At 30.2% G+C, this 60526-nt stretch overlaps 2 protein-coding genes across 7 annotated transcripts; one reads left to right on the top strand and one right to left on the bottom strand.

The window, feature by feature from the left end:
- Positions 1–8122: 8122 nt before the first annotated feature.
- LOC108915697 (GPI ethanolamine phosphate transferase 1) lies at positions 8123–30765 on the bottom strand. 6 transcript variants are annotated; one of them, XM_018721830.1, is made up of 9 exons: positions 30629–30765; positions 23430–23650; positions 17568–17718; positions 14873–15073; positions 13381–13519; positions 12540–12839; positions 10381–10531; positions 9017–9180; positions 8123–8562 (listed from the first exon to the last, which is right to left on the bottom strand). In XM_018721830.1, the coding sequence occupies exons 3-9, from the start codon at positions 17678–17680 to the stop codon at positions 8260–8262; spliced, it is 1371 nt and encodes a 456-aa protein (XP_018577346.1). In that variant the 5' UTR covers positions 17681–17718; positions 23430–23650; positions 30629–30765; the 3' UTR covers positions 8123–8259. The 6 variants fall into 6 exon arrangements, with proteins under 6 accessions (XP_018577346.1, XP_018577338.1, XP_018577355.1 ...); XM_018721822.1 differs by lacking the exon at positions 23430–23650; XM_018721839.1 differs by lacking the exons at positions 17568–17718; positions 23430–23650 and having other exon boundaries at positions 8124–8562.
- A 20704-nt stretch (positions 30766–51469) lies between these two features.
- Positions 51470–52843, top strand: LOC108915569 (defensin, isoforms B and C). Its single transcript, XM_018721639.1, has 2 exons — positions 51470–51717; positions 52625–52843. Exons 1-2 carry the CDS (start codon positions 51618–51620, stop codon positions 52774–52776), a joined length of 252 nt encoding a protein of 83 aa, XP_018577155.1. The 5' UTR covers positions 51470–51617; the 3' UTR covers positions 52777–52843.
- Positions 52844–60526: the final 7683 nt, after the last annotated feature.

Raw genomic sequence — 60526 nt, 5'->3', positions numbered from 1 at the left:
AATTGTGACGGGGCATTTAAAATAGTATTGACATCTGGACCAAAACCACATGATCTTCGAGCGTAGGCAACGAACATTGCACGACTGGCACTAAACATTAGGAGAGAGATTGAATGGGTTACAACTTACAATGGTAATTAAATAAAATTATTCTTGAAATTGATTAACGTGAACTGTTCACTTTTAACTCTATACATATAATTTTATACCTTTTTTTTTGGAATAGAAAAGAATTTTATGAAAGTAAAGAAAAATAATGAGTTTTAAAAATAGCTATTTAAGCTGCTCCCTTCGTTTAAATGTTCGTTGTTTTATTTTTTTTTTATAAAATTAATAAAAAAGCAAGGAGTAATAAATTATGTACTCAGGTCAGCATCACAGCTTTATTAGTAGTTTTGTCCAACAAAGCGGCTCTTAACATGTGTTATTTTAAGAGCATGTGTCATAGGAAAAGTTAAATAACAAACAATACTTTCTTTGACTAAAAAAATATAAACAATAATATAATTCAGTATATACATGCATATGTATAAAAACGTTTAAAATCAATATTAATAAACATAAAGTAATGAGTATTAAACAGTGCACAACACTGACTCAATTTATGTTTGATTTAATCTTCATACTGATTTACTTATTTATATATTTAAAATACATATCCAATAAGCGATGCCCAATAACAGGATATGTTAAGTCTATAAATAAAATATTAAAAATTAACTATGATAAAATAAAGGAAAAAAATAAAAATAGTACAAACTTACAAATAAAACAAATATAAAGAACAAAATAAAAAGGCAACAAACTATAAAAGACTACATAAGTAAAGCATTTTTTTATATTATTAGCCAAACAACAAAAAAGATCGACATTATTTTCTATCTGACTGTACTTGATTTGATAATTTGATACAATGGTGATACTAGGATGTTACTACGTTCTGTGGGTAGACAAAAACATTATTACTTCTAGCTGACAGTCGTGGTACTTTGATATTAATATTACTTAAAACGCCTGGACAGGCCAAAATGTTAGGTAGAACTTTATACAAAAACATTACTTGAAAAACAGATCTTCTTTTAGCAAGGACATGAATATTGAAACGCTGAAGTAATAAATCATGCGGAAAATCCTCAGGGGAACATGTACCATCCAATAAGTACACAGCTGATTTCATAAACCTGCGCTGTATGTAGTCTTTCCTTATTATGAACCCCATATTCTTGAAAGCAGAAGATGCAATTATGTCTATATGTTTTGTAAAAGATAAGTCAAATGTAACTCCAGAGTCTTTTATGTAATCGGGTCTATGCAATATTATATTATCTAAGTTATAATCAAATACTACAGAATTTTTTATATGTGAATGTAATGATATTACACTTGGAGGCATTTAGCGTTAAATTATTATTTAGACACCACAGACTAATGCCACTAAGCGCATACTGTAACACATAACAGTCGGGAATGGTGTTTATTTCGCAACATAGCTTAAGGTCATCTGCATACATTAAATGGTATGATCTTGTCATTGCAAATGTTTACTGTAGAATACTCCGATCTCCTCAGCCTTTACTATCTGCTGATCCTCATCATCCTGCTCTAAATGTAAGCGTTAATATATACAGCAAACATTCCAATATTTTTCCAGTGCAAAACAATCATTCATTCAACTTTAAACACACAGATTTTCTTGGTTTATATAATGAACTTAGCATTACTGATTGGTCTTTTTCTACTGACTTGTCGGTAAATGATATAATTCAACAGTTTTATAACAAAATAAATTATGCCCTCCATGAATATGTTCCCTTAAAAAGACCTACGAGTAAAATTTATCCGCCCTGGTTTAATAGTCAATTGTTAACTCTCTTGAAGAATAAAAACCATGCTTGGAGTTCATATAAAGAATCTAAACAACTTAATGGTTATATTAACTTTAAAAATATTCGTTCCCAGGTAAAATCTGCCATCAAGATTGCTTATACAAATTATATACTAGAGTCCGAAAATACAATTATGAGCGATTCTAAAAAAATCTGGAACTTTGTAAACTCAAAAAAGGGTTCTACTGGTATATCGTCCTCAATGTTATATAATGGGTCTAATTGCGATAATCCCCAAGACATAGTCAACGCCTTTGCTAGTTACTTTTCTAACTCCTTTATTGATTCCACCAATTTTGATTTAAATTCACAATTCTGTGTTGACGATAATGACATCCCACATATTCCTGAAATTACTGAAGATAAAATTTTAAATTCTATAAAGAAACTGAAAGTAAATATGACAATGGGTCCAGACAACTTGCCGGCCTTTATTATCAAGGATTGTGCTTGCTTATTTTCCAAACCGTTATGCACGATCTTTAATCAAATCCTTAGATCTAACACCTTCCCTGATTTATGGAGACAGTCTCGTGTGTGTCCGGTTTATAAAAAGGGTAACAAGGAGGTGTTGAAAACTACAGACCTATTGCTATTTTATGCAACTTTTCTAAATTATTTGAAATTATTATTCGCGAAGACATTTCTTTTTATGCTAAAAACCTAATTATTCCTGAGCAGCATGGCATCATGCCTGGTAGATCAACAGTGTCCAATCTTGTGTGTGCTACTCAATTTATTGCCGAGACTTTGGATATGAGAGGTCAGGTGGACGTTATATATACAGATTTCACTAAAGCCTTCGACAAATTAGATCATGGTATATTGCTTCGTAAATTACACAATTTTGGTATCAATAATTCTCTTTTACTTATGTTTAAATCTTTTTTATCACATCGTGTTCAGTTTGTGCAATATCGTGGTTACAAATCAAACATATTTAGTCAAACATCAGGCGTTCCTCAAGGGTCAGTACTAGGACAACTATTTTTTATTATTTTTATCAATGATATAGCGCGAAACTTTAACGTAAATGTATGCTGACTATTTGAAAATTTATACTAATGTCAACTCTGTAATAGTACTTTTAATAGTACTAGTAACTTGTAATAGGCTTCAGCACAGCTTGAATTTGCTTACCATTTGGTGTGATAATAATCGGCTCGCCTTAAACGCTTCGAAGTGCAATGTAATGTCTTTCTCCCGTAAAACCAATTCTACTCTATTTAATTACAGCCTACGTGATCTGGATTACTGGTTAGACCTGAGCATATTAAGGACTTAGGGGTCATCTTTGACCCAAAATTAACCTTATCTGCACATATTGCTGAATCTGTCAAAGGTGCTTACAAAAATTTGGGTTTTATTCTCCGAAATGGTAAGGACTTTAAGAATATGTCTACATTACGTACCTTATATACGTGCTTTGTTAGACCCAAGTTGGAGTATGCCTCTGTGATTTGGTCTCCCTATTATAATAGTTACATAACATCATTAGAAAAAGTGCAGAGGAGGTTTCTTAAATCGGCCAGTTTTATCTTAGATGGAGTCTATCCAGCTCTGGGATATCCTCGGGAGTTGTTATTGGATAGGTTTGAAATGCATAGCTTAATTAAGAGGAGGGTTATGTACTCGATAATGTTCTTGTACAAAATTGTCAACCACGATATTGATTGCATTGAGCTTACAACACAAATAAATTACCGTGTTCCTAGAATAAATGCCAGATCAAATAGTTTGTTTAATCTTCCTTCTTCGCGCACTAACATGTTGCGGTGGTCTCCTTTACATCAAATGCTTTTTAATTATCATAATATGGAGAATAGCCTGGACATTTTCAATACTTCTTTAGCACATATTAAAAGAATTTTCTATTCTCACAATTGAGTTATCGGATTTTTAATTTCTTGTTAGTTTTTTATATTACCTACTTATGTTGTTGTTTCTGTTATTGGTAATGATTTTAGATATATTAATTCCCATGTGACTTTACCGTTTTGCTATTTTTTTATTAATTGACTGACCATTGTTTCTGATTAAGGTTTGTACTTTTTGGTAATTTTTATTTATACTTATTTCCCGTTGGGTGAATTAAATTAAATAAATAAATAAATAAATAAATAAATAAATAAATAAATAAATAAATAAATAAATAAATAAATAAATAAATAAATGGTGTACTTGTAGCAGCATGATGTCATTTGCAAAAAGAACAAAGAGTAAGGGTCCAAGTATAGATCCTTAAGGCACACCAGATATTTCATGAAACTTGTGCGATTTAAAACCACGATGTTGAACAAACTGATACCTATTTTGTAAATACGATTCAAATAGTTGCAAAAGTGATTCGGACACACCAAATTCATCTAGTTTGTACAGCAAGAGGTCGTGGTCGAGTCTGTCAAAAGCTTTAGTGAAGTCGGTATAGATAACTGTTTCTTTGGACAAGGTTAGTAACAGTAGTTCTGCTCTTAATGAAACCGTGTTGCTCCCACAACAACCTAGTCAAAGATATGTATAAATAAAATCTCAAATATTTTGGAGAAATTGCAAATAATAGAAATTGGCATGTTCATTGTTGGACAATTCATTCTTACTGCCCTTCTTGTGCACTGGACACACTCTAGATAATTTCCAACATTCAGGACAACAAGAAGTTTTTATTAATAAATTAAAGATAGTGGGGCAGCAAACGCAGACACAGTGCCTTCTAAAAAATGCCGGTATTAAATCAGGCCCCGCTGCCATATTTGGCTAAATTTGTTTTATCGCAACATAGATTTCATCTTGTGAAAAGTTTAATATTTATAGCACATTAGCGTTTGATGTAGGTGTTCGACAATGACTTCTACCCGGTTTTATATACGATTATGAGAATAAGTCAGCAAAACTATGAATTATAATCTGTGGATCATCAATAGTTTGGTCATTATACGTAAGCATGGAAGGAATGTGAGATACATTTCTCTTGACGTTGGTAAAGGACCAAAAACTTTTTGGATTAATATTGCTTTCTACATGTTGTACGAATAATTTATAGAAGATGCTTATTTCATGTTTTATTAGAGACCGTGGTATTCCTGTATTTTTTGAGTGCATTACTTTTTTGTTTAATATTTTTAATAATATTTCCATTTCCTATATTTTTTGAGTGCATTACTTTTTTGTTTAATATTTTTAATAATTTTTCCATTGAACCGCGGTGGGTAAACTTGTGAACAAATTTTTTTCTTTGGAATACAGTCCTCAAAAGTAGTATTCAAAATAACATCTTACAAAACAGGAAAATTTTCTTTTTTGAAATTAGTAATTTTGTTGCTTTAAAGGAAAACTTACTTCTTTTAATATGTATTAAAATTGCATGTGAATAAATACCACCCCGAGTGGAAATTACCATGTCGGATCAGCTTGGAAGTAGATTATTTAATTATGCAAATATTACATCAGTAGATGTCGAACGATCGAACAAGGGAAGAACCATACCCGATGATGCGATCAATAACGGATCCCATCCATATTGTGGAATCGAAGGCAACGATGCGTAAAACAATTTACTTGTTTCACAATGATACAATGACGTAAATCTTATACTCATTGTTCACTTTATTTTATGTTGATGATCCACACGCCTTTGGTGCCAATTATGACAGCTCTAATAATGAGAGCCCATAACATTTTTTTTTATTTTTTCCTATAAATAAAATAGCAAAAGTTATAATTTAATATATTAATTTACAGAGTATTGCTATAATAACATTGCTTCGCTTCAATATAAAGTAAATTAAAACTCATACATTTTTTTGTAGGACTTTGATTAATTCAATGTTTTAGATTTTCCTTTACAATCGCAATGTTTGGTTTAAAATCTGTTGACAATAGCAGATTTCCACTTTGAAAAATATCACAGTCAATGTTTGTATCTGGAAATTCCGTTATAAATTGCTCAATGCTGGATTAAAATGAATATGTTCATGATCCTTCATTTCTAGTTCCATTTCGACAATGAACATTATAATAAAGGAGTCTGTCTTGTTCTGGAGTAAAAGGCATAACACGTTCTGAAATAAGAATTTATCAACCTTAAAATTTTGTTTCTATTATAACTTAGTACCAGTACTTCGACGAAGTTACAAAAAGTCTCACATTCTCTAATTTATTTCTAACTAAAATGTTTGCCTCATTTCATGTTTTTCTTTTATCCTTTAATATTTCAACTACTCTGTCACAAGTTTGCCCCGACGCCGACGTTCCTCTTCTTATTTTTGCTCCCCATATCTATTTAACCGCTCCTGTATCTTCCATCCCCTGTAGATGAACTCACCAACTCAAATGCCTTCCTTCAAAAAATTAAAAATTTAAATTTTTCTCAAATTCACGATTAGTTGACACAAAGCTTTCATTAGCCATGGGACTATCCAAATCAGTGAAAAAGATTCTCTTCAGCCGCTTCTTATCACAACAAAGACCAATGGCTTTATTAAATTACCTACCAACAAACTAACTAAACTTTATATTAGAGATTATTAAAGAATACAAAACATTTTTTGAAAAAGCTTTCATCTAGTAATTTCAATATAAATCATTTAAATGTGAGTTTTGATGTAATTAGCCTATTTACCAATCCTCCGGTAGATACAACATTAAACACTGTTAAAAGCAAATTACAAACCGATAGGTACAAATTTAGAAAAACAAGTAAGAATTAATTGTTGAAACTATAATTCAATTTTTGATCTCTATCAATAAAATTTCGAATTGGTTATAGGATCGTCACTATCTCTAGTATTAACTTATTTATGAAATATTTTAAAACAACTATATTAATAATTTAAACAAAAAAGCCTACGATTTAATAGTAATGATACTTTTGCAATTTGACCGACGTTTCCTTAGTAACTAACTAAAAGATGTATTTTAAATAACTACTAACCACAGGAGGAGATCAGCAAATAGTTTGACTTAAAAATATATGTATTTTCTTTAAATGCATATTTGTAGATGGCGCTGCTGTGAAGAGAAATTGTTTAACACTTGGGACAAAAAATCGTTTAGAGAAATAAATTTTGTATGTTTATTTTCATATTCCCTTACTCCGTAAAATAAACCGTTCGTGAAATGTAAAATGTAAATGTGAAATGTGTTCATTGTAACGCTATACTTATAATCTTTAAATGTAAGTTTTTGATAGTTTTTTTAACATTTTATTGTTAAAGCTTCCTTTTTTTATATGTAAATTATGCAATTTTATTTAGTTTTTATGTTGGAAATTTCGTGAAAGTTTGTACCTATGTACGCTATTGCATTCTATATAACTACAAAACAATCTCTTTTATAACTACAATTGTTTTAAGTATGTTACTTCTGTCCATCTCTGAACGGTCTTGATAAGACTGTCGGCATCAGAGATGCGAATATACACTGAACAGAAAATGTACAGTCGATGGCTAAAATGCTACAGCAAGCGTTAGACCCAGACAGTCAGTTTCAAATAGCATATTATAAAGACTTGGCCGAAGACGACGATACCATTCCAATTGCCCCCGTCCTAGTTTAACGTAGAAAAAGTGTCGAGAGGTTATATGATGAACTTCTCAACTTCAGAGAAGATGGATATAAAATTATAGATAAGGAAACTTATTATATTAAATATTAAATATATTAAAGTAAAATAATATATATTTTTAAATTACTATTATACATATTTAATTCATTACACATAAGTTTATGTCATTATGTTACTTACCTGTTGTAAATATTTTGTAGAGTTTCCTTAACTTGTACCAGTGAAAACGTATTATATTATTTTTAATTAATTTTATTTTGTTTTAAGATAATGAACCATTTTTTTCAAGAAGACACTCCTAGGGAACTTCGGGAAAAAATGAGTGGAAACTGCATCCTGATATATTGATCCGATTAAGATGAGATAGATTGATTGACTTTTGTACAGAGGCTTTTTAATTTTTTTGTTAGAATCCAAGGACGAAGAAGTTACTTTTGAACAGCTTCAGACTTTATATAGTTAGCTGTTTCGTGGAAGCGGTGGAAATGTGTAGTCTAAAATAGTGGCTTTTATTGGATAGAAAATAGAGAAACATGTAGATATAATAGAATTGTAGTAACCTGTAACTTTTTAAAGTACCTTAAAACAAAAAAATATATAAAATTAAATTTGGTACCTGTATTATGTATTTTCAACTTTGATACGAAGGCAAAACAAATTAAATTTATGTATTGTGACTCAAGCCAGCTAATATTAAAATATGGTTGATTCGTTACTAAACATGCAGCACCTACTTTGTCAAGAAAATACAGTTAAGTTTTTGGTCTTGAAATGTATTTATTTTAATTTAATTTTTATAAATATATAACATTAGCTCAATTCAGTTTCTTGAAATTCGTCGTCATTTAATAACTTAAAAGACATTTTAAACTTTTTCTTCCCTAGCGAATGAAAATGGGCGTAGAGTTTTTGTATTACTGAAGGCACTCTTTTGATGTTAGCTGTATCAGCAAGGTCATCCATATACCAACCCTGTTTAAGGCCTAAGAAATGAGCATAGTGAGTGGGTTGTCCTTCTTCTTTCTTCTTTTGCATATATTGATCTAAATCTTGTCGCATTTGCGCTTTGTTAATAGCCAATCCTCCTTTCAGATATTTAAGGAAAAATCGGACCTAGAAAATATTAATTAGTAGAGTGAAAATTTAATTTTAATAATTTTTGAAAGTTACTTTATTACTGAGATTTTGCTCAACAGATTGCCACGGAAGGTCTTCATTTTTACTAAGCTTGTTTGTTAAGGGCGAAATTTATAACTTTCAGAAATAATATTTATAATAAACAAATGACCAGATTTGTTCTGGCCACTAAGCACAAAAAACCAAAGCCTTGTAGTGTAAGAAGGGGATAAGTAATATATAACTAGTCTATATATCACGGGATAAATGATTTTATTTTGTACTTCAGTTTCTATTAGCCCACAGATTCCATATTTGCATCAGACGAAAAAAGGACAAGTGCAGAAATATAATTTCGCAAAAAAAAAGACATGCCTTTCTTGATGAGAGTTTTCAATTTAACTGGTCTGCTTTTTTCATTCGAGCCCGTTGATGCTGTGTTAATATGTACCTGAATGCCAAACATCGGGAAGGGGGTCACCCGAAATGGTACACCAATGAATGCCATGGTTGGATGGTTAATATTAATAATCTGCTTGTATAAATATTTCACCCAATTATCCTCCACCTGAATACCACAATTAGGAGACAGAAACGGATAGGAATATATGTAACCTAAAACAATAAATTAATAAATATTAACCATAATTGACTTAACGTACATATCTGAATTTATGAAATAGTACATTTTATGGCAGGAACTAGGAACTTTATTTTGTTTTGGGTAAGGGGACGGAAGATGTTATCTGTCAATCGGTTATTTTTTTTGGTTTGCCTGGCAATTATTGATATGTTTAATATTCTTAACGTTTCGAAAGAAAAAAAATCTGGTTTGGAGATTAAGATCTTTGAACAGTGTTTATATTTGCTGTGTGCACTGACCCATGGCCGTCCGATGCTCAATTTGAAGTCACTGGCCTGTGACGTTCCGACTTTCAATTTTTTGCGGATGATTGTTCCTAAATTTTCAGGTAGTTTTAGGCCGCCGATTTCTTTAAAACTGTCTAGATTTTTTTGACATTCTATATCTTCTCTAGCGGACCTTTGCCGAAGTTCTTCTCACCAAAATTCTTGTAATACTTAGGCCCGTTACGTATGTGCCTCTGCCTTGTGTTTTTCTTGACATGTATCTACATAAAAGTCTTCGAGAAGTCAGTAACTTAAAAAAAAAATTTTGGTTTCTTCGATAGATTTATCATCTGGTCCACAAATATAAAAAGAAAGAACCACTTTAACGGAATGAACACATTTAGACATCAGCTTCATCAAGAAGAAACGGAGAAACCGTCACTCCTTTTATTAACGACCTCAACAGTTTAGCAGACAATAGGAGCAGTTTTTTTTTTTCAAGATGACTTACAAGAAACTCCAAGTCTCCGTGTATACAGCATTCCGTGTACAAAGAATACATTGGATTAACAGAAAATGCATTAGCAGGAGGCTAAAGAAACACAAGTGTCATTTAAAGAACAACGCAGAATAGTCGGCCTCTGTGTGGACAAATACGAGAAACGTAATGGAGGTAACTAATACTAGAATGGTGGTGAGGAGTAGAGATTTTGGACAAAACTTGAGATAAGAAATAGAAATCTAGAAACGTCGCCGTCGGGGTAATTTCAAAGGAAAAGACTGTTTCTAACTGTCTAGAATTCCACATCAAACCGCGCATTGGAACGTCATAGACCAGTGCACATAGCAAATACATAAAAATACCGACCAGAGGGCGTAATCTTTTTATGAAAAAAAAAAAATATATTAAATAGCAGAATGACATTTATTCCTCCAATTTGATTAACTCTATGTACCTATACCTACCTGTACAAAATATTATATCGTCTATATTTTCCTCAGAATTGCCTTCAAATACAACAGTATTTTCTGTAAACTTCAATATCTCTGGTTTAATTATAACTTTTTCTGAAAATTTATCTTGTACATCTGTTCCTGATTTTAAGCTGACGTAAACCTAAAATATAGTTCAATTAGAAAACAATAGTAGAGCTCTTATTGTAATATAGGGTGTAACAGCGACATCGCAGTAAAAAAAACAAATGCAACATATGTTTAATAAAAACATTCGAATGACTCTTAGATCCTTCAAGGATCGGGAATATTACTTGTTACAAGTTACTGCTCTAGTTTCGCGAGTTCAGTCTTATCATAGGTTCTTCTTTGCACAACTTTCTGTTACTCTGTTACTGTTACTGTATATTTTTATTTGAACAGTGAGGAACTCCAAGAGTGGGGACTCTTTCATTTCTCACCTACATCAGAGAGTAGTTAATTTTGGTTTTCATCCAGTACGAATACTATCCACTGTTTTAAATCGCAGTGTATTTAAAGGAGCAACGAGGAGGTTACGCTGGAAGACAAATTGTTTATTTACTAACATGGACCTAGTGCTGCCCTAGTATTGTTGGGTCCTTTTCGACAATTTCTAAAATTTCTTCCTCGATCTCCATCATTTCGCGTGGAAGAGGTCTTCCAGCGTGACTACCTCGTTGTTCCTTCAAATATCCTGTGTCATGGTGTCTTATAACTAAATTTACGAACATCCACGGAGCCGGATGATTTTGTAAAGGAAATCTTTCCGCGTAGGTACAAGCGACATACTGCGGCTGCATTTTGTTGACACTCCCTGTAAGTTAATATTATGTCCACTACTTCATTGTTTTCATAAACATGTGCCATTTTTATTGCACAAAATACCCACAATAAAAAATAATATTATGCACTACTGTACGAATTATTTAGCACTGTCAAATTGAAAAGCATACACAAAACCGTGCAACTACAAAAAAACGACATATCCAGTAACAGTAGTAAATAAACAATTTATGTTTTTACAACGGAGTGGTCGAAAATGACAATAAATCAGGTTTGTATTAGAATGTTTTTAAATTTCAATTTTGTTTAAATAATTGTTAATAATTGCTTTATTTGACCGCTTTTATATAAACGTTTTTGGTAAATTGACTTCTTTTTATGAGTTCTACCAGCTGTTAAAATAAATGACTCTACTTTGAGAACACCCTGTACCTATAGATAACTTTGTATTTTTTTATTGAATAATGAACGATATTTTGAAAGTATGGCTGCGAATAGAGTGAGACAATTTAAAACTTTTCGCTGTTAGTGAAATCGAAGAATCATTGGCTATTGCAAATACTGCTTTAACAGACGAAAATGTGCAACTTTATTTATAAATGCGTTGTAAGGAAATATATTTAGTTATGGATGAATGTGACATACCATCGAGATAACTGGTACATATTTTGGAATCAACAATGGAAAAAAAAATGAAATAAAATACAGGTACCTATTGAATATAATAATACAAAGTGAATATAGAAAACAATATTTGATTTTAATTCATATAAAACCCGTATACCTAATTTACAGGCTATTGGCACGATTTATTTCAAAAAATTTAATATTAATTTACCTATACTAGCTATTTTTTTCAGATTGGTGCTCTGAGGAACATTATTTATAACTTCTAAAAAAATTATCCCCATTTAGTTATAACCTGTATATTTTCATGTTTTATTCAATTCGCGTCTTTGTAATATAAAATTTTCAATTAGCAATGAAATAAAATTTTTATTCGTATTGATATTATCATACCGACTTGTTTGATAAACAATCATGGAAGTTACTCAAAAGAGATTTATTTAAACAATAATTCAAAATAGTATTGTGGAAAATAAGTAGTTTTTGTTCGAAGTTTTGACATTCCAATAATGTTTTTAACTGATAATATTGTGGGAAACAAATACTCTGCGAACTAAAGCCCCATCCAACATTGAGTGGCACTGACAATCGCATTTTATAACACACTCTTATGGCCATATCTCACACACATTCCAATAACGTATTAAGAGATTTCTCTATTAGTAGAAAATCAGAACAATGCTTAAATTATGAAGAAAAAATAATATAATTCAAAGTTAAATCGCAGATGTATTACTTACTTTGTCTGCTACTTCGGCAATTATTCTGGAGATATCAACACCAGAAGGTCCACCTCCTATTACAATTACCCTTTTATTCTTAAATGGGTCCGATTTTCGATAGATATGACTGTGAATAACTTTTCCTTTAAACTTATCCAAACCCTCAATGTTTGGGCTTTTTGGAATGGAATAATTTCCGACGCATACAATAACGACATCATATTCTTTAGTCTCAGTAGTATTCGTCTTCAAATCCTTAATTTTAATCGTCCATCGGTCACCGGGAAGAGGGGCTACTTCTATCACATGTTTAAAGAACTACAACCAAACTTGTAACAATTGTAATTATAATTAAGGAATCCGAAAGTTTCTCATTACATCAGATAAGCTATCAGATGTGATCTTCGCTTCTCTTTCCAAACCTAAACCGTTCCTAATTAAACCAATGAATAAGCTGATGAAGTATTAGTCCATCAAAGTTTTATTTTGGGTTTTCTGACGAATTGATGGAGGATCAGTTGTCGCCTAATATGACACAGTCAATACGATATGTATTTCCGTTATCATTCATATTCTTTTTGGGGTTGTTTTAAACCATGATTTAAAGTAAAAAAAAAGACTATTGTAAAAAAAACTTTCTGATGAATTAGAAAATTATTTAGTTTTTATAATAATAATACTTCTGTTCTTTATGTTACTACTGTCAAGTGACACGTCATGAGCGATAGTCCCAACCTCAGCAATCAACCCTGTTTCCTCTGTTTCCGATTCCCGTTCTATTAAAAACAGTAGAAATCGGCCTTAACGTCATTAATCCATCTGGGTGCAATGAGAAACTCTCGGAATCTATTGAGTCTACCTTTACATAACGAAGCAGATTGAAGGCATTTGCATAATTGTTAATGTATGTCAGAACTTCTTCTTGAAACAAGATAGACCTCTTTGATTCTTTATATGGGAAATTTTCGTACTGCATTAACTCTTTTGGTAAATTAGTCCTAAAAATACAAAGTGTCAAAAAATAGTGTAATAATCTTCGGAGGCTGATTAATAGTAAAAGAAGTTTTCATAAACATACACTTTAAAATAAAAAAAATTAAATTAAATTTCGTCATTTTATTCAAGTTGTCTGGTCTGGTCTTTTTAATTCATATTGTAACTCTATGTTTTCAATATTAAGTATTAATACATATATGCGCAGATATTTTTAATAATTGAGTGAATAATTGAGTGATACTTGAATAAAGCTACTAATTTTTCAAAAGTATTATTAGTTTAAGGAGTAGTACCCAATTATCTATTACTACGTAAATAAATAATGTGACGATAGCTATTTAGGTAAGAAGTTGTAAAATGATTCTTTGACGGATGAATCTAGATGTTTACTTGGAAGACGAGTAGGTACCTATGCCAAAACATTATGGGTAGATGTTACATATCAAGATTTTCAGTACAAGCAATACGTGCATGATTTGTTATTTCTGCAGGCATATTGTTACTGTGTAGACGCTAAAAACGTATATTTATAGTAGGTTGACCCGGCAAACGTTGTTTTGCCATATAAATTAATCCTAGGATTATTTTAGTAGTTTTTTTATAAAGAAATTTCACTTCTACCATCTATATTATATTTAGTGTTATTCAGTGTATATCGTGTATATTTTTTTTATTAATAGTAATAGTAAATGTCATTATTACGGTTGATGCACAAACAATAATAATAATGGCCGAAAACTGTAGGGAGTGAGAGAGATCTCATCCCTACTCCGTGCTGTTTACTGGGTCAGAAGTGACACCGGTCGACGCCTGGCGGGGATAAAAAAAATGATCAAGTGATAATTGATCAGTTATCGAGGGTGGTTTAAAATTATTGAATTACTAATATCGCTATTAAAAAATAAGGGTTGATGGTAGAAGGGTGAAAATTTAGGATTGTCTGTATTTTTTAAGGCCACATCATAAAAAAATAAAAAAATAAAATTTTGTCCTAAAAACAAAAAAAAAAAATTTTGGGGTGGACCACCCTTAACATTTAGGGGTATGAAAAATAGATGTTGGCCGATTCTCAGACCTGCCCGATAAGCACACAAAATTTCATCAAAATCGGTCCAGCCGTTTCGGAGGAGTACGGGAACGAACATTGTGACACGAGAATTTTATATATAAGATATAAGTAGCAAATTAGTTAAATGAGGAAGGACATTTAAAAGGGCTTTTGACAAACTATTTAAATTCTTAACAGTAATTTTTAGGAACATGCATTGAAAAGTAGATTCATTCTTTTTTTTTCTTTGTTGTTTTAACCTAATTATTACTTTATATTAATAAGAAAGTAGTTTGGTTCAACTTACCTCAACCCATAGTACATAGAAGAATGAATTGGCAGCCCATATTCATCTACTCCTACATTGTCAGAATAATTCCAAGTTCCTCCAACATTTCCAGATTTTTCATATGCAATACAGTCATGCCCGTCCTCTATGCTATGCTTTAAAGCCGCAAGACCAGCAGCACCACTACCAATAATTGCTATTTTCATCTCGCATGTATGACTATCGGCAAAGTAAATAGTATTTAGTCTGTTACATGAATAAAGATAAACTTGATTTGTTATCTACAATTTTTGTAGCTTAAGTTGATTTTAATTATTCATTTTTGCAGAGAACAATTAATTTAATCATATTTCGTAATGGATAATAGTAACAGAGACAAAAAAGATTTTCATGATTAATATTGATGTCGGTACAAATTGAAGATACGACTTTTATTTTAGAGAACGTTACCTATGTGTTAGTTTTTAACTACGCTCTTTTTAATTATTTTTTTTTTAATTAATTGATCACATTTCAGTTGTTGGATTTTTATTGCATGATTTAATTAAAATCACTGTTGCATAATATAGATAAGCCAAGGAGTATATTAACCAAATGTTAGGCAACCAACATTACTCACCATAATGCGACGATAACATCGTATTTTCATTATTAAATACCATAAATTAAGTTCATCAGCATGCAACATTTTTTAACAAAAGATTTATCTATTGACAAAAAAATCCTCCCCTGTCCCCTAAATCTTATAAAAATTGAAGAAGTTTTTTATGAATTCGTGAGAGCTACTGAAGCAAATGTCTAATCATGTTTCTTTTTGATTATCCGAATCTGTATAAATAAAGCTAAATGTACATTTTTCTACAAGACTCTAACAGCTCTCTCCAAGGTTAATACAGTAGGTATGTTAAAAGAACACTGTATTTTTAATTAGTCACATTATGCATAATTTTTTTATAAAGCATCTAAATGGAAAAGAACAAGAGAGCGTAAATAATTTTCTTTAGTAATTTATTTAAAAAATTGTATTTTAATTTGATATCTTGATGATGGTATCAAAACACGATAAGTAATTAGAGCGGAATGTGTGAAAGATGAAGAGCTTGTAAGACCACTTGGGTAAATTCAACAGAATCAAACATAATTTTGTATTCATGTGTTGTTTATGGATAATTATAATAATTAAGATATCTAAAATTTTATAAGGAAAATAATGCGCCGAAATCGACAGTGTATTTATATATTCACTGCCGATGTCGATATATATGTGAACCGATGGCATTATTATCCTATAACACTCGTGATGCCTCCAACATTTAAATCTATTACCCATTTATTGCGATAATTGTTTGACGTGAGATTTAATTACAATTGATGACATATACCTAACATTTAATCTGTATTGATTGTTACTTGTAGGTTTTATTGAAATAATTTATTTTCATGGTAATGTCTTTTAAATTACCATAGGACGTAATAAACATTTATAATACGCTAAGGTGTATTAAGCGTAGGTACGTATGTACATAATGCACATGTATAGTTGGTTGCATACTATATATCATGATAAAGTAAATATAAGCCCAACATTTTTCTATATACCAATACCTAGTTAATTTTAAATATTTTAACAATGTGATAAATATAAAATTAGGTGGACAAAGAACATTTAGTATAAGTACAAATTTTGAATATGTATAACAAATAATTTTCATATTAAAATATGAAATTAACATTCTAGACATCCTGATTTCGTTTAATGTAGTACATTACTTAAATTTTTTTAATACATTTTTTAAGAAATGGAGTTAGATATTTCTATGACAGTTCTATTTTTCATATATCCACATTTACTTCACAAAACCAAAGTCAGTGCGAAGGCGTTAGTCAGGACGATAGTTACTAGCTTTATTTAATCTGATTTAATATGTTGACAATGAAGAAAGATCCAGGACGTCGACTATTTAAATCTAATGCTTATGGGGGCAAAAGCCGAAGCTCACAAATTGAAAATAAGTTCAGAATATTTTCACTACAGATTCATTCATATAATTTTCTAATACTCAAAAATGTCTTCTAAATTCCATTAGATTTCTTCGGATCCAAATATATGGTTCTGGCAATTTTCCCTCAATATTTAGTAATAATTTTTTACATGCCCTGAATTTTTTTTTTTTTTCTTTAGACGTCCCCGAAAGCAAAACAATCATTAGTCGATAATTGCCAATCTTATTTTTTGTGTTAAGGCTAAATGTCGGGAAAAAGACATACTAAAATACAACTTTTGTTTAAAAAAAGAAATTAATGGACCATTAAAAAGACGAATAAGTAATCTGATTGTATTGTAAACCAATAACAGCAACAACTTTGCAAGTATTGAAAAAATTCTATAAAATATTTTCCAACTAAATTAATCCTTGAATGACGTAACGAACATTATCTGGTGAATTTATCAATTTTTCTTGTCGAGATATTTTAAATATGTAACAATTATCTAGTACACGGTTAAATAAATGTTTGGAATTTTTTATTCTAAGACAATAATTCAATCTATGCTTAGTGTAGACTGTAGATGATGCAATATATAGCATTGAAAATGCAGTTAGCAGCTGTGAATAGCTTATAAATATATGCGTTTCTTAGATCTAATATATTTTGTTTTTATCTATGATGTGTTTATTTGATTTCGATTTGACAGTTTTTAGTAGATACCTACAATTCTGAATTCAGTAGCTTTCCTGCACCATATTTAACTCCCAACTGCATTGTATAATGTAACTTAACTCCTATCAGACTGAGTGATCTGTGCCAGAACATGTCCATCATCATTGTAAGTAAAATATGGAATAAGCAAAATCTTCTCACATCTACAAATGTCAAAATTGAAACTTCCAGCAATTAGTATTGTAGAGATATTGACAGAACACCAGTTAAATTTACATTCCTGAAATCTGACTTAAAATTGAAGTTCTCATTCTTATTTAAAACATATTAAATGACACAAGTTTTTTGTTCTACCGTCTATGATTTTATTTAAATGTAAGGATATTATCAATACATGGTTTTGACAAACTTCATATCTAAATATACTAAACATTTCATTTTCACACATATTTTTTACATTATATAAATTCTTCAATTTTCTCAACAACTTTTATTGAGAAAATTTTTCGACATCTCTTCCTGTTCAAAAGATATAGAATAATGCATGAAGAAAAGTAGCGGTTCGACGAAGTCTTACTGATTTTATCAGCTTTGCCGTGGAAAACAATATACTTTATGTTTACATTAATTACAAACACAAATCATTTGTTTCTATAAAGCCGCAGTGCTAATTTCGAATCTTTCCGAGGCCCTGAAAATCAGAATCATATCTACTTTTTCAATGGGCTTTAATTTGTTTAATAAATGTAGTAAATTTCCACAAAATAAACATTTAAATCATCTAGTTTTTCACGGCAACGCTGTCAAAATCTCTATACATAAGTATTATCTCATATCTTTTAAAAAGGAAGAGATATCAAAAAACTTCACTAGTAAAAGTTGTGGAGATAAAAAGAGAACTTTTATATGATGAAAATATTCAAAGAAAATAAAAAGTTGTATTTAAATTCGTAACAATTTGTAAGAAAAATCACATATTTTTGTTTTGTACGAAACGTGTTGTTTTAGAGTTATTATCGGATAATTCAACTTGTTTTTTGATTAAAATGGACTGAATCATATAAAAATTCGTTGATTTTATATTTTTATTTAGTTAAAATAACTAGCATCAAGTTTCGCCAGCACATTTCACATTTTTCGGAATATATAGTTATGTTATAATTTTTAATAACTTTCACACCTTGCATCTCAAAAACTAAGCTAATGACATATATTCATACCATTCTTTTTAAAATCATTCAAGGAATCGCCTCGTGAAATAATAGTACATACGTATTTAAGTTAAGTAATTATAGAGACTCCGTGGTTAATGTCAATATTTACCAAACTTAAAAAATGCAAGTGTAAAGTCGCTTACAAAATGCTGGAGTCGTGATTACAAACTTTCCTATGCCAAACTATACAAATTAGAATAAATCGATCGCTTGTGTAGGAAGAAAGGGAAGAAGAGTGGCGAGCAACGGGCGAGCATCACGATACACGAAGTGCAAAACGTTACTTACAAGTTGGAAGTGTGAATGTGGCTGAAACGGGGCGCATTGGGAGTATCCATGTATTGCACCTAGCACGCCGAGCAGGTGTTACTGTTGTCAGATCCAGTGATAATTTGAAATACGAACTCGGAAATGCGCACCCAGAGCTGTTCTCTTGAATTAATTTCCCATTCGGAGGTACACGATTTCAGATACAATGGCATTTGGATACCGATTTATTTGTAGGAATGTACCGTTACAGAATGACGCTGCTCCGAGTTTTATTTCAACAGCTATGCTCTTCCCGCGACTGGTAATTCTTTTCTCGTCCAGTAGTCCTTCTATTTTCTCTTATTTATTTAAATTACAAAGGCTCCACTCCACTCGTACGTTGTTCATGTACGAATAGTCAATATTTGGACAATTTAACGCATGGATAAATGAAAAGTATGTATTATTAGTATATAACTTAAATGCCATTTCCAAACAAAAGATTAGTTTCATATAACTCTTCAAGTTAAATGCATTAAATGTATATGTATGTTCTGTTATTACTTGGTAACACTGCCACACTTCGAAACCGCTAGAACTGCCACCTATTACCGAGTAGAAGAGTTACTACGCCAAATTTTATTATTAGATGCCAGCTCAGAAGAACCTGCATCCATTTTGGATTGCCAATTTGCAGCATTTAACGCGCGGTCTAGTGCGTTAGCTATATTGTCTCTATAGACGTATAACATATTACAATTTAGCCAAACCCTTCTTAGTATAGACCAAAAGCTATTCCTAGTTTGTAAACATGGTGAATTTTTTTAACTGATCTGTCTCCGGAGTAAGATTTTTTTTCTTTTAACGCATCTGTCGGATAAAAGCAAGTTATATTAAATATTAAATGAAAGTTGATTTTGAGTAAATATACCTATATATTATAAACATGAAGCTTTTTTATTCATTTGCATAGTTCAAGAATTAAAAAATTTCGTTTATTTAACTTTCTCAACACCATTAACAACTCGTACTAATCGAATCGTTTTTAAAAAGAGAACACGATTGTGTGAAATAAAAAGACCTTTCGAGACACACCAATCTATTTTCCCTTTTTATTTTTAAGGTAATGGTTGACGAGGTTGAGGGTAAATAAACAACACTTTGTATCATAAAAGTATCTAGTAAACATTTGCTACAATAGTAATTATGATAGAGATATATATTTAAGAAATGTTTCTCTTATCTTATTATCACAATAAAATACTAAATACTAACAGTCATCAAAAAAGGAAAAATATACATCACATGTACTTCCAAAAAAATTAATAAGTTACTGTTGTTAATACATGGGCTAATCCATAGAGAAGGAGCAATATGGTGACAAACGCTTCCATTATAATGAAATGTGACAAACTCGTTCCTATTTCTAACCAGGATCCTTCATTTGTTATCAAATACAGAAACTGAAGCACCATGAGATCTGAGAAAATTAAAATAATGCAAAACGTATTTAGCACATTTTCTTTACCTACGGAATTTATAGCTCTGAAAATGCAACAGGTAAATATAAATGGCACCATAAGTTTTAAAAGAATTAACCCTGTCATCTTGAAGGGGCTGAATACAGTCAAAAATGCTCGAACCCACATGGGATCGAAGGAATTTAAACTTGCGATATTTCCAGTCCCAAAAAAACCTAAAAATATGAATACCATAAACAAAAAGGCTCTTCTGAAAATGTCGGGGCTAATTTTATTTTTACTTTTATAATTCTCGAATTTTACGTAATAGACAATATTGGAAACATTTCCAAATTGGAATGATTTCGACTCTATTAGCAACCAAGTGCATAATAACGCCACATAGAAAACTGAAAACAGTACCTCGTAATTTGGAGACACAAGTAGATAAAACGGAGCGAATGCGAAGAATGTAGCAATTAATCTGACTGCAATGAAGGTACTGGTTAAAGGTACCATAAGTATTGGTATTACCAGAATTAACCATGAAATATATTTGATGTTTGAATCATTTGAAATTACCTTATTTTCTAATAAAAGGACATAAATAGCTGCCAAAATTAAGCAAAAAAATTGTATATAAAATGGTTTATATTGGGTTGTACCAATTTCCCCGGAGTAATAAATTTTTATTTTATTTAGATACATTTCCCTAAATAACAAAATCCAGCCAAGAGTGCCACATACATAAACAGGTACGTTAAATTCTGTTTTCATAACAGGCAATGAAGGAAAAACTGCCAAAATGAAACTACAAGCAGTCCATACGCACTTTTCTTTATTACTTGTACTTCGATTTAAACTGTCTGATAGGAATGTCCATATTCCAACTAATAACAATAAAATAGTGAAAGCTAACCTATCGAAAAATCCATATGCTAGTAATTCAATTCCGATTAAATAAAATATAACATTTGTAATGACTTGCTTTAGAGAGACATTAGGTAAGCCTCCTACATGTCGAATATTTAAATTCTCTATCATAAAAAACATTATAACGGGGAAAACAAAATAAAGATAGTAAGTTATAGGGAATTTTTGTTTGAAACACAACAGTATTACGATCAAAATAGATACAGCAAATAACGAGGGGCTGGATGCCTTTGGGGAAGTACTTGGATTATTAGAGAACATTACTGAAACTGAAAGAAATACTATCCATTCCAGAAAACCAAGACTAACAGAAATAAGAATAGGATACTGATAATAGTTATGATAATAATTGATACCCTGAATTAACAAGTGCATAAAGTTCATGCATTCCTTCATTAGTTTTTTGTACTGTTGATTATTCTTTAATTTACCAAAATCGACCAATTTTGTATCGATAGAATGAGTTGTAAGTCCTTCAAAAGGTATATAAAGAATTGCATTACTTTCTGTCCTGAGCCTTTTAACATTAAATGTATTTAACAACTGTAACGTATTAGACAACAAAACTTTCGATAAATCTGATTCTTGCATATCTAAATAATTACTTGGTAATATTCCTAACGAGTTGATTGGTATATTAATACCGATTAAAGAAGACAGTAGTGGAGCTACGTCAATTTGATTTATATCTTGCCTTCTTCCACTTTTGTTAATGCCAGCACCCCATGCTATGATAGGCACCTCAGTCTCATGTCCTGATCCCGACCCATGTGAACCCCAATCCGTCATACCATGATCAGCAGTGAAAACAAAAGCAGTAGAATCGTCTTTGAACGTAGTTTTGAACAGTTCAGTAATATTTCTCGCAATTTCATCTACCAATCTTATATTACTCACGTATTCTTTGGAATGAGGTTTATATCCATGTCCGGCTGTATCAATTCCAAGAAGGTGCAAGAAAAATAAGTTTCCTCCACCATAATATTTATCACAGTTTAGATCACTACACATTTCTACTTTTTCTTTTAAAAAATGTTCAACTTTATTATAGACCCAAGTATCTAAAAGTCCGGTATTATTTTTACCAAAGTCTTCTATTTCTGAACTATACGCATATAAATGTACCGTTTGAGAATGGTCTCTATTAAATAGATTGATTATATCAGGACTGCCCCAACACCAAGCATTAGAGCTTTCACTGATAACCGAATTAAAGTACACCGGGTTTACCTTCCAACCTTTTAAAATTGCACTAGGATCTTCGTATATTCCTGCGAGAATTGCTACGTGACCCGGTCTGGATTCCGTAGGTACTCTGGTGTGAGCTACTCCCCACGATCCCGTTTTTTTTATTTGGGATAGAAATGGTATTCGAATATCCTCTTCTTTCTGATACACTGCTTCGGCACGTAGTCCATCAGCTACGAAGAGAACTAATCTCTTGGCTGGTGGACTATCCGTAGATTTCAATGGAGTCATACCGTGATCGAGGGGACTGGAGAAATACACATCGAATACCGCAAGCAGCAGCAAAATATGTACCAGAAGACCCAAAATTATTATTTTGGATTTGTTATTTTGTTTCGGGTCCATGTTCTAGCAGAAGAGCTAAAAAGGAAATTACTGATAAAATAAGAAAGAGGCAAGTGAAAATAAATGATCTCGAAAGCACATTTGTTTCCAAACAAGAAATACAAAGAAACGAGATATGCCGGAGCTAAGCGTATAAGTAGGTTGTAGCAAAAACGTTACAATGTATTTAAAAAATGATGGCACAAAATAGACAGGAAAATTGAACTTGTCAATTACGAAGGCGAAAGCAAATTAGAAGAAATATAGTCAAGAGAAATTTTAAGGGCTTTCATAAAGAGCATGCAGAGAAATCCAGAGATATTCCTTAAATCAGGGAAAATGGATATATAAAAACAAATCGAAGTGCATAAATAAAATCTTTTTGATGTTTATTTTGCACACAAGAGAAATTCAAATTTAAATTATAATTTACCTGTTAACTAATAAGAGTACACATTAGAAAAGAAATATTTTACACAATCTCACCTTCTTCTATATTTCTAAATGTACCTACTGAGTCATTCCGATAGGTTTAATATTTTCCAAAAAATTCCAGTGACTTTACTGAAATAAAAGTGACCTCTTGCTACAAATTTCTTTAACGGTTCCATTTATAGTTGTTTAAAGTTTTCCTTTGCCTCATAAAAATATCTTCAGAATTTCATGTTTCTGACAATGTCACGCCTTGTTTTACAAAAACCATAGACCTAGAGTTTATAAAGTCTATGATAAAAACAAATACATACATCATAGACTTATAAACTACTGGACTAGCCCAACTGACATTTTGCCTATATAAACGGCAATCGCACAGATGTGTGTGAGAGAGATAGAGCTATTGCGGGATTATGCCACAGATTACCTACACTTATGCTTCGTTCACAGAACTTCGACTATAGCGCGCTACATTTAATTCAACTGATCAGCTAGCTATACAACCTCTTTTTTCTGTTGGGCCGTATTCCCGTAAGTTAAAATCATTTTAACTGTATTTATGTGCGGTGGCTACACTGAAAGTATGGTTAAGTTAAAAATTTTCAAACATTTTTTATTAGGTTTTTAATTATATTCAGATGAATGATGAATTTTTGATTTGCAAAGACTTTATAAAAATAATAAAAAGAGACCAACTAGAAGACAAAAATTCCATTATTCCACAATTCCTCATTCTTTATCTTAACTCAAACTGAATTAAATACAATTTCTCTTCTTAATACATATTTGTATCAGTAATTTTAATTATTATTAATCAATAAGAGCATAAGCACTATTTGTTTATATGGAATTCCTGTACAAATTGGAGGTATTAACGGGGAATGTAATAATTAGATATTTTTAAGTCAAAGATATTTTATTATACATATTTAAAAAATATTCATAATTACAATTTTTCAAATAGTTTTTATAATGCCTTCTTTATGTATTTCTCCATTTATTTTCCTCATATCGTAAGTTCGTTCAGTTAAAATTACTACAAGTTTTTCTGAAGTAGTTGTTTTAAATAGTTCATATTATCTTGCTTTGCAAAACTATATCGATGCTTTTTCAACATATTATTTAAAGAGAAGTTTTGCTGAAGCATATTATAAGAACTATTCAGTTGAAACTGTTTATTTATATGTATTTAGTTTGATGATTAATAATAATATGAAGAGTGACACATTTAAGGGGGCAAAATTTTGACGTTAAAATGACATTTTATTGTGAGGATGGGAGAAATAATATAATCAAATATGTTATTATCAGAGACAACTCTACTTGGTCATTATTTTCAGAAAGATGCGAAAAGTACGAATCGTATAAACATGTTAGTACCATCATAATCTCTTTTCTACCTATTTTTCCACTTCAATGCCCCTTTACGCAATTGATCGCTGAACACAATTAATTAGTTTTCACAAATACAATAAATCACACACAAAAATTTAAGAAGTCTTTTACATGACTTTTACTGTAAGGTTTGTTTATGGTATTTTGTACCGGTATCCCGTGTACCATTATTTATTTTACCGGTTTTTTGCCTGCACTAGCTTCATCTGCCTTGCACACATCAGCGCGATTGATCTCTCTTTCTAGGGCCAGTCCATAGTTTACTAGGTCTATGATATTATACATGCTTGACCAGAATAATATTTTATCTAATTCTTAATCTAGATACCTGTCAAATGCACTACATTCTACATTGTGCATTAGAGACTGAGCAACCATCCATGTAGGATAACTAGTATATTAAAAAAAACTCTGATCTCTGGTCTCGTTGGCGAAAAATTCAGATTATAATTTAAATTTGAATTCTTCATGTATTTACGTAAACGACTACAATAAAGTAATTAATAAATTAATATTTTCGAAATAACTATTCGTTGTCTTTCTATTGTTTGTTCAAAGAAGTGAATTTAAGAATAACGTTTTGCTCATTTCTAACATATTGCTACTTATGTTTATGATTGGGTGGTGTCACATTATGCAGTATTTGAATAATAATTTTCTAAATAGATAAGAAGAGTGACAGTGATGGATTGACAGCGGGATCATCGAATCTTAATGAAGAAGTTTACTTAAAAATACTGTTTATAGGAATAAACCTAATGATGTGGACAGTTTATAATTCATAAACATTACTCCAGATGTTTTTGATAAAGTTCAACAGGATTTCATTTACAGTTTGTAGTACTGCATGACTGAACTTTCAGCATTTGTTGCAATAATAATTTTCTAAAAATGTATGAAATTAATGACGTCATAGTTCTGAAATAGATGACGTCACAATTATCAGATGGCACGAAATATTTTTCAGCAGATCAGTTGTTTAAAAAGTATCGAATTTATCCATTATTTTTATTCACAACTTAATTAATATACACTACAACATATGGGGCATTCCATGTCAAATCATTGAGGTTGTAACCGAACCATTTTTAATTTTCCTGATTTTTAGTATTTAGTACCCATTTAGAGCAACCTGCATAATTTTTTTCAAATTTTTATTTCAACCTCTCAAGAAGTTATGAGTATTTAAATATTTGGGGTAAAAAATTTTCAAACACCTCTAACTTGCCAGAAACTAAAGATATCATAAACGTTTTGTTTGTTTTGATTAGTTTTATAAAAAAAATATAAAAATAATACATTTTTAGTTTTTGAGTTATTTTTTTTCATTTTGAAACCAAAAAAGTGCTTTTTAAAAAAGACGGGCGTTTTTTCTAAATTCTCAAAAAAATCTACTTTCAATATGTTGCGGCTTCACCGCAAAAGGGTGTTATTGTAATTACAATTCATTTTTTTTAAAATATATAAAATAAATTTTCTATTCTTTTTCATTTGTTGCAACAACATGTTTGTTTCGAGTTTATTCACTCAAATACGAAAATCCTTCTTATTTTTACGTACTGTTTTTTGTTGGAGATGGTTTTTGTATATAATTCAATTTATTCCATTCGAGAGACTCGACATAGTAACAAGTGCGTGTGATTCCCAACTCCATAAGAAATAAATAGACAGCCGCATCAACATCTTCAAGACATCAAAAGGGCCCTTCAAGAACATAGGAGTTTCAAAGGAGGTAAGCCATCTCCAACCATTTTATTTCTTTATTCATACAGTCCACCACTTTGAATAACCGTGGCGTTATGCAAAATGACACAGGTTTTAGAGTGAGATCTTTTTTATTTTTTTTTTTTTTCGAATTAAAAAAAATATATTTTTGTATTTTAATTTTTTACAGATAATGTACGCTATTAAACTAAATTTTATTATATACGTAAATCGCGATAACTATTTACTAAAAATGCCATATTTTACAATTGTAGTACAAATAGGAACAGTTACAAACAGTAGTTGTGTTATAATTGTGTGATTTTTCATAACAATGTCCGTGTTAGAAATAATACAGATTATTTCTTTGCACCATTCAATTGTATTTTACAAAATTTTAAATTTGACCAATCAGCACCGTATTACACTGATCGTATCTCACCTTTGATAAAATTTTATAGCGATTTACCTTCAATTTATTAGACAAAAAAATTTACAATAATATTATAATTGCACGAAAACCTCATATCGGATATAATATATAATATAATATAATATAATATAATATAATATAATATAATATAATATAATATAATATAATATAATATAATATAATATAATATAATATAATATAATATAATATCATTATGGTTTATGTTGTGTTACTGTTAATCAAAAAATAGAAAAAACAAAATAAATATTTTTAATTTGGGAAATAATAAATAAGATATTATGTACCTATATCCCAAGACAACCAAATTTGCTACAAAATCTGTATAAATAATTGTTTTGCCAAAATTGTTGTTTTCAGAAAATGTTTGCGACTGAATAAATCTTTGGAAAAAATCTCTCGATAATTTTTCAAGCAAAATTTTCCATTAAATCATTTATGCAAATTTTATTTGGCAAACCTCGGAAGTCTCAAGCTACATAGGTATACCTATACGAATATAAAAAAATTGATATAAATATTAGCAGATGCAGAAAAAAATTAAATCGTTTCCATTATCCTATTCTTCCTAATTTGAATTAATATGCGTAACATTTCAGCAATATGGATTGGAGGACAAGAGTGATTCATGAAGATGTCATTCCATACTTTTAATGTTTTCTGATGATTTGTCATGTTAGCTTGTCTAAACATTTATTAACATTTGATTCATTTTAATGAAAATATCTCGTATATTTCTCATAAATTTTATGTATAGGTATAACATATCTTTGTTGTAATTATAAATAGGGTGGTGACCACACTTTTCATAAAATTAATTACAATTTAAAGACATAGTAAATAATTCCATTCTGTACTTAATATAAATAAATAATTTTAAATAATAAACAATGAACTGAAGATGCTTCTTTCAAATTGTCGTGGTTTTAAAGTTATAGTTTTAAAACAATTATAATCTTCATGTAAATCAATAGGTATTAGGTATGTCAAAATAAATGGAAAAATGTTTGTGAGTTGAATTGCCCATTAATTTTAAATATTTTTGCCTACAAAAATGATGAAATTTGAAGCAGTTTCAAAGAGTATGACGGTAGTCTAAATGCTTAACCGTATGACGGGTACACTAAATAAAAAGTAGAAATGTAAAGTGTATTACCTTTAGAAATTCTTTAAAAAAAACAATGGACGAATACTTCTACAACCACACAAAGAACATATGATACTCTAAATCCATTTTTACTTATCAAAAATAAGAATTACAATAACAGGAAACATAAAGAAAATAAAAAAAATACCGATCTATTCTATATTATTTACTGATTAGTTTGGTTTGCGGTGTACCCTACATTCGCAGTTGGAATTTTCTAGATTTACACAACTTCAGAATTACTATTAAACCAGCTAAAATTAAAAGATGAAAATTTATGTATGGAGCATTTCATGCCAAATCTGGGTCGCGACTCGACCATTTTTAATTTTCCTTACTTTTTGGTATTATTTAGTACATAGATACCCATTTAGAGTAGCATTTATGAATTTTTTCAAATTTTTATTTCAACCCCTCAAGAAATTATACTTCTAACTTGGCAAAAACTAAAGATATTGTCACCGAACCAGAGATTTTCAATTAAAATTAATGTAAAATAAGCAAAAAATCATCGCAGACAGCGAAACACAGCGACATTGCTGTCATCAGTCATCAAAAAAATTAAATTAAGATAGTGACAGACGCATAAATACGAATCGACTACTGACTCTCGGACCACGGTAAAACCATAAATCAGACTATTATTTTAATATCAAACCATTTTCAAAAGTTTCTGTGATTTTTTTTTACAAAAAAAAGCAACACGAAGTTCTACACCTCCCCAGGAGTCTTACTAGCCGCGGTTTCGAAAAAATCGGGTAGCAAAAATCTACTAGGAAACGGAGGCGTAGACAATATAAACTTTTTTCATTTTGTTTGTTTTGAGATAGTTTTATAAAAAAAATATAAATAAATACATTTTTAGTTTTTTAAATATTTTGTTGATTTTTAAACCAAAAGAGTGTTTTTTGAAAAAGAGTGGCGTCTTTCAATATGCAAATTTATGAGACGACTTGTAGAGTAGGATCTTTTTTATTCTATTTTTTCGAACTAAAATAAATGTATTTTAATAATTAATTATGGATAGATAATGTACTAAATCAAATTTTGATATAGAAGTAAATCCCGTGACTAAATTTTCTTCTACCATAGGTCGTACCACTTGAGGGAAAAATTAATTTAAAAATTAAAAAAATATATGGTGTAGAAAAAAATAAAAAACAAAACAAGCTCATCAACGTAATTAAATTGTTTTTTTCGTTCCCTAACAATACAAATAAAATTTTTTGTCCAATTATTTCTCTAAAAACTCATTTATTTAAAAACTTAATTTATTCACTGATATTTTAAAAATTGGTTTTGAAAGTTTTTATGTGTATAATATTGAAAAATGTAATGAAAGCGTATAGACAGTCTATATACCGCGGTTTATACGCCTTAATCATCTTATTGTGTTCGTAATTCTTTTTCACATATGTACCTACTTGCAGTTTATACATAGTATTCAAATTAATTTTTCTGCAAAATGTGCAATCTAAGGAAATGATGCAATACTGGTTAAAAAAAAATGTATCGTAGTAAAAACAACTAAGTATCTACAAAAAAAATTACCATAAAGCTCCCAATTTGGGATGCCCCGACTATAATTTAGAAATTATTTATTAATTAATAAATTCGCTACATACGCTACAACAGTAGGACTCTGTCCGAATTTTAATATTTCATCTTGAATGGCATCGACAAAAGATATCTAGGTACAGGCCCGGATCCAGAGACTGGTTTTGGGGGTGGCGCAAAGCACTTCTTTCAGAGGAGCTTGACACTAATGAATCCTTCTACTTGCATTAATATCGACTAACTGCCTGTTGTCGTTTGGAGAAATTGAAGATCTTTAAAAAATGTTGTGCTTTGGGGGTGGCGATCGCCACATCGCCACCCCCTCTGGATCCGGGCCTGTCTAGGTATCTTAAAAAAACACACATAAAACAACTTTCAGGAATTCATTTTTAAAAATGATCAATTCTCTGTCTCTGTTTATATAAACTTCTTTTCCTTATTTTTAACAGTACCTAGGTACACTAGCAAAATATTGCCTGGTAATTTTGGGACACCCTGTGTAATAACAGCAACGTATTTAGAGATATACCTATTATTAATAAATATAAAATAATATTTTTATAAAGAAATCCTCAAAAAGGAATTATTACATAAAAACATTTGTGTGACGAATTTACGAGAATCATCCTGTATACTGCGCAACATAATTTTTTTAATTTATTATTACGAAAGCATTTTTTTAGTATTTATTTTACTTAATTGAAAGTGTATTTGTGGTGTTGTCAGTAATAAAGTTAAGTAATGATAAATGATGTTAATTTATGCAGTACTTTCACTACTTTCTTTCATATACCTACCAAGGAAACGCACATTTTTATTTCAGTTCAGATCATCAGCTATCGTATAGCCTGGGTCTACGATATGAAACGAATAGCTTTCGTGTTTCTAATTTCGTATTGTAGCATGGTCGGTGATAAATGTTATACGTAAGTAACGAGTAAATTTCAATAAATAAAAAGCGATTTAAGCTAGTCATAAGTAAATATCTTCTCTTACCTTTCCTTAATAAGCTATAGATTCGTTATGATAAATTCAATAATAAAATGTTTAAGAACACTACATTATGATTAAACTTAACCTACAAAGTAAAAGTAAAAATTGATACAGATAACAAATACAACATCACAATACAAGTTCAGGATACCTACACACGATAGTTGCCGTATTTATAGATCCGATGTGATTCATTCATCTTCTGTCGGAATTCGGTATTTCGCCTACTGCATACTAGATGGCACGTGTATGTTAAATTGGAATTTTTCATTCTTGTCTTGCAGAGATAGAGTCTACTATTTACAATAATGTTAAAAATGTTGCCCAACAATGATAGCAAAGTGAAACTAAACATCAAAAATACCAGTTTAAGCTAAACATAAATGCAAAAAAATAAACTTCGAGTTTGATAAAGGTACTGTCAAAATACTATTATTTTACATATCTAAAAAATGAATCTCAAATACAGATATTTGTATTATGGTTACAATACTCTTATAGGAGAGTTTTTTTTTCTCACAGTGTGAGATACATTGAGTAGATATTTGAGGTTTTTTTATTTAAAAAAATGTCCTGATAATAAAACTTCTTGAAATAGTATGAAGTGATATAAAAAAATATCCTTGCTCGATATCGATAAACTGCCACTTTTCAGGAAAATTAACAACAATGTTTTTTAATTCTACTGACAAATAACAATAAAAATGAGAAAAGAAAAAATTAATAAGAACTTTGGCGCTGGAATTCTATAATTATAGTCTGTAGATTACCTACCTAGGTAATCTACGGACTATTGATTTTCGAAATTCGTTTTATCAAAGTGCATAAAAATATTTATTACCAACTTTCGCAAATACATATTACAGAAAAAACTATTTTATCGAAAATGAGTAAGTATTTAATCTATTAAATAACATATTCAATATTCATATGTAGTGTCTCTGAAATGCATGTACTAGCGAGTCACCCTAAATTTTTAAGGTCAAGGTACGACGATAGCATATAGCTACCCTAAGTTATCCATATGCCAAAATACACCGTAAGGGTGCTATGGGGCGGCAAAGTTTTTGCAAAAATATCAATCAGTTATAAAATGGAAAAGCGTTGAACGATTCAAATGAAATTTGGTGTGTGAAAATAAATTGGTAAATGGCTTTTCCTGATGCAATTAATGTTAATTACGGTACATTTTTGTATATAGGCATTTTAGGTACAGCCCTGTACACGCTGTGTTCAAAGTTTCGTGGAGCCACCCTTATTAAAATTACTAACGTACTATTAAGTATAGGACGGTAACAATTATCTCCAAAGGGATTATTCTGAAATAATTAAATTTGATTTTAGTCATAATCGTCGGATTTTAAAATTAAAAACGTGTGGAGACTGGACTTTCTAAAACTTATATATATTAGGAATTTTTTATCTAAAAGTTAATACACTATTCTAATTTAGCATCTATAGAAACCTCCCTCAACCAAATTTGAATAAAATATCTTTAAATGAGTTCGATATATTTAGGTTTTTTTACCGTCATGTAACCATGAACTTGAAAACTAAGCTTTTTCCTTTTACTTTTTCTTTTTATAAAGCTGTTCAATTATCGAACATTTTTTTCATGTAGTTGATAATAAAAATAGTAGGAATCTATTTATCTCTAAGTTTTTACAATTATTGAAAATATTCTAAAAGGAAAATATACCATAAAAGTACAAATAAAATAAAATAAGAAAATTAAATAACTAATTATCTCCATTTCAACTTGCATTTCAACCCTTTCTTCTTTTTTTCTTAGTAATTTCGCCACATATCTTTTTATTTTATTTTCTGTAATCCTTCCTTACAGGTAGATTATCCTTATGAATTTTTTTCTTAACAGTGTTGGAGATAATTATTTAATTATTTATTGCTGGAATTTTGTAAAGCAATAAAACTAAATGTTTAGATATCTGTATCTTATTAAACACCTTTAAACATATTTTTTGTTAAATTAAAATATATTACTAACTTTTAGAAAAAAAAGAAAGATATTATGCAAGATTAAAAAGTTCTTAGTTAATTACTGAAATTAGTTCTAATTTTAGCATAGTGTCATACGACCCTAAGAGTAGGGCTGTAGTAGAAAAATAGGTATTTCTGGTGAAGCTATCTATTGGCAATGCGTCGGAAAGGTAGATCCTTCACTGATGTACCGTCAAAATTTCATGACCTTTGGATGAGTAGAAGCGGAGTTATTGGGAAGCCATCCAAATGGCTTGTACCGACAACCTGAAGGACAACACGGCCGATGATCTAAAACACTCATTCGACATGCTTGTAGATAGTTCAAATCGCTAAATTGAGCGGGGACTATTTTGAATAAAATAACTCGGTTTTGTCAAAAATAAATGTTTCCTTTCTATTACGGAACGTATCTTGTACATTGTAAATTATTACAAGTTAATGATTAGTTTTTAAATTTCAGTAATAAATAGGTATCATGTATCTATGTGTAAGTACAAGAAATAGTTTGATGTATGGCCCCATTATTAATTTTGATAAACAATTTTGTAAAACAGGTATACGTAATTTTTAACAAGAATGTATATTAATTTGAAGCGATGTAAGGCAAATAATAATGACCCTCGGATTCCTCGTTTTATTGCATAAATTTTTCTTCTGACTCACACCGGTGGCCATGGTATTTGTATGGTTTCCTTTGGCGAGATAAAGATGGAAACAAAGATACATTATTATTATTGGCTCCATCTCAGACAGACCTCCTCCTGTGAGGACTTTTCGCTACTTGACAAGAGATGATCGGTTTTAAACCTCTTGACCTCGTACAGTCTATGATTTTTCTCTTTTATGGGACTAATAACTAACTATGTGTAGTTATTCTACAATGGAAATTTGCTTGGATTATTTTATTAACGGTTTTTATTCCACCGTTACATAAACTTGTAGAAATCGGTGGGTGATGCCACGACCGTGATGGATCGCGTGTTTATTTAGCTAGAGATGTTATAATATAAGATTCATTTGAATTTATTTAATTAATATATGATAAAAATAATTAATAACTTAGACGAGGTTTCCAATCGCAATATACTCACATTGTTCATATGGAGACTTTATAAAATATAAAATTAATCAAGAACTTTTAGATGCATTATTGTCTGAAGTTACTTATTTGTAGGCAAATTATAAACAGAAAAGTACATATCACTATACAGTGTGTTCCCGGATGAGGTACCGCACCCTTGTAAACTATTTTATTGTTTATTTTTCGAGAATATGTTATTCTTCATAAAAAGTTTTGCTTATATTGGGAAGCCATGGGCGTAATAATCAAATATGTAATAAAACATTCTCCGCGTCCAAAATATTTCAAAATGTGAAATTTTCCCTAAGCAAAGTGCCTTTAATTTTCGTTAAAAATTGTATTTAACAAAGTTTAACAAAAATTAGTAAACTTTTATTTTAAATTTAATATAGGTAATAGCTTGGTAGAACAATTTCCGGGTTACTCCACGTCGTCGGTTTAAGTTTCTTGACGTTGATATATCGCTCTCTTTTTCAGAAGTAACTCTGAAAGTTTTCGAGTTTGTGAAAATAGAGATATGTCTCTCGAAACGTCAAGAAACCTACACCGACGACGTGGCAACAGTTAATAACTGCCACGGTAGGCTGCAAACCAAATAAAAGTAGCTTTTCTAATTAAAAAATAGAAACAACCAATTAGAACAGGAATAACAACAACGCAGTAAGTCCTATTCAACTTGTAAACCTAATGTAAGTAATACACATTTTCTATTTTTTTTTTCTAAATTCCTTGTACACAGACGACATCCTTTCTTCATTTATAGTGGCAACAGATTCTTCAATTTTTTGCTTAAGTAAATCAATGTTATCGTCAAAATCATTTGAATACACTTTTTGCCTTAAGTATCCCTATTATCCCCATAAGAAATAATCTAATGGTATTGGTTCATAGCATCCTATCCACTTATTCGTAAAGTTAACGTCAATCCAATTTCTCACTAGATAGTCCAAGCATTCTGTCACGGATTAACGTTAAATTTGCAGAAATTATTACCTGGACAAAAAAAATACGACCGTATAGAAAATTAAATTTAAAATAGATTTTCTTATTTTAAACTCGATCCAAAATGGCGAACATAGTTAAAAAAAATCGCAAAGTTGCAAAATACGGTTTTTCTAAAATAACTAAAAATATACAGCAGCGATTGAAAAATTATAAATGAGAAAGTTGTAGGCTTTAAAAAGATCTATCGACTGATTTTTTGTAAGTATTGATTGATTTGTTACTTTTCGAGATATATCGAAAAAACCGTTACAAATCTTCTCTTTTCTCTTCTTCTATAACTCGTTTACATTTACGTTCCCATACTTGCTATTTACTGCAAGCATAGCCCGCGGCAAGCCAAAAAAAATCATTTTTGAAAAATTTAAAAATATTAATTATTTTTCGAGATATATCGATTTTTTTAAAAAAAAGGCGCTCTCGAAAATTGGCTAGATCTTCTCAGCGGATAGACCTACAGTAACGATTTTCGGTTTATTTTCTTCGTAAAGAGTTTGATCCTCATTCAGGGACATCTCACGGAGGTGATTATGCAAAAAAATCGAATCCACTAATTTTTTCATACGAAGCCGCCGATTTCGCCTTGTCTATTAGCCCAGTATCTACAACTTTGAGAGGAGAATTAGTTGTGAATGTTGATCCGTCAGTAAATAAAATATTGTGATGAAAGAATCTGTTTTCAATCAGTTTCTCACCCATTGTTAAACAAAAGCCCAAACGACGACCATCATCTCCATCAAACAGTTTATGATTAAACACTAATTTGGATGGATAGATTTTATTGTATAATAAAATTCTTTAAATATGAGATCTGCTGATGTCTATGTTTTCTGACCTTTTCCTTAGTGACATCTTGTCTTGAACAGAGTCCATAACACTACAACAGTAGCAGCATCGTTATCATTGTATTATTTTTAATATTCTTTACATCGCCACTGAAATCGAATTTTATAATTATCTTGCGAACTTCGTTACGAGTTACAGTTACATTTGGATACCTACTTTTCATTAAAAATTTGTATTGCATATCGAGATGAAACATTACCGTTTTCCATAACATTTCACAAGATAAATTCGTTGGGTTGGTATTATTAATAAAAATTATTCGGTGGGCGGTTAATAAAAATAAATATGTTGACTTTGACATTGATAAGGAAATATCCATGGTAATTATATGGTATGTAAGATAGCCTTTTTATTTGCGAAATGTGATTATTGTCCTTTTCTGACTAAACCTCGTATTTAAGCATATCTCGAATTCTCGAACAACTTTTTTAAATACAGTTTTTAATGTAAACAAAAATTAAAGATTTGTTTAGGGAAAATTTCACATTTTAAAATTTTTTGGACGCCCTGTATGTTTTATTACATACAAAATTTTTGTACTCAATAAGTTGTTGATGTTTCGAAAATTAATACGTATTCGTTATCAAAACTTTCGCTTTAAATTAGTTTTGACAGTTTAAATTTGTTTGTTTATCTTTTCAGTAACTAGAGATATCCTACGATATATAAGTATTCTATAATTATTCTGTTATTATTTACTTCTTTTAGTGTTTGTAGTCAACAAGGATCTAAGTTCACAAAGTAATTTGAAAAATATGTTTCACTGTTTGATTAAATAATTGCATATCTTTTCTGTCTTTTAAGGGTATTATTTTCAATCTTCAAAATTTTGGCCAAACCCCATTGAAATATAGGTATACCTAATTATATAATTTTTTATTCTTCAAATTTTCTATTTTTAATATAAACTGATGCTTGTCTATTCTAATATTTACAGGTCGAGAGGTCTCTCCAAAATAATGTTTATTGCTTTCACAAAGTATCCTGTAAATATACAATTTTTTGAATGTCAAACATCAGTTTTTCGCGTCTCTGACAAAAAAATCCGTATTGTTATTATCATATTTCGTTACCTTCTGTTTAAAACAAATTTCTTGAAACAAGGTATTTAGTTGGAAATGTAGAGTTGCATCACAAATAATTTTATTTGCTCTCCTCAAGGGTTTATTTCATTATTTTCTTCACAGGTGGCAAAATTCCAAAATAGATAATAAAAAAATTACATTCTTGGTTCAGATAATTTCAATTTTTAGAGAAAATTGCTGCTTCTTGATTAAAATATAAGATAATAAAGTGATGATTAACCTTACTATAGATTTTCTTTATTTATTTCTAGGTAATTCACTACCTGTGAAAATTAAAACATTATTTAAATAAAACTTTGTGCCAAATAGATCCGTCAAGTGGTTTTTATAAAACCTTTTTTACCTAACCAAAAATCTCAAACTGAAAAAAGAGATACATAGAAAGGTACGCAAATCTATATATGCCACGCACTTCACGAATGAACTATTTTCATTTTAAAAAATGCAACTGCAATTTTAAATATTTAGAAATTATTTCTTTAAAAATGTTTACCTACTCAATAAAAAGGCGTCATTATATTAGTTAGATTTTACGAATTTTTAGATTTACATTCGAATATATTTAGAATAATTTCCAGTAAACCTAGAAAATAGCAGACTATTTTTGTGATAATCATATACCTAATGTATATGATTAGCACAAAAATAGTCTGTCAAATGCTAATGCTTAGGGAGATTTTCATATTAAACTTTACAAAACGGCACATTATTGAAGCAACTCAAAATAATGTTCGGATAATAAGAAAAAACGGAGAAACAATTAATTATAAATTCTTTTAGCATGCACTACAAATGTCCGGATATTAACTTGTCAAAAAACATAATAATTTTGTAGGTCATTGTTGGCGGCGTATCTGGAGAAACATTAATTTTTGCATTACTTTTCTAATGGATCACGACTGGTCAAATCAAACTAATCTAAATAATAGCAAAAAAAATAGTAGTAGTGAAAAATCTATGCTAAAGACAATTTATTTGACCTTTTTTAAGAAAAGATTTGTTGTTAAGTTGAAAATAAAAAAAAATCGCTAGACCTGATTTATAGTATAAGATTAAATTACAGTAACTATGTACTATACAGGGTGTTATTTAAGTACGTGGCTAAACTTCAAGAGGTGATTCTTTGAATGATTCTAAGATGAAAAGTTGTATAAATATAGGTCCAGTAATGCTTCGTTTTCAAGATACAGGATGTCAAATTTTCTTAAAAAATTTTTGTTTTTGTAAAAATTTTAATAATTCTTTAGCCAATTTTGTTGAAATTTGGCAGTGTTATTTATGGTAGAAAGGGGCTAATTTAGCTATATTAAAATGATATACGTACCTATATATTAAGTCCAATCGTGTCCCGAGAGGTACCTTAACCAACATTTTTGACAAAAAAATGTGCGCCACAGACTTTTTTAAAATTTTTATTATTATTTAATAATTATTAAAAAATATTTTTTTTACTGCACCCCTTGAATTTTGGCCACGTGTTTAAATAACACCTGTATATTCCTTATGAAAAGGTAACATTTTATTATTACTTTAATATTTGTAAGTATTACGGGTTAAGGATTTTATTATTTTTTAATAGCAGCTTTTAATTATAAACAATCTTTCAATAATATTTTTCAAACAGTCATGACTATCTTGCACATATTCTTTTATTAATAACTATATTTTTAAGATCTTAGGATTATTTTGTCTTATTTAGATTTTATGGATGAAATTGTTTCATTCATCTTAATTCATGGAGCAAATTCATATTTTTACCTACCTACGATTGTGGCTGAACATAGTTTTTGATAAATTATTACTCAATAACTATTGAAGATTGTTTTTTAGTCGGGGAGTCAGGGTAATTGTGTTGGATATTCATGCATACTACATAGAATTTTTTTTAGATGGAGGTCGGGAAGGTCGTTGTTATTGCAAAATAATTTCCAAAAATGTATTTTTTTTACTTTTATTTGAATAGCTTTTCTACTATTGGTTTTAGGAAAAAAAAGTAATGACATAAAAGTTGTTCAGAATCAAATTTACAAGATGGCTTAGGTTATTAATGTTGAATTTTGTTTTTCAATAGCGAAATTGTTTAAAAATGTCAATAAACTTGAAAAATCTATGTATCGAGAAAGTGAGTACAAAAAATGCTTAATAATTGTTACTGGAACTGCACTGCGGAGGATGTCTTTTGGTTAGTGGAACATGTAATCCCGAAGCGATTTTCCTATATCAAAATGGCGGCCTATTACAAAATTATTTCTCAAGAAATTTCAAGTAGCTACGAAATTGGCGGGTTTTTAAATAAATTGATTAAACCAATTGGAATCGTTAGCTTATGATGTACTTATTAAATGCTGAAAAAGGATTTTTTAAATTGAAGTTTAACAACATTTTTAACAACAAATGTTTTTCGCCAGGTCAAATTGCATTGTAATGCACGTAAAAAACATGAATTAAAAAAAAATCATTACAATCGGATCAATAAAAGCCGAGATCCTCAACTTTTAATAAATGAACTATTCAGTCTTTCAGCGAGTTACGCGCTTTGTGAACCTTAATTGCAAATTCTTTTTTACGGCAACTAAAGGTCCTATGGCAATGATTTTTTTTTTTACTTTTAGCTTACAACAAACAACAACCGAACGTATCTCGTAGAAAATTTGCTTCTGAATAACTTTTACAGCATTACTTTTTTTCCTAAAACCAGTAGTAGAAGAGCTATTCAATAAAAGTAAATAAATGCATATTTGGAATTTATTTTGCAGTAACAACGACCTTCTCGACCTTCCCGACCTCCCTCGTATTAGAGAAAAATTCTATATAGCATGAACATCCAAAAAGTTGACTTTTCAATGCTCTGAATGATGTGATCAAAAACCAACCAGTAGCGTCAAAATTAGAAGGATTTCGACTATCAAAACAAGTTATTTGACGTTAAAGAGTATATTGTTTACAGATTAGGATAGATCATATTAAGTTTTTTCGCAGTTCAAATTGTTCGAATGAAAGATACTCAGATGAATAGATTCGGTTTTCCATAATTATGTACCATTTTGTTGAAACATTAGAGAAAAATAATTGACTTTTATCTATGATCCGTTACTGATGAGCGCCCAACATTGTCCTGGTTTTTGGAAAAGAACACAAGTTTCTCTTTAACGGCAAATAACTAGTTCTCCTAGTTCCACTATCGCTGATTGTTTCTTTGTTCAAATTTTCTATCAAATAGCATGTCATAGGAACTACACTATATCAATTTTGAAATCTATTTTACAGTCATTTGAGTAATTCATCAAAAACTCTGTTAGACTATCAATCTTTGAAGGATGGTATAGAGCTCTAAGGAATTGTTGGAAAAAAGTTTACTTAATTGTTGTTCGTTTTTATAACAGAAAGTATCTATGAAAGTTTGTCGCAACATCGCTGTCACACCCTGTATATTAAGTATGCGATTTAAAGTTTTTAAAGATTAAATAAACGCTGTTATACTAAATGTATGAAAAATGCCTTAAAAAAAATCCTTTCCTTAAATTCTTTCCTTAAAAATCCAAATAAAAGCCTTTAGTAACTCTTATTGCACATGGGTCATTGTATTCAGCTTTCAAACTCTGATCAATAGCGTGCTCTCCCTTACATTTATAATTTCAGAGGGTTTCAACGTTTAGAACGAATTTAGTATTAAACAAATCCAAAATATCAATTAATCAATAATAAATGTAACTATTTATATAGGATACCTGTGGAGCTTAGATCAGTATATTTTCATTAAATTTCCACTAGCTCATTTAACTCGAGGAATGTTTAGTCAGTCGGAAATAAAAATAGGCAGCGATTTGTTTATTATAATAAGAGCAGGCTAAAAATTATGGGAATGAACAGTTTCGTAATTAGGTTTTCCGGTATATTGAGAAGGCTATGCACGTCTTAATACGGTATTTTTGCGAATGAGATCGCGAGTTAGAGGTTCTCACGCTGCCTAGATCAGAGTTTGCAAGAACACGTGCATGGCAGCCTCCTATGATTGGGAATGTGAAAAATGATGCTGGAGCTAGGACTCGAAACTCGAGTAACTTCTGAGCTGTTATGTCCAGCAGGCTACTCGCGATTTATAATGTAGTAAGAGCACTCTTCCAATTTTGTTTTGTTTAACTAATAAATTTTTTGTCGTTCACTATGATATTGACAGATGTTAATAATAGAAATATTAAAGTGATAACATAAAAAAAAATTTATTTATTCTAAAATATGCAGTTACCTACTATAAAGACTGTAACGAAAACAATTATAATGCCATTAATATAATTACAAATTCACCGTGATTCAGTATAGTTATTTTCCTGGGTAACGAGGTAGGAAAGTGTTTATTAATGGAGTTTGGATATTGACTTTAACAGAAATACTTTTCTGCCATTATACGTAGGTGCACCATTTTTAATTGATCTGTTTAAATTTGAAGTGTCCAAAAAAGTAATATAATAGGTAACTGTAGACCTGAATTTCTACGTTGTAAGCGAGGTACCTTTGAGATTTAACGTTAAATATAAAATAATACATTATGTTCTTGAACAATGAAATCATATTTAATTGAAATGCAGGGTGATCCAATATTCAGTGTAGATGGAACTACCATGGATTCTGCCATAGCTTTTTTCCTAATAAAATACTAAAATAAATCAAATCGAAATGTAATTTGGTAGGCTGGTACATTTGTATAGGTAGATATAATTTTTGATATACTAATCGAAATAATTGCATTAAAGAAATAAGAAAAATACTAGCAAACTTAAACAAATTTGCTCATATTTTGGTAGATCAGTTATTGTTTGTCAAAAATTGAAATGCTGGTTTGGCAATAAAAACGAAATAATGCTTAATGAAGATCGGAAATTTATAATCAAATGCTATTTCAGAAAAATTGTTAGAAAATAGCAATTTTTTATTGCAACTAAAATTTTAAAATCAACACAACCTTTAAGAATAAAACAAAATAAAATTTTTCAGGCTTTTAATGATGAATCATTGTCGCACATCTACATCAAACGCTAATGTGCTGAATATATTAAACTTTTGGGCGGTGACTATTAGACGCTTTCATTATAGCCATCTTTCTCTATCGCACGGATTTCTATTACTTACTTTATCGCTCTCACGTAACAGCAGATGGACCATCGGTACTTTCCGAACCTGTAGAGTGTGTCCAGTGCACAAGAAGGGCAGTAAGAATGAATTGGTTAATTACAGGCCAATTTCTATTATTTGCAATTTCTCCAAAATATTTGAGATTCTATTACATGACTTTTTATACAAATGTCGGGGCTGTTGTCATGGGAGCAACACGATTTTATTAAGGGCAGATCCACTGTTACTAACCTTGTCCAAAAAACTCAATTTATTAGCGAAAAAATGTCGATGTTATCTATACCGACTTCACTAAAGCTTTTGACAGACTCGACCACGACCTCTTGTTGTACAAACTAGATGGGTTTGGTGTATCCGAATCACTTTTGCAACTTATTGAATCGTATTTACAAAATACATATCAGTTTGTTCAGCATCGTGGCTTTAAATCGCACAAGTTTCATCAAATATCTGGTGTGCCTCAAGGATCTATACTCGGACCCTTACTCTTTGTTCTTTTTTTAAACGACATCATGGTTGATCTACAAGTACACCATTTAATGTATGCAGACGACCTTAAGCTATTTTGCGAAATAAACACGATTGGCGACTGCTATATGTTAAAGAATGCGCTTAATGTCATTAGTTTATGGTGTCTAAATAATAATTTAACGCTAAATGTCTCCAAGAGTAATATCATTACATTCACCAAAAAAAAAAAAAAGAAAAATTACTCTAAAAAACTATTCGATTATAATTTGGAAATATAATATTGCATAGACCCGATTACATAAAAGACCTTGGAGTTACATTACCCTACATTATCTTTTACAAAACATATAGACATAATTGCGTCATCTGCTTTCAAGAATATGGGGTTCATAATAAGGAATTCCAAAGGCTTTATCAGTATTTCTACACTACGATTGCTCTACACTACCTTTATTCGTTCTAAATTAGAATATGCATCAATAGTCTGGAACCCAATTTATGCTAATCAAATTGCAACTTTGGAAAGAGTACAGCGTAGGTTTATGAAATCAGCTGTGTATATATTGGATGGTACAATCCCCCTCAGGGTTTTCCGCATGATCTATTACTTGAGCGTTTCAATATTCATGTCCTTGCTAAAAGAAGATTTGTTTTTCAAGTAATATTTTTGTATAAAGTTCTACATAACATCCTGGACTGTCCAGGTGTTTTAAGTAATATTGATATCAAAGTACCGCGACTATCAGCTAGAAGTAATAATGTTTTTAGTCTACTCGCTGCACGTAGTAGCATCCTAGTAGCATCACCATTGTATTAAATTTATCATTTATCATTTATCAAGATAGAATATAATGTCTATCTTTTTTGTTGCTTGCCTAATGATATAAAAAATGCTTTACTTATGTAGTCATATCTGTCTTTTATAGTTTGTTGCCTTTTTATTTTGTTCTTTATATCTGTGTTATTTGTAAGATTGTACTATTTCTTTTTCTCTATTTTTTCATATTTAGGTAATTTTGCTCTCTTAACTTTTTTTTATATTTTATTACTAGACTTAACATATCATGTTATTGGGCATCGCCTGTTGGATGTGTATTTTAAATAAATAAATAAATAAATAAATAAATAAATAAATAGATATTGCATTTAAATTTATTGCAATAAACGAAATCGTATACTTTTTTATGAGACAATTTTGAAATATTTGTGTATATTATTATGTCTTAAAAATACACTGTATCTTGCAAATGAAGTATTTTGGACTAAGCTATAATTGGTATAATTGTTATATGTTGGCCTCATTTATTTAGTTGCCTTATGTAATGACTAAGAATGTTAAAATTTTTACCTTATGCAAAGATTAATTTATTTTTAAAAAAATATATGCATCCTTACAATCAAACAGCTTATAAGTGACTTAAGACCGAAAGCAGAAACAAATATATTTAAAAATATGTATAATATATTTTAAGCAACATAACCTTATTTACGGAACTGAAGTAGATAATGTTAAACCGAAAACCAAACATCGGACAGTAAAATTGACAACTCTATGATAAAATACAACACATTAAAAACTTGCCAAGAATGAGTGTTACTTAAAAATTACACTCCGCATGTTTAACTGCTTCAGATATTTTTATGTATCTACAGGGTGGGCCATTTACACCCCGAATATTTACCTGCTTCAGATATATTTGGTATATCTACAGGGTGGGCCATGAATTTGTTTATTTTTAAATAAAATTTCTCGCGCGAACTCAAGCGACGAGAAGCTTGCGGAGGGGACTAGCCGCTAGCTTATTTCTTCAAAATTTAGTCGCAATGGATCCGTTCACAGGGCCGTAACGCGCCTATTGCGAAAAGTAATGTTATTTAACGGGATCCACACTAAATTTGAATTAAGAATACCACACACATACTTGCACCGTATTGAAATTACAGCCATACAAAATCCAATTAGTATAGGAATTAAAACCTAATGATTTAAATTTACGCAGATCGTTTGCCGAAGTTATGTTGGATCGTTTCAATAATTTTCATAATATATTGTTTTCCGCTAAAGTCCACTTCCACCTTAACAGGCGCGTCAATAAACACAACAGCAAATATTTGAGTAGCCCAAATCCTAAAGTCAAACATCAACTTCAGTCTTATAAGTAATACTTTGGGTGGCATTTTCAGCTTGAGGAATCATTGGGCTTTACTTCATGGAGGATTGTCGCTGCCATACGGTCATTGTAAACTCTATTGAGTATGTGAGAATGTTAGGAGATTTTCTGGCACCACAGTTACAGGAATTTGCGAGTTCAATCGCAACACGTGGTTACAGCAAGATGGAGCCAGTTGCCACATCTCTAATGAGTCTCTACCGGTAGTGAAAGAAATGTACTGGAAAAGTTGAATTCTAGGAGAGGGAACATCCCGTGGCCACCGAGGAGTCCGGATTTAATGTCAGGGGATATTTGAAAAACCACCGACACTGCTTGAATTGAAAGTAAACATTAGAGAAGAAATGGCTGCAATATCACAGTCTTTTTGCCGAAGAGTCTTCGAAAAATCATGTGCTCGTTTAGAAGAATGTCGAAATCGAGATGGTGGTCATTTAGATGACATTTAAAAAAAAAATTCTCGTTTACTGCTTTCTTCTTAATAAATATTTTGTAAAATAAGTCATATAGTTTTATTTTTAATAAATTTCATTGAAGTGAAAAAAATTATGGCACAACCTGTATATTAAATTTGCTTCGTTTTTATCATATGGATACTTTATACCTTTATAAAAGGTGATAATCCTGTCAATTATTAAATATTATTTTGTATAAATATATTTACCAATAAATAAATAGAACTAATAAGAGAACTCTATGTGAGAAAATGTACCAAATAGGGGGTTTACCTTTCACTGCTACAACATAAACTTCTGTTTCCAGTAATAATCACAGCAATGAATTCTATAGAATGACAAAGTAGTTTTAAACGAAAATGTCAATATTAGAAAACAGTTTTAAATATGAATCTAGACGACGCCGACGCCAAATACACATTTTATAAATATAGCTTTTATTTGATTACTTAATTAAATATAAGTTTCATTACGTTCATTCAGTTTTACATCATTCGGAATAGAAGAAAATTTTTTACCAATCTGAGTTCCACAGTTTCATTTCTGAGATACACCATTAATAAATTTATTTAATAAGTCATTCGTTTAGATTTAAAAGCGGTTAATATAAGAAGCAATTTTTAATTGTCTCTAATATGGCACGAACAATCGTTAAATACATGAAGAATTTCCCATAATTAACAGTAGCTCTTTAAGAATACCTATTAAGTTCTATACTCCGTCAAGGACTAATAGCACGAGAAGAAAATAAATAACCTTTTTATGACAAAACAGTAGGACAATTTAATTAAGTAATTTATTTTTGCCATTACTCGATAACCATATTTATGTAAGAAAGAAAGTCGCCATACATCCATGTATTTTATGTCTCTTTGTTCATAACGTCCGTCTCATGTGTATATAAGATCAAAAAAGTACAATTTAATTAAGCAAAGCCATAAAACAGGCAGCATCGTCAAGAGAATTGTTGTATAGAAGCTTTTATTACCTTTCATAAAAGTAAACTATGCTAGTTTATGATTTATTTAGATTTCTTATAAATCAGCATCGCAAAGAATGCGAAGAATATGTGCATTATTTCTCTTTAATTGTCAGCAATTCATAGTGCACTAATAAGTGATGATGGCATGACAACAAGTTATATAAGTACCTACTGTTTTTTTTCTGTAAATAATCTACCTTCTTTTGAATACAGTGTGTCTCACTATTCTGGAACTAATACCATTGATTTTAGAAAAGCAAGTAAAGTTTGGTTGGTAACATAACGATATTGGTCCAAGACAAATATTGCATTACAAATATTCGAATGCATGCACACGAAGTTGTGTTAAATTTTGGCGTTTTTATAGTTTTGTTAAAATGTATATCTTTTCAGAAGTACATATTCTAATTTAATATATGTTTTTTTTTATACAGGATGTCGTTTAAATCCATGACATAACTCTGTACGAGGTGCTATTTTCGAGCTCCAGTGTTTATATTGTTGGTAAATCAATGGAAATTAACATTTTCAGTACACCGCGTGGCACTAGAATATAAAGTTTAGCTGCTTGTTTGGCACAGGTTGATTATATTTGAAGTATCTGGACCAATGATGCCCAAAGTGGTCTTTATCGACCGCTAGGTGTCGACACCGAACTTCAAGGAGTCCGTGTCAAAATTTGGGAGTGCATGAGATGTCAAAGGGGGTCCACGAGAAAGCAAGTCGCGACTGAAATTTTGGCGTCCCATAAAAGTACCTACATAATACTTTCTTATAATAGAAATAAATTGCCTACATACAGTGTGTTTCTAAAATAAGGTTCCAAACTTCTGCTGCGTTTATAACTCATTAAGATAAGCCAAAAAGTTCCTATTAACATGTGCCCTAAAACGCACCCTTAGGAAGTTATATGCCCTTAAAAGGGCTCAAACAAAACTGTTTTTTTTTCTGTTGTTGACAAAACGGTCGCAAATAGATAGAAAAAAATTTATGGGTCTTACATAACTTTTTACGTTAAATAACATGGGCTATTCCATTTTTCAACATGCAAATCATATGCGTCCCATTTAGGTTGGTGAAGGGGGTTTTCGGCCCGTAATTTTTTTACAATTTTCTCTACAGATAATTCTTGAAGGGGTTGCCACCCCGTTTAGGGGGATGACCCTACATCTACGAATTTATGGTCAAAAGACGTCCCCCTTGAAAGCAAAATCGACCTGGGTTCGGGGTTTTCCGGAAAAATCTGTTGCAATGAAAATATTTCAAGTGGACTGTCTTAATTGGGCCACCCTGTATATTCTATTTTCCTTGCTGGTAAACCTACTAATTGGATATGCCCAAAGCCGTAATTGTGACATCTGTACCTAACCAATATTAAATGTAATGGAGGAGTCCTTTCAGCTACTGGAAAATTTATGTAAGAGGACCCTGCACTGTGGGAAAATGTGGGCTAGGTCAAATTAACTGAAATTGTGGTAAGTTGGTTTTGTATTAAACCTGGTCCAGACGCTAGGTTTTGCAGGACGTTTTACCCGCGCAGTTATAAAATGGAATGAAAACGTCGCAAATCAAGAACGTGTGCAGATACCTATGTCTGTGTTTATTTACTAAGTTTCCGAGGAATCGACCATGAACGAAGTACTGCTCTGGTCCTTTTTTTAAAAAACTGAAACTAGCATGCGGTCACAAAGGCAGCACACGGGGTTATTTAAACTTTCCTGGTCCCGGTCCCAAACCCGGGTCCCCATCACTCAAAATATGAAGAAGGAGGAGGAAGAGAACAAGAAATCTCATATTAAAACTTAGGTCACTCTGGCTCTGAAAATAGCATCATATATTTTTTTAAAGATTGATTATTGCATTATCTAATTCACTTATTGATACTTGCAGATATTATTGCATTTAATTGTATGATGTATGAATGCAATCTACAAACTACTGTTGCCAACGGCCAATGCGGCCAGTTTGGTATTTGGCACATGGCAAAAATGTTAATTATTAATTTGTATTATACTTATTCTCATTTTTGACTATTTGAACGTGATATAACCTATATAATTGGTATAACATTTCATTAAATTTTGCCCTGTTTGTTTCTTTTAATAAATAAGTAAATAACTCAGGATAGTGACACTTGCATCATTTTAGACCTAACAATTTTAATAAACAGGGTATTAACCACTGGGTTTACGAAACACATGATGTTAAATTAAAAAATGTTTATCACATCATCTCAAATATCTAAATATATTTTAAGTAGATTGATGAAACTTGAGCAATCAATGGCAGATATATAGAGGCGCATTATCATTGAAAGCTCTAGGGGCGTTCGATTTTCAATTAATTAGATTCAAAGAAAAAAAATATGGCACTTTATGCCATATGGAAGTTAATATAATTATTATTATTTTTATTTTAAAAACAAGATTATACAATTGAAATATTTTAAATATGTGGTTCTCTAAAACCATTCGATTTGCAAAAAAATGTATATGGGTATCAGTCTTTAAATAATTGAAATTGCAGTTATTCCATACATTGATTTTATATACCTCAGAAATGTGGATACACTGAGTTTGAATTCCAAATTCCAAAATATTATCATTTAACTACCTACTTGTAAAATTACTTCATACAAAAACTGATATTAAGGAACACGAAGTTGTGTTAATACAACAGTTTTATTTTGATTTTCTGCGGTAATAAATAAATAAATTTCGAGCTGCTGACTTGAATATTGTCAAACATTTCTTTTATGACAAATAATGCACAATTGATGTGCTTTAAATGACATAACTTTTATACCAATTTTCTGTTTGATGTTAAATTGGACATTTTTTAGATTTACCAAGAAACTTTTTTTTAATTAATTAAATTTGTTATACATTTAAATGTTTTTATGTTATGAGCATTTTATGTGCTTAGCTTGTTTTACAGTATATCATGGCAGTTGTTAATGACAGCAATTTTCGGGCTGGTTACTACCTCATCGCTTTAGGTTTTTTAATATTATGAGAGGCATATCTCTGTTCTTCAGAAGAACACATGCTTTAGAAGAAGAGAGCGATATGTCTTTCGCATCGTCAAAAAGCTTGAAGCAACGACGTGGCAGTCAACCCAGGCATTGTTCAGTCATTTTGTTGTATTTAAAATTTGCGAGCACATAATAGCGAGAGACAAGTTATTGTTAAAAATGAATGAAGTGAATGCTGAAATTGTCACATTTGGGGTTCAGAAAATCCACGAGTGATTATTGAGAGGAACACGTGTGAGTGTTTGGTGTGGATTTTGAGCTGAAGGCATCATTGGACCATTCTTCTTCGATAATGCCACTGGTCAGGCAATAACAGTTATTGGTGCTCGCCACATAATAATCCAGTTTTTTGTACCTAAATTGCAAGATATAGAAGTAGACGACATGTGGTTTCAATAAGACTCATGCCATACAACCCGAGAAACAATTCTATTACTGCAAATGAGAATTTCCTTTCGTATGTTGTTCCTAACAACTAGAAAGCAGTTTTCGAGAATTTACTTGAGACTAGAATAGTCAGTGGTTGGAAAAACATTAAATTACATGATCTCATTGCACTATAACCTTATAAGCTTCATAACCCCGTAATCACATAACTACATGACTATAGGTTCGTAGGCTTCCCATAACCCTGTAACCCTGTTACACGGGGTATGTGCGAATGTATAACCACGAAACTCTGAAGTATTGAATCTGTAGTCCTATTGTAACTGTGTTACCCGGAGTATGCAAACTGTATGCCTCAGATTTGAGTCTGATTGATTTCTTTTTATATCTATATTGAAAAAACGTAACAGTAATTCGTTTACTGTACAGTCAGTGATCGTGAGTTTTGGAGATCAAAAACCAGGTTACGTGATTATGGGATTATGGGGTTATGGTTTTATAGGGTTATTTATTTATTTATTTATTTATTTATTTATTTATTTATTTATTTATTTACTTACTTATTTATTTATGACATTATGATGTGACGAGATTATGAATTATAAATGCTTTTCCTACCGCTGCCTACTTCAGTCAGTTTAAAATCTCGAAAACCCGTTCCAGAGGAGTTTCTTGATTCAAAACGAACTGATTCTGACTTTAAATTTGGTTATAGTGGGTTCAAATACTATGAAATATATTGGTCCGGCCCACGGCCCAGTCCAATTTTTTTTTGTATCTGTGCCTATGAAATTAATAAAGAAAATTCGTTAAAAGAAATTAAAAAAAGAATATTTTATTGACGTATAAATAATAGATTTTGTCTTTCGTATAAGATATTCCCATAACAAGTATTTCAACTATTATTGTACAAAAGTCTACCACATATTTTTGGAAATATGTAATCAACTTAAATTTTAAAAATGTGATGGATCTTATTTTTTGTTTTGATATTAAAATATATAATACAATAACTTTGTAATTTTCCCATTTACGATTGGACAATAAAGCAATTACGCAAAAGCTGCAAAATATTGAAATTAGAAATTTTTTATTTTGAGAAAAAAATAATGTTACATTAAAAAACATATCTTAGTAGTCTGTATGATCGCCTCTTCTTTCAATCAATTGGCTAACGCATCTTGGCATCCCTTGAATCATGTTGTCAATAGAATAATCAGGCATATTATCCCACTCTTCTAGAACAGCTGCAGTCAATTCCTGGAGGGTTGCAGGAGGGTTTTCGCGATTGGATATTGCTCTGCCGGGATAATAATTTTTTCTGGTATGTTAAGATATTAAAGAATTTATACACAAAAAATGGCCACTTGATATTAAAGTTATAAAGAGGGGCCAAGACTTTTGGAGATGTGTTTAGAAGGAACAAAGGAATTGTTGTCGGCACTAGGATTTTTTAAGTTAGTAAAATTTACAATAACATGTCGCAGTTCTATTAATGTCTTACTTGAGTATGACAATATTAATTGTCTTACACAATTACAATACAATATCTAATTGCCCTGAGTTCTGCAATAATAGTGAAAAACTGATAAAAAAATATGTAACCAGAAAAGAAAGTGTGAAAAAGTTTTGAATCATAATTTTTATCATTGGATTAGGTACTTTTAATGTTCCTCGAATGAAATGATTGCAGCGGTCAGTATAATACCGTCACGGAATTTTTTAATCCGTATTTCAAGAATTTGCTGACTTTAAGTGTTGTATAGTGTATATCAAAAATGAACGAATTGCCAAAAATGATTCAAAAGTTTTAGCCAAAATAAATAGAAGTGAAAATCTGCGAATGACTCTAAACATAACATTTCGACTTAATATTTTTTTAAATAGGATTCTGTAATCGTTTGTGTTGTTCCGTTCTGCCATTACAGTATTGTTATGAAACACCCTATGTAACATAAAGGATAAGGATTTTCATTCTTATTTCATTGAGCTTTTAAAGAAATAGGTGACACTAGAAATGTAGCAAAAACCATGGTGGTGAATTTTTAACTAAATTTTAAACAGTATTTATAGAAAATATATTTATATTTGCCTCATAAATTTCCTTGAGTCTTTTATCTTTGCAGAATGTCAATAGGTCAGGTTCATTCTGATAGCGATAGTCAGAAATGTAAAACACATCATAAAGTTTTGAAGTACTGTAATGTTGGAAAAGGTAAATCCCTGGGAAGAAACAAAACTTCTTCTATGTTAAAATGAAAAGTACCGCGTTCATTAACGGACTATAAAAAGCAGCGGTGTGTAATAAAACAACATTGGTTTCAATTCGGTCAAACTAATTGCAACAATGAAGTTTGTCATTGCATTTACTTTCGTTTTGTCGTTCGTTATGGTCGTTGTGTACAGCGCGCCAGCTGACTTTGAAGATCTTGTTGAACAAGAACATGGTAAGATTATAACAGTAACTTTATTTTTAAATTGATGGTTCTTCGCAAACATTTTTTTTAATTTATGTCATAAAACTTTGTCCATCTGAATGGTAATACTCGGTTTATTACCTAGAAATTATTTTAATAAATCTAAATCATTATACATATAATTACAAAATTCATTTTTAATGTATGTATGTTTTAATAATAGTAATATTAAGTAAATTTATTGCTTTATTAAACTTAAAATCATTTTATAATATAAAAGATGAATATGAAAATTATATCCATTTTTAAACTAGTTCAGCCTCTTCAAATACTATAATATACTCTTTAATTTATGGTATAAGGTTTTATCCAGCTGCATTGCAATATTAAGTAAATTTGTTGTTTATTAAACTTAAAACATTTTATAATATATGAAGTGGAACAAACTAAGTGAGAAAACTTATACTCCTTTCAATTTTCATGATGCAAAAATATTTGTTTTTTTAATTTTAAGTAGGTACCATTTATGAATTAATTTGAAGTTTCAATAGATCTATTTTATGAAATAACAAGAAAATAAAACTCTATAGTAAAGGATTAACATACCTATTGTTTTTCTTTCGAAAATAAGTTATGTATATCGACTTTCAGTTCAATTAAACTCTGGTCCATTATTTTTAGTTGAAAATATCGATTTTCAGAGAACATTTTAGATAGGTTAGAATAACAAAATAAAAATTATAGCTATTTTCCAAATCCGTTAAAAAATATATCAATACGACTGCAAAAAAATGTTTCTTATTATGACCAATGGCCCTCTAAGCATTCTATAATTGTATTATTTTTTTCATAAAATTTAAATTGTTCATTTTGCTTGACTTGTGTCTATGTTTTATTTACTTTCTAATGGTTTTTAATATATTTGTATCTATTTCAGCACACTTTCGGGTAAAACGATTCACCTGTGATGTACTTAGCGTTGAAGCGAAGGGAGTTAAGCTAAATCATGCTGCCTGTGGAGTTCACTGCCTGTTTAGAGGAAGAACTGGGGGATATTGTAATGGCAAACGAGTTTGTATTTGCCGTTAATTATTATTATACATAAACGAGATTGTATTTACCTTTGATTATTGTACATAAACATATTATTAATATTTATTGTTATTATAATTTGTATTACAAAAAAGAAATTCTAAAAATACACAATTACATTGTTATCTTTGTTTTGCTAAATACAGAATAATGATATAAGTATGTTATAACCACATTAGCCCTAGCTCGGTCTTAGGAATTAGATAATGGAAGATAAAATTCGGAAATAACCTAGTACTTCAAACTAATTGCCTGTAATTAATCAATAATTTCAATATATCAACGTATCCATGCGAGAAATTTAAATGAAAACTGATTGACTCAGATGTGATCTTCATTCACGTTTTTGTAAAAATAGAATTTCTATTGTATATTTCTGGTTATGAAAAAGTATTTCTAAATAAATACTTTCTAGGTATAACCACCCCTCCCCCCCTTGCTAATCACATTTAAATATTTATATTTTAAATCAAATATTAAACGATAAATTCAATTCCTATTATTATTTTGAATCATTGGTACATTTATTTGGAATAATATTTAAGCATATTTGTATACACAGGGTAAACCTTAAAACTTGATTTATAAAGGAAAATGAGCCTGAGGAAATGATGAACAATTATTGAATATACAGCAATTACGTCAATTTTCTCCGGACTATACTCTTATACAGCATTATATGGATTTTTTAAAATTGGACCAGTTATATCATTTGTAAATTTTTTCTCATAATTTATTGAATTTTTTTAATAAATTATTAAAGGATTTATACAAAAATGAGTTTAATTATACTGATATGATACCTATATCTAACTTGTTTACAAATAGGTACTCTTATAGATAAAATGTTAAAGTTATATGAAAAATTAAATAAAAGCAATTAATCAGATACGATCCACGAAATTTTAAATTTAATAAAAATTTGTTTAGAACAAATAATTTTTTCAGTTCAAAAATACAATTTATCAACATGATAATGGTTTTGCTTCATCCATATTAGCCAATTTTTTTCTCCAAAGATTTTTCGTCAACCCTATAGTAGTACATAGCTAACTTCTGCTCCTGAAGAAGCAGGTTTTCCAGAACCTATTATTCTATTAATGTGTAACATTATTCGTAATATTATTTTATTTTTATAAGAAATATATTTTATAAAACAAGAACATTAGTACATTAGTAAAATTCAGAATTTAGTTTTGTAAATAAAAACCATTTTAAAAGCTTTAATATTGTTTTAAATAAAAACAAAAAAATAATATGCAATCGTAAAAAACTACTTGATATACCTACACCTATTGGTTTTAAATAAAGATAAGTTGTTTAGAAATTATTTTTAAAACAATGAAAAAAAAATAACTCGATTTTCATATACATACTTATTTGAAAGAAAATACTGTTATTTTTTTATACATTCAGTCACGTATTGGGTAGTTTTGTGCAGTAATTAGTGGCACGTAAATAAAAATTTGTATACCATTATTTTATCAAATGGAAATCCCAGAGAAGTTTATTGATTTTCTATTACGGAAATAATTGCACCACGTACTACAAAGTAATACAACTGGAGCTATTTGAATTTTCTATTGAAGAAACATATAGTACTGAAATTATGTATTATATTTAATTTCATGTTGTCCTTGATTGTTCTTACTGTGCACAATGAGCTTTCAGACAATTTAGAAAATAAATAGTAAATAAAAAAATAGTAAACTTTTATAGTTTGGTTACTTATTTCTCATTTATAAATATAGAATTATTGTGAACTATTTGTAACCTTATATCTGCACCAATTCCTGGGTATCAAAATAAAAAAGTTTAGACCAATTTACCCGATCGACGATGATCCATCTATAAATGATCCATTATTTTATGATATTTCATTCAATTATAATATATATGCCAAAAACATATAGGTTAATATTTTTATTAAGTGATCTGCGCACCATGAGAGCACATGACTATACAGGGTGATTCACAACTTATTAAAAAAAAAATTGGGAATAGATGCGGCATGAGAAATGGAGTCAATATTGTAAAAACAAAATTTGTAAAATCCTTATAGTTTCTGAGAAAAAAATTATTGAAGTTATAGCACATTAAACCACTACATAGCTGGACAACTGTTGTCTCTAGCATCATTCGCCACGTGGCCTCATCGACTCCGAATACTGAATTCGGATTTTGCAATCGTCATTGCGATATTTACCTGTTATATGTGGTTTTTATAATATGTTTTTAGTAGTTGGTGTCAAAAATGGGTAGTTAGTGTCAAAAGTGGTTTGCGTGTACTCGGAGTTGATGGATATCGTTTTAATTTATGGTGAAGCGTTTGTGTTATGGTGAAACAAGACATCATTTGTGTTAGTTCGTAGAAAGTGAGTAAGACGGACCCAAATGTGTTTACACGTGAGTGGATAAAATTTTGAACAATTGCTGTTGCAGCATCGGGTATGTCAAATGATTTTATTATTTAAAAACACAAATTAATTTTATTAATAAAAAGGCAAAAGCATTTGAATTAGCCGATATAAAATAGGTGCGATATAATTCTATTTACATATTTCTTTCCTTGCGAAAGTTTTTGTCCATTCAGGTTTTACAGTGGACCAGTTTCCAGTGCCGTGCAGAAGAGTATTTTTAAATCAATTTTGAACTGACCTTTTTGATTTTTTCTATACAAAATTGTATTTGTAAGGGTCCCCTGTACATCCAGAATTTTTTTTTTTGGATAAGTTCTGAATCACCCTATATACCTGCATTAAGTATAGCACATTAGAGTGCTTAGGTGTAAAGTTTATATTACTGTAATGGTAAATTTAAACAGCAAGTGCAGTTGAAGGAAATATATAAAAAGACTACTAGAAAAGAAAACTATTTTATATATTATAAAATTGTATTACATTAAACAATCCTTTTAACTAACCCAATCACTCAAGACATTGGAACTTATTTCTTCGTAACAAGAAATCTTGCATTCTAAAATATGTTTTATTTTTGTTCATAATTTTTAAGTAAGTAAGTAAGTAAGCAAGCAAGCAAGCAAGCAAACAAGCAAGCAAGCAAGCAAGCAATCAAGCAATCAAGCAAGCAAGCAAGCAAGCAATCAAGCAATCAAGCAAGCAAGCAATCAAGCAACCAATCAAGCAAGCAATCAAGCAATCAAGCAAGCAAGCAATCAAGCAAGCAATCAAGCAATCAATCAAGCAAGCAAGCAAGCAAGTAAGTAAGTTTATTCAAAGCAGAATTCAACAAAGCAAAAAAAAAACATTTCTAAAATGTAAATTTAATAAAATATTAAATGAATTTGGACAATACACCTAAGTTATACAATAACTTGTGCTGTGTTATTGTCCAATTACAAAGGAAAAATAAAGAAAAAAACAATACTGTACATGAATATAGAAAAATAAATATTTATATAAAACAATGTATTTTAAACAAAACAGCTGAGTCCAGCGGAGTCCAGTGAGGTGGAAGAACAAAATACTTATAGATTTGTTATATTAGATAAAATTAAAACGTCCAAAACAATAGAGACAATTTTTACTATTTAAATATATCCTCAATTGAACTATGATTTTCTCTTATGAGAGTTTTTATTGTCTTTTTGAATTTATATATACCTACTACTAATATTTTTTACATTAACTTGCAATTTATTAAACAATTCCGGTCCATAAAAAAATACAAAATGTTGGGTATGAGATTTACCATAAAATGGTACTTGAACAGACTGTTCAGTACGCAATCTAGTGCAATAATTTTCTTATATTGAATATATATAATTCCTTATACAGTAGTTCTGTAGAATATCTAAAATCTTTTTTGAAAATAATTTTTAGTAACGTATTTTGAACGACTTGCAAATTTAGTAACTTGTTGTCATACAGACCACCCCATATACAAAATACAATATAATTTAGTTATTTTCACCGTTTAACTTGTAAATAAAAATATCCCCACTTAATCCCCATTTAAAAACTAAACTAAATTATATAAAGGATAAAAAGTAAATATGCATTTTTTTGCTACTTTTTTTTACGTTAATTTTGGTTAAGCTCATATTTTCAAATAATTTTGTATTGAAAGACAATATAAGCACAGATAATATAGCTTCGCTCAAGCTATATTGTCTGTGATATAAGTAAGAAACTCGTACGTGTTTAGTAAATAGTTTTATTTAGTTTAATTTTTCACGATAAGTTGAATATAACTAGCAAAGCAGCTACAAAAATCATGGAACAATCTTTAACTGCAAAACTGAGGATCAAATTCATGTCTAGCTGTCTTCTTGTTTTTAAATTTTGCGATTGATTTATTTATATCAACTTGATTAGAGAACATTAGAGACATTATAGTAAAAGAAAGCTACCTACTAAAGCAAAATTACTGATTGTGAGAAAAAACCATTTACTATGTCTTGAGGCGCATAAAGATAAATTTCATTTTTAAGATATAGTCAGTCCCCTTTTATTGCAAATAAATTACCAGAACTGTTTATAATTTACTAAAATAACTGCCTCGATATGTTTAATATAAGTAGCTCCAGCCTCTTACATATGTTGAATTAAATTGTGTAGTGAAAGAATGCAAAAATGGCTTGTTTGTTGGATCTACGAAACCAATCTGGAATGGGCCCAAACTGCCCTTAATCTCATTGTATGGAGTCCAAGAAGGTAGCTTACCTCAACTCTTATTTTCAAAGGTGCTGATGACGAACAACATGATCAGATCTGTGGCCATCCTTCGCAACCCCCTCGATTTAGCCAAAGCCTATATTAACTTTTACATGTTCGAATAAACGTTTTATTATTCCTTTTACAGGATTTTTGAAGGACTGTATGATATTGTCACCCCGATACTAATGAGTGATCAGCACCATCGGAAATAAGAAGTTATCTTATTGGATTCCATTAATTAGATTGGGGTTATCTTTTGCCCGTTTGAGGGTTGCGAGAGTTGGGGAGGGTCGTGATCATAATATTCGTGATTGTAAAAAAAAATGAGGAGTAAAGTTACCTTGTTGGATTCCATAAAGTCAGATTGCCAGAGTCGATGAGCGTTGTGATCATCATGTCTCGACACCCTTGAAAATGGAGGGAGGAGTATAGAGGTTGTTTTTAGGACGACGAAAAATAAGGGTAGATTTCGAGGGGGTTGTGAGGGTTAGAGAGGGTTTGATCATCATAGTCGTGATTAGTACCCTCGAAAATGGGGAGAAGAATGTAGAGTTCATCGCTGGGGCCGGAAGTCAAAAAAGGGTGGTTTTTGGTCAATAATTGTGGTTAGAAATTCAACGAATTCAGCAGCCTGGAAGACGGTGTAGATTTTTTCACTACAATGTATACATTTTAATTAAATATTTGAGGATAAGGCTGTTTTTTTTTTTAGACGTTGGAGCTTATTATATTAAATATGGAAGGAGGTATTTTAGGAAAAAATTTTTAAAACACTTTCTTTAATTTAATGCATACATAGATATAATACTAAGTACGTATTGTCTCTTAATAATTTAAAAAGTCGCTTCAATATAAAAGTAGAAGTTACAGATGAATAACCTGAAACACGTTCCTTTTCAGTAACGGCACTTCATTTTATAACAAAGGTAATAATCGCTAAAATCGTCCGTGAAAACGTTGTTTTAATGTACATCTCTAAAAAGTTTTGCGGCAAGCCGCATCTTTAATAATAATATTGATATTTACGTACAATCGATAAAGAAACCGCAATCTCCTGTTTCATTTGACATTCACAAAGCTTTGCGTGGACGATTTTTCTTTCTAGGTTTTTACAATCTTTGTTCTGTTTTATGTTAAACGTTTCATTCTGTGCACTACATTTCTTCACGAGGAAGTTGTTAAGTATTTATGTAGTATGTTTTTACATGAGCGCATTGAAAATTTATGATATCAAGATATAACCTCCACATTCTTGTCTCTACTTTTATTTGAATTTGAATTGTGGTGAGCAGAATTTCTAATATTCCTGCTTGAAACTCGACTATATACCTATCTCGTTTCTCTTTTCCTGTTTTCCTGAGATACTTCTAGGATTTTGTTTACTACTTGCGTCGCGTCAGACAAAACTTTATAAGTGTACGTGACATGTGTTACATTATGTTCAAAAATAAATGGGGACGTTGTTGACAAATATACAAAAAAAAATAGTATAGACTAAAGTTTGAAGAAGTTTTCCTGTGATTACAAAACAGTGTTTAAAACACAACTGGATACGGCGGCGGCGTTTCGAAGATACAGATCAAACGTGTTCTATTTTCTATATACAAGGTGTCCCAAACTCAGTGGCACAATTTTAAGAGGATTTCAAAGTAATGCACTGAAAGAAATGGGCTTATTAAACTGTTTATCTAGAATAATGTGTATAGCGCATATTAAAACTTTTATAACAAATATACAACTTTTATTAAAAAAAAGCAATCATCTCCACACTCATTATTCAATGAGTTTAACTGGAAGGTGCTTAATACACCTTATGCATCTATGAAATAAAGGTTATAATGAATTACTTATAAATTATTATGTGTTGTAGACTTTATGTTCCAATTGTATAGTAGGGAAGATCTGTTGTATAAAAACCAGTATCCGAATTTGTATATAAAAATTGTATTAATAGTATTATTCGTTCTTATATTGATTATATTTCCGTTTTTAACGTGTAAAACGCGTCTTATAATGGTTAAGTGATCGTCACCTCTCGGTGCATAATCGGTTATGATCGTAAAATTTGCGACAGTCCGCTGTGCATCGACTTATGACTATTACACGTCTAGTTTGATGAAAATAGACAGCATAGGCACATGATCATATCGCGTTGTGTGAAATGGAAAATTATGTAAGTATCTAACTGTTTTATGGCTTGTAATTGTTTTGTTTTTTCAAATATAAATCTTGTCTAAATCTTAAAAAATATGTTTTTGTATTTTAGAAACCGCTGATGTTAAGTTTTACATAAGATGGAGGAACAGAAGGTTAACGGTGACAAAGAAGAGCATGGGTATAAAGTCAATCAACCAGAGGAAATAGAATTAGATGGAAAGGAGCTCAACCTTTCAGGGGATGCTTCATTCTTAAGGTGGAAGAGTTATAGTGCAAATTCTCATGTAATACAAGAAAATACGGATGCATCGTTGATAAGAAAATAAACTGAACAGTTTTGGAAGCGATTTATCATCATTTCTAATACTTAAATGTATGTTTTATGTTTACATTCGAACCTTAGCTTGTAATTACAGTTATCCAATAAAATTTCTGAAAACTTAATGTCATTTTTTTAACTCATACAGAGTATACAACAGTTTAATACATTTAATATTATAAAACTTATAACCAGTACTAGATGTTCTAATAACGATATGGAACACTTTAATAACAGTTATTGTTATTATTTCGTAAAGGGTATAAAAAACGTTGTATACTAGTTATACAATAATTTAATAAAGAAATAAGGTTTATAGTCACTATACAACTGTGCTAGCAATACGCGTTTTATATTCAATATTCACCTGTTTAACTGTCACATATATAGTATACAATGGTCTTATAATGGCATATAGAATTCTAATAAAGAATAAAGCTCATTTCTTTCAGTGTGTAAGTCAAAAAAGATGAAAACCTATACGCATTATTTTCTTAATCGATTCTACATCCGAGATACGGGTAATAATATGGTACTACCATATCAGTTTTCTTATTAAAGTTTTTGCTACAATAGATTTAGAAAACTGATA

The sequence above is a fragment of the Anoplophora glabripennis genome, unplaced genomic scaffold (genome assembly GCF_000390285.2).
Source record: "Anoplophora glabripennis isolate ALB-LARVAE unplaced genomic scaffold, Agla_2.0 scaffold39, whole genome shotgun sequence".
Lineage (NCBI taxonomy): Eukaryota > Metazoa > Arthropoda > Insecta > Coleoptera > Cerambycidae > Anoplophora > Anoplophora glabripennis.
This window is presented reverse-complemented; position numbering and strand designations above follow the sequence as displayed.

What these genes read in the sequence shown, in the direction of transcription:
- LOC108915697 (XM_018721814.1), bottom strand. Translation starts at nt 22,964, where the DNA reads ATGGACCCGAAACAAAATAACAAATCCAAAATAATAATTTTGGGTCTT.
- LOC108915569 (XM_018721639.1), top strand. Translation starts at nt 51,618, where the DNA reads ATGAAGTTTGTCATTGCATTTACTTTCGTTTTGTCGTTCGTTATGGTC. An exon ending in TCTTGTTGAACAAGAACATG is followed by an intron (nt 51,718 to 52,624) that starts GTAAGATTATAA and finishes TATCTATTTCAG; the next exon opens with CACACTTTCGGGTAAAACGA.